This window comes from Poecilia latipinna, unplaced genomic scaffold (assembly GCF_001443285.1).
Source record: "Poecilia latipinna isolate Pla-1442-1.1 unplaced genomic scaffold, P_latipinna-1.0 Scaffold1347, whole genome shotgun sequence".
NCBI classification, from domain to species: Eukaryota; Metazoa; Chordata; class Actinopteri; order Cyprinodontiformes; family Poeciliidae; genus Poecilia; species Poecilia latipinna.
The window spans coordinates 116,032-176,081 of NW_015113963.1; the positions used below are offsets into that span (position 1 = coordinate 116,032).

Sequence of the window (60,050 nt, forward strand, 5' to 3'; positions counted from 1 at the left end):
TGCATTCCAGGAGGTCAAATTAGCTGGTTAAAGTTAATCAGTTTGTTTCAATGGCCACAGTTAATGCAATTTATATTGTTAGATGATATTTAATTCAACTTCTGCATTTTGAATCACTCAGTAGTAGCAAGTAACTGTGCCGTTCTTAGCCTTCTGAACCAATACAAATCAGTGTGAAAGTTTAAATGTTTGTATCACCACTATGAAGACCAGGATTCTTCACCACCATCCAAAGTGAATTCCCAGTAAAAAAGAAAAAAAAAAAAACAGCAATAGAGCTTCCAAAATGAACAGATCTCTTCTTAGTAATGCTAATAAGAAGAAAGATGTTCCATACTGTCTGGGAAATTTACAGTCATCTGCCTCCTGAAGGAATGAGGTAACGTTTTACCTACACTCAAATATACAGGAAAGCTGTCAATGCAAAGCATGGACACACAGTAAAAGGATGTTTAGAAGGAAAGAAGACGTCCAGCTGTTCTACACTTATAACAATATGGTTCATCCATAATGTATAAAGTCTTTCCTGGAAAATTGCAGCACCATGAGACTGCTAAAATGGTCCCCTGTTGCGAAGTGATTTCATTTTCTATAGCATATATTTATTTCATTGTGCACTGGAAGTTCAGTTTTCTCCCAGGTGATAACATTGCACCCATGTGATATTGTGGCCTGGATTACCATTCACAGCACACATTGCCGCCCAGAGTGAAGTGATACCCTTTAAATCCTGAGCAGCTCTATGTCTTAACAGCCACGCTTTGATTCTGAGGACTTATCCACCCATCATTCCTTCGTCTGTCTGTTTCTCTTCGTGTCTATCTGGTTATCAAAAAGCATTAAAGCGGCGTCTAAGACCCGCTGAAAGTTCTCCCTCTACAAAGGAGTGTTTGATCCTGCCACTCCCGACCACTTCACTGACACCAAATTAACTCGAGGCATGATGATGGATGTAGTCAGTGGCCATTTTACACTGATGAACTCAAGCATGACTGTCTTTCGTTTCCCAGAATGTTGAGTAAGGCGATTTCTGAAAATCGTTTTTGTAATTCATCTTACAGGAAGAGTATGCTGTTGGTAATAATAATAATGACATTACAACGTTACCAGAAACCCAATATCATCATAGTAACACTGATATATTCTAAACAACTTTCTTGTGTATGGGGAAAATCTAACTTTGTATGAAATGTTTGTCAGAACAACAATGTATTTACTGCACATGTGGAGTTCAGCATATAAATAAAATATACTCATCAAACACTCTTTGGAGAGTTTATTTTTCTTTTGGAAGCAGTACAAGTATGAACAGTTTTCCTTGTGGTTATTGGCATGGAAAAAATAAGAGTTTTGAGCAATTTCATTAAGGGAACTAATAATTGTGATCTAACTATTGATAGATTTGATATAATTTATTTGGAATTGGTGAATTATCTTCAAGATTTTTCTTCTTTTTTTTTTACTTTTTATAATAAAAACCAGAGTTAAAAGAAATGTAAGCATAGCCCTCAGTTTTTGTATCCCATAATTTCTACAGTAGTCGGACATTGCACATAGCCTGGTTCTTATTCTGATAGACCATCTTTTGAATTCAAATAGAGACAGAGACTGTGCACTGGTGGTGCGGGGGTTAAACATGGAGGCATTAGTTCTCGATGTGGCTGTCGCAGGTTCGATTCCTGGCCTGGCGACCTTTGCTGCATGTTTTCCCCCTTTTTTCATTACCCACTTTCCTGTTAATTGACTATCAAATAAAGGTCACTAGAGGCAATGAAACCTTTAAAAAAAGAAAAAAAAGACTGTGCGCCAGTCCTTCTGGTCCCACATCACTGCCTAATCTCCCCAATGGGTTTGTGGAAGAATGGTCAAAGATTTTCCTTGGGAACTCTCCTACACCTTGAAGACACATTCTTCTCAGAAGAGTACTTATTTTTAACACAAAACATTTGTGTAAAAAATAAGATGCTAAAAGTTTATGTGGGTGTAAAGGCAAGTGACCTAATGCTTTTTACAATATAGTGTGCATTTTAGATGAGTTACTCTTCACTGTGTATATTTTAAAAGGAACAAGTCCTGGTAATGGATGACGGAGATCCTGCACAGATAAAGATAGAAGCTATTTTCCAGGTCTAATGATACCTCCTGGGACATGCATACTGTATGTCCTGTTGACAGCTTTGACAAACTACCAATCGTGCTCCACTCTGAATTATGCAGACAGAATTAAGCAGACTTGAGACATTATTATCTACTACTGGTTGCTATATGGACAAATATGGATAAATGCAACTTTTATGTTAGACAAACTTTTGACTATCATGGCAAAAAAAAAGTTGAAGATGTTCACATTAAACTTTCAAAACTTCATCGACGCTTTATTTATATAAAAAATGAAAATGTTATACTCAGAAAGTAAAGAAAGCTCAAAAGATTAATGTAGTGTTTCAACAATTCCTTACAGGAACTGATTAAAGAGGAAAATATTCATACAAGCTTCTTAAAACTACTAGACCAAAGCAAAGCAGCAGACTGATATATGATCAAGGTCAAAAACTGGACAGTGAAGTAATTGCTAATTTTAAAATCTAGTATCACAAATCACAAAGTTTTCTCAGGTAGTTTCATAATCTCTCTTTGTCTGAACTCCTACATCCCCTGGATATTTATTCATATTAGGAGTTTCACACTTTGAGCCACTTTCAGTTTAAGTGAAATACAGCTCTGGAGAAAAAAATAAGAGCCCACTGCACTGAACCCCATCGAAAACCTCATAGTTATTCCACCAAATATTGATTTTTGAACTCTTCCTGAGTTAAAACATTAGTGCTGCTGATTCTAAATGAATATAAGATTGTTCTCTCTGGATTGTGTGAGGCCTGAAACCTCTGAATCATTTCTGTGATTTTGACCATTTCTCATTTTCTGCAAATATAAACACTAAATTTTTTGATTGGAATTTTGGAGATACGTCAGCAGCTTACAGAATAAAAGAACACGACAACCAGCGAAAAGATTTCTGTAACAAACAATACACAAAATACAAAAGACATTTCTTGTTTCACATGATGTCTTCTCATACAAGAATGACTGAAAAGTCAACACAAAGAACACATCCCTAAATTAGAGAGTGAAATCCTGCACAGGATGGGATCAAAATTAAAATGAAAGGAAATAGAACATGATAAAAAAAAAATGTGTATATTGACAAGTTTAAGGACAGCGGTTTCACTCTTTCTGATAGACGGCAGCGTTACACTTTAGTGCCTCAGGGGGATTGTTAAATATTGTTTTATCAAGTTCAGTTTCCTGCAATGCTTTAGCTATAAACTCTAAATAGCAGCGATACACTAAATCTTCTGAATGTTTATATTATGCTGTTGAAAAAAGAAAAAAAAAAGATGATTGGAAAAAAACAACTAAAAGGCTGCCTGATATAACAACGCCTTTGAATCATTTACCCTACAGCTTTGCTCTGGAGGACAATTTGAGTTGACGGAGTAAACAGATGTACTGAGCTTGTGGTGTTATTTTGTTGGCCCCCTCTTAATGCATTGGAAGGATAAAGTTGCACACAATGAGGAGATGTGAGCATGTTTGCAGGTCTTTCACAAACCCTGAAGGAAAGGCACCTGGTACTGTAAAACTCAGGGAATTGTAATGTGTTACATGAGAAATGTGTGGTGTCATTTATTATTAATATTACTGTGTATTGTTTCCAATAACCTGTCACTAGAGGAATGAATTGTGAGTATCAACAACCTTACACTTTAACAGCAGATGAATTCACAATTTAATTTTGTTATCCCCAATAAACCAGCAATTTCACAGAATGAACAGATGTTTACGGCTATCACGCTAGCACTGTGCATGTACATGTTTCTCTGCAGATATTACACAATCTAGCTAATGTGTCCATAAAGTCTGCATACCGGGACAATGAGTTCTTAATTTGAGTTTTACTGACTTACATTTTTTACAGGTTTCTAGTCATATGAGACCTTCTCAGGTAAATCCTTTTGTGAATTACAATCTAATTTAGAGAATTCGTATCAGTGAGCTTTCTTCCCATAATGGATTTATAATGAACACAAGCATGTAAACATCTTAACCCAAAGCATTAACTTGCCTTTACTTTTGCAACTATTGACAGACTCACTGCATTAAAAATGCAATTGCTGGATGAAAGTTTAATCAGCCATGAGCTGTTGCACACTCCAAAAGACCAATCCACCACCAGTCAGGGGTTGTGCATTATTTGGAGCTAATCGGTGCAGTCATGTCAGAGGCTCCAGCAGCATTTATCCCAACCATTATTCGTTAAACCTTCTTGTAATGATGCATAGAAATCTTTGCACAACGTGGAAGCTGTCCACTCAGTGACCTGACAAAGTGAAGCAAAAACTTTTAAAGTACACATCTGCCTAATAGCGTTGTTCATCGAAGGAACAACACTGTCATGTTCTTTGACTCTTACCACAGACTTAATTAACAAGAGAAGGAAGCCACCCTTTTCCTAATGTCAGCCTAAAAACCTCTCCCCAGAAACCAATTACCAGCGAGTGAGTTCGCTAATTCGCTCTGACACGTCTGCCTGCTCGAAAACACAAGATGGCCGAGACAGAGTTGTGATAAGGGATCGGAGGTTCAGGCGGTGGAGAAATGAATCGTCCTCCTGTTTCCACTTCTGTCATTGCGTGTTGACCTTAAACTCTGATGTGGCTGCCTTTAGTATTCTGCGTCCAACCTGCTCATCCATCACACTTTTAAGGTCAGTTTCTATTTCCAGTCACTCCATCAAAAAATAACCCGGCCCCATTTAAAACACAACACAGGCGGACGGGCTGAATGGTGAGCACTCTCGATAAAGAACAGCATTCACACAGATTGTAATTAACATGATATTCCAGTGGTTATTTTCTTCATCACAGAAGGGATCTGCATTGATAAGGAATTCTCCTATTAGAGTGATCCATCTTAAACTTTCTACTGATATTTATTTCACAGTTACAGAAGTTGCTAACGTTAAATTGAGAACTGATCTGAAATAATTGTGACTTCATGTAAACGGAGCTGATCAGATTCTATTAAATTGATTGTTTTTGGATTTTAGGGATCATTTATAATGTTGACTCAGGGTGGCCTTGTTTCATCATCCATGCACTGCTGACAGCAACTGACACTAGATTCTAATTAGAATAATATTCTGCCTAAATTAAATGGTTATTTCAATGATTTTTAGAGGATCTTTAATCTTTGAACTCTCCTGTACAAAATCTAAAATATTTAGACTGCAGACATTTGAACTGTATCATTATTCACTGAAAATAAATTATTCATAAAACCTTTGTTCTGTTTTTGGAAAAATGAAAGAGCATTTTTTTGTCCATTTTTAAGGCATCAGAAAAACCTTGGAATAAGACATGCATGAAAATAGCAAAAAAAATAAATAAATAAATAAATAAATAAATAAATACAATATATTGCCAAAAGTAGTGGATAACCTGACTTTACACATACGCTGCATCTAATTCGTAACATATGAACATCTCCTTATTTCATATTAAACGCATCACGTGATTACTTTGCATTTATATTAAGCATTTTATTAAGTTTTATATGATTCTAATGTTTAATTTAATCATGTTTGAATTTGAAAGATTGGCACCTTATTTTCTGCACTAGTACATGGTCATGCCCTCCAAAGACTGTCCAAAAATGTCTTTAAATGGACTCCTGCAAATAATAAACCAGACTTTACACCTGGCAAAATGCGCTCAGAGAAGTATCCGTGTCATGCCAACTGACAAACCCCAATTCATCTATTGGGTTACCAGAGCAGAAAACATGATGTTTCACCGCACAGAAGTCCATCAGCTGTGTGCTACACTTTAGACTGCACATGGTGTCGAAAGTTTTGGATTCAGCTGTTCAAGTATGGAATCCAGTTCCATGAAGCTCTCTATGAACTGTTCTTGAGCTAATTTGAAGTTTGTATTAAGTTGTGAGGTTTGTACCTATTAATTCAGCAGACGGTCTGTGACTTCTTCTCACGCTGCACCTCGGTCTGCGCTGTTGTGCTGCTGCTGTTCTTATTGTTATAATACCACTAACAGTTGACCACAGAATGTTAATTTGCAAAAGAAAATGGAAATACTCAACTAATTACAATAATGTCAGCCTGTCCCAGTACCAAAGTTGTATCTACTGTTTATTCTTTCTCAAATGTATCTAGAAGCGTTCTGTATGTCCAGATACAAGAGCTTATAAAATGACTGAAAACGTTGAATACAATGATATGAAAAACTGAGCAAGTACTTTTGGCATTGTAGTTTAAATAGATTCTCATAACATAGTAAATAATATGGTGTCATATTAGTTGTTTTTGACATGAACTGTCATGACTTTTAGATTATATATATAGATATCATAAATCTCTATTTTTACTTTTCCAGAATCTTGTGCCTTGCAATATTTTCGTGATAACGTGAAACCAGCACATCTTTGATATAAAACACAGCATTGCTAGCTGCAAAAGCTTAACTCAGTCTGTCACTGAGCTCTTCTTCTATCTGTCTTTCATGTTTCTTTTCTCTTACATAAGGCCAAGTCAAGCGGATAATGATCTCCTGCAATACCTACAATCTGGAGATTTAACAATTGTTCTTTCAAGACGGACTAACAATAATTTTGTTATGTCAGACTGCAAAGAACTACAAAAACAGCTTGTGGAACCTAATGACAAGAACAATGTACAAACAACGTCACTGTTCCCGTGGGGTGTCCTGCGTTTTCAACCAGCTGCTGAGAAAAATGTGCAGGTTCATTTCTAAAGCATGATAAATTGAAAGAAAAAACGTTGGGTGAGTTTCAAAAGTCATTGTAATGAAGGACAATGCAGATGACTGTATGATATTAAATGCAAGAATTTGACAATTACTCTACACCTTCATACTATATATATGTGTGTAATTTTTATGTCCCCAGTTTAATTTTTTATGTGCCAATTAATTTAAACTGCTAGTGCAAACATAAAATCTTACATATTTGCTTTCAAGATGACTTCCAGTAAACCCAACTGTTTTCTGTTCTGGTTTTTTTGTTCATTTTTTTTTTATTATTATTATTTCAATTAACCAGTGTTATCCAGTGGTCTATGAATCAGCTCATGTTTTTGCATCTTCCTCGTCTTTAGGGATAAAAGGTTCCCCACTGAGATGATTAGCACCATCAGCTGTTTCTCAAGTTTCACAGAACACCTGATGTTTGCATAACAGCACAGAGAACATAATTTCAGCTGTTAACACAGGAACAAAGGGAGACAGCAACAGATGATGTGTTTATGTTTAATACAACCTGTTCAGATGTCTCCACGGTGGCCGAGCGTGACACGGCGTTACTGCCTTAGAAAGCATTGTCATCTTGGTCATGTTAATGGAATATAACCAGCTTCTGAGGCTGCAGGCCCAATATGTGTGAGAATGTGTGTCTGGGTGACATAACAGGCGTACTGCCATCCATCACCCACACACTGTCAGCAGGGGAGCTGAAGAATACACACATTTGAAGACAACAACACACAGCCACAATGTGGGCTCCGGGCTTGTGGAAGAGTCAAACACAAACAATTATAAAAAGTTATCTTTTCTCAACAAATATTTCTCCTTCCAGTCTCAGACCTGGAGGTTTCGAACCATAACTGCGATCTATGCAGGAGCGTCGTCTTATTCTATTGTAATGACAACTTAGTAAGAAGAAACGTTTCTCCTGTTGGTTTTTAGAAATACCAAAAGGAAAACAATAATGAGTGTAATTGTTTTGTCTTTTTCAATTAAAAAAAAAAAGGAATCTACAGGACTTTGCTGTTTTTAACATTTTGTTAAATTTTATCACAAAATATTTTACTAAGGTTTTATGACAAATTCAAGTGCACAACATTGAAGTGGAATGAAAACGACAGTGTTCCCCAACCCAAATACTTGTAGATGAATACATTAACATTACTCATACGTATTTAATAGATTTGAAAATATTTAAAAAGTTAATTCAATTTAGCAACTAAATTCTATTCATTACTTAGATTATTTAAATACAGACTGATTTTTGTTTCAGATATTTTTTCATTTAAGATTTGAAAAATAAAAGTTTCAAGAGCCAGAATTAGCTTTTTTCTGCCCCCTTGGAGCGATTATTCTAATTTATTGAATGTGAATGTAAATCCCACACTTGTCAAATATTTAGGTATGTGATAAATCATTTAATAACGTAAATATTTTTTTGTACATTACAAGTTGTGTTACTTTGTGTTGGTATGCAACATAAAATCACAATAAAATCCAGAGTAATTTGTAAAAAAAAAAAAAAAAGCGAAATAAAAGATTTTGCTTAAATCCTAATCATAATTAACTGTGCAAGGATGATTTTCAAACCCTTAATTGGATGCACCTTGTCACTATTTGGCCTTACTCACTGGTACTTAAAGAAAATGACATATATCTTTCTTATGGCTTGTTCCAAACCACATCTAAACTTTGTGCAAAATGCCCTTAGTGAGGACTGATAAATAACAGACCTAAATAAAGAGGTAGTAAATTACCTGGCTGGCTGCCAAGACATCTCTTAATATCTCATAGCTCCACTGTTGGCACTTTGTGGCTCTAATTAGATTCATAAGCTGATTCTTTGCTGTTTTTGTTTTCAAGGAAGCAGACAGGCATGAAAATGTCTGGTAGTTTTCCTGCAGCACAACACTTTTGATGTTTGCACCTGTCAAAAGATTTGTCACTGCAATCACATAAACATTTTCTGATCAAGGCAATCAGCATCAGTCCTTAACTGCAGTTTAACTCCAGATAACTATTTTTTGTTGAACAGCAAACTGCATTTTCTTTTCAAAGGCTTATTTTCAGATGCATAATTTGCCACAGTGAATACAGGAGTGGTGTGCACTTAATTTTGTTTATCTAATCCATTTCCCCCAATAATCTGAGTGTTTTTCCACATTTGTAATTGTTATTACACTGAAAAGGGGACTGTATGAGCTGCTGTGACTCCTCATCTGTCTATCTACCATAATCTGTACTTTGCATTCTGCTCACAAAGCTGTTAGCGTTCTTCTAAAGGCTCTTAATTTGACTCAGATTCAGGGTCTGGGACTGGGCTGCCATGAGCTGTAATTAACGAGGCACTGTAGATCATTTGAGTAAATGAGCTAATTGCTAAATGCCAATTTTGGCACCTAATCGGCAGGTTGTAAGCTTCCCCGACATAAGATTACATACAGGTGTTGAAAAGGCAAATATTTGCAGGTAAGAAATGACCTTGTTGACTGACCAGGTGTTACTCCTGTTTTACCTCAACAAGTAAAAAAGGAGCATATCAGGATAAAATCAACTTTTTGAGGTTTATATCATGTGATGATATTATTCCCTCATCAAAAACATACGTGACATGTTGTTTTGATTCTTTCCTGCACGTTTTTGTAAAACCCTTGAAGTTACCTTGGCAACAATTTGGGGATGTTTTGTTCTCACAAAATGTCTGCAGATTTTTCCAAACCAGATAAACCAAACACTGTTTTGAGAAGAGAATACATTATATAAACCTGCAATGAGAAATCCAAGCCTCCTGAATCTCTCTGTATTCACATCATCAATGCAATCACTATTATTACTATTATCTGAAAGTGTAACATTTGATCATGTGAGAAGCAACAATTGAAGTGACAATGCCTTAACCACATGAGGCTGCCCACCTAGCTGGTTTTGTGCTTTTTCCCATAATGGGTACTCTTCAGCAGCTCAATGATCGTGTCAAATATATGACATTTCTAGTGATAACTACAGTGTCAGGAAGTAAAAACAGCATTTTTGTATATAACTCTAACTGTAATAAACACTTTTTTTTGATATGTGTTCTTACTCAAAGCAAAACAGGGCAGCCTTGTCTCATTAGTGTCTACGCCCACTGGCTGGCAACACCACATCCTTGTGAAAACCCATGAAATAATAATGAAGAGACAGCCATCTGTTTCCTTCTTTCTTTTTTTTACTTTTGGACTTAATATAGTTCTTAAATCCCCCATTTCCTGTGCTGAAAACGTAGCTTGCGGTGTAGCAGGGGAAAAGTGAAGGTGTGAAATGAGCGCAGTCCAGGGGATGCTCTTGGGCACCTTGACACCTGCCAGAGCTGGCTGTCTGACTCTTAGCCTCATCCCGGCAACAGTCTTGTTTTAAATTAGCTCATTTGTGGCTACCTGTGTTCATGGGGGTGGACTGTCAAGAGGGCATGGCAGGTCATCAGGATGTAGTGGGTTATCTTTGCCAGCTTTTGCCTTATCCACAGTCGTGGCCCTGTTTGTCTTAAGGTTTATGGTTTAGTGTTGCGCTTTTTTTTTTTAATTTTCACATAGTTTTTCAAAAATTTCCAGGACAGTTGTTTGTAGAGAAATTGCTGGAATCTCATTGAAAAGATTATCTGTGGTTATGAGGTCTAGAGGTACCTAGATGTGATTGATACTGTCCTCTTAACATTCTCTCTTTGTGACGGTGTGTGATATGTCAACTATGCCCAAGGCTTTTCCTCAAGCCCTAGCCTCAAGCAGCTCATCTCATCGCCTGAGGTGCCAACACTAAAGTCAAGGGGAGCTGAAAATAGGAACTACCGGATGCAATCCAAGCCAATAGTCTATTGTCTTTGGCTGCTGCTTTATATAAACCTTAAACTTGCAGGATGAGAAAATAAGGCATGGAGCAGATCAGTGCGTTGGATTGGTCCTTGGCCATCAAAGTAGAAAAAAAAATCCTGACCAAAAAACATTGCAATTTACCTCATTTTAGTAGCATGAAATGTGTTTGGCTAACATGTATACATTAAAAGACATAAAAAAGAAAAAGTATAAAACCCATAATCTCAGGCCTGTCGAAAAGTATTCATGTGCTTTGAACTTTTTCAAAAATAAAATAGTGAGGTTACAACTACAGACTTCTATGCTATTTACTGGTAAAGTGTGTAATAGATCAACACAACATGCTGCATCTTCGTAATACAAAAGGAACCTGAGATTTACATGAAAAAAATAATTTAAATTCAGCCAATGGCCAAGTCAAAGTATAGAACCAAATCCAGTTAATAATATGTGGCAGAACTTCAAAATTGAAAATAAATCTGTATGCAGTCTGGCTGAATTGTGAAGAAGAGCAGGGATCTTCAACTCCAGGCCTCGAGGGTCTCTGTCCTGTAACTTTTAAACGTGTCCCTGGTCAAACACTCCTGAATAAAAAGACTGAATCACCTCCTCAGGTATCCAGTCAAGTTCTGCTAATGACCTCATTATTTGACTCAGATGTGTTGAAGCAGACACACATCTAAAAGTGAAATTGAGACCGGCCTTTGAGGACTGGATTTGAAGACCCCTGCTCTAGATCTTTTAAAGTAGACATACTCTCAGTATTGAATGTGGACGGATACATACAAATGCAGATATTTTGCTCTGTTTTTCATGATTCCCCCCACCCACCTAAATTATGAATCCTATTCCTTCTACCTTACTTTAAAAAATTTGGCTAATGTTCCAAAATATGGAAACGTTGAAGGGTTGAATATTTCTGCAGGGTACTCTATGATGACACAGGTTTTAAAGTGCAGTGTGCTCAGTGGCGCCAACTGTTTTAGAAAAGACTGGATTAACAAAACATATGTTTAGGCCATTAAATTAAAAGCTAAATCCCTGCTTACACATACAGCATATTTCCCCGTTATTTCACAGACGTCAAAAAAGACCAAAGTGAGAGCAAAAAGCTGTTAATGGCATTGCGAAAAAAAAAAAAAAAAAATCTGGTTTGTTGAAGGTCAGGCTTTCTTGCCTCACAGGAGAGTCTTTGTCTATTATTTCAATAGCAAAGTATTGACTTGACAACATGTGGTCGTCTATTCAGATGGAACCATGGATCATTTCTTTCCCAGGAGCTCTTAGTGGCCCTGGCCAAATGACAAGCAACAGCTTGGCTTATAAATAAACCCCAGTATGGTGCATGTGGAAAACTTCGATCGCTTCATTTGTGACTCACAACAAACACCTTCACTTGGTTTAGTCTATATCTAACATTTTCCCAATTTTTTTTTAAAGTAAATATATCTTTTATTTATTTATTTATTTTCCAAAAGTCAACACTTGAGCCCCATATCTACATTTACAATCACAACACAATGAAACGCTTAACATACAAAATATTGGACTGCCGCTGTTTATTTTATACAGGTGTAGGCTCTGGAGGACTGTAATGGCCAAACACTTCTAAATATCACAAAAGCCATCCTGTCATTGCTGGAGGTAATGCCTTTTGTAGGGTAGCTGATCTGATTACTATGATTTGTCATAATGCCACAACTGACATTTCATCATCCTTTAGGGACCATAAAATGGTTGGGAAGCAGCCTCCTAAAATTTAATTAAAAGAAAATAACAGCAATCCAATATTTAATAGAAGCTTTCGATATTTCCACTACACGCTGAATCAACTCACAGAAAACTGTTCTTATGCACAGTTGGAACCAGATTTTTCCATTGACCAAATAAAAGGACACGTACATTTTATTTATTTTATCACTGTCTGAAGTTAAATCAAACTAAACTTTTTTTTGTTTCATTTTGGCTTAGATAGAATTACCAAAACTGTTTATATTTGTTAAATGCCAGAATTCAATTCAAAAATACTTTATTAATCCGAAAGGGAAATTAAATATTGTTGTAACTCATTAATTAAGATTCTTCAAAAAGTTATTGAAGATGGTGATGGCTGTTGGCAGGAAAGATTTTCTGTAGCAGTCTGTACTGTACTGCACTGAATCTGAAGACGCCTCTGACTGAAGATGTTCTGCCTTCCCAAGACAAGAAAACTTAGTGAGTAAAATTTTAGAGATATGTTTGTAACTGTCCTCAAATTCAAACGTTTACTTATATTTGGTCAGTATCACGGTTATCTGGCTCACAAACTATCTGACTTGGGTTAAACCTTTTGGGCTTAACCCAAGACATACATGAACTCGTCATGACTCGCCTAATTATCAGTGAACAGGAAGCAGACATGTCAGACTCAGTTTATTGTAATTAAGCAACAGAAGTTATCACCTCTTATGCTAGAGTTAACACTGGAAAGCGTCGTGCAGTTCCTCACCAGAGGTCAGGGAATCATCATTCCTGGCTCAGATTAGTGTGGCATTGTAAATCTTCAACAGGATGTTGACAAAGATGAATCTTGAACCTACAGGAGAGTTCCATCCTTATCTGTACCTCGCCACATCTCTGAACCCGTCCTCAGGTCCAGCAGGGTGAAAATAAAATGACCTTCATATAAATCTAACCGCAGCTGCCCAAGGTGAAGTGAATACTCATTTTTCAGTTTATACAAACAATCAAAGAGAAGCTACTTTCTAAAACTCCACAAGAACAGAACATATATGTATCATATCATAATCTGAAGTGTTCATATCTGGACATTTTAGTAGCATTTCCATACATTGACAACTATTCCTAAACAAACTACTATTGCTGATTCCAAGATTTTTTACTTTTTTGTTTGTTTTTTAAATTTCAGAGAAATCTATTACAGCCTGGACCAGCAGGAGATCAAACTACATAATGTTACAGTTGTCCAGAGAACTTGGCATAGTTTATTTAATTCCACAGTGGGATAGAGTGCTTGAAAAAGAATACATCTTTTTTTTTATCTGAAGCTCAGATAAAAAAAAAATAAAAAATAAAAAAAAACAAGCAGAACTTTTCTTTCAGACTCTTTCCCTGTTGGGCCTGCCATTACTTGCAAATAGTTGAAATGGAAAAGAACTGTGCATGTAGAAAACAAATTTAAAATAAAATTGAGGCAAAATTATAGATTCTACATATTGTAGATAACAATATTGAGGAAAATTGACGAAATTGTGCAAAACTGGGTTTCAAATAATAATGGCCAGAATGTAAGGCCATATTCACTGATTTGTTGTGAGCAAATTGGCAGGCCTTAAGTCTATATACTCTTTTTGAATTTACAAATTAGTTGGCGAGTATTTGGTCAAATGAAAGTAAAACACATGCTCTGTCCTTTCCTTGAGTTTTGAGTCATGTCTTTGAAATGTAAAGGTGAAGTCACTTTGTGAGCAGAACAGCGTGTCTGCTGTTAAATCATGGATTCTTTGTTTTTGTCCTTGTTGCTGTTTGGTCTATCAGTATGCAGCGTCAAACTCTGCAAGTTTCCAATACGTCTGCATTCCAATGTCACCAAGGCAAACCTTACCACCATCCCCCCCCCCTCTTTCTCTCTCCTGGTGATTAATGCACATCAACATGCACTCCAATGTGTGCACGCAGACACCTCCACAGCAGATTTCTCCTTTTGTGTAAGCACCCACACCTCTTTGTGTTTTGTCACTTTGTGTTTGTAGTGGGTACTTTGTCACACTGACAACGTAGACAAAGTCAGTGCACAGTTTGCTAAAGAGGCAAATTTGACACTTATGACACATTTGGAAACAAAGAACAATTGAGGATCATTGTCCTGATATGAGACATCAAACATGCTCTTCAGCTAAGCCTTCTGTTTGCCAGATGACGTCTCAGCACTACAGATATGAGTGTTGACCTTTGGCTCTCAACCCCATCACGGCAAGCACTCAGACAGTGAAGAAAAGTTTCATGGGAAGATCAAATACATTTTTTTTTTTTTTTTTGTTCAGGTCCAACTAAGAGAGTTGACTCACCTCTGTGTGAGCGCGCTATTAAACGAGCAGATATTGGTGTTTTGAACCTGGACGTTCAATGAGTCTCAGCCTCAGACAGTGAGTATAATAAGAAAAACAACACCGTGCAGCAGCCTCCGTGCCTTGGGCTCCCCTTTGGATCATGCTGACCTCTACTCACACCTACAGCGCTCAAAGGTAGCCTCACTAAATCTTGCTAACCATAATGCTTTCTACCAACCTGTCTCACTGTGGTTTGCTGCTGATCAGCTCCCCCACCCCCGTCCACCACTGCCACTTTTCTGTGATCCCCTCCCGTCGCTGTCTCTGTCTGTTCCTTTACTCTCTCCTGCCATCACTCCCACTTAAACCCAGTACGCAGGGGGCCTGACCGAGAGGATTGATTTCCAGTAAGGTGGTGTCTGGACGCATTCTGGTGTTTTCCGGACACGTTCATCCTCCTTTATTGCTCTCTAATCCCACGGGTTGACTGTGTCTGCTCCTTTGGCTTTGCTATAGACGGGCACACACAAGCACATACACAAAATCTATAAAACCTTGCAAACAGAAAAAAAATAAAATAAAAAATACACACTCAGGCATGTGATAATCACAGGACAGTAATTGTAGGATTTCTTTCTACCCTCCAGAGGCCCCTTCTTAATAGCGAAGCATTGTTATTGCCTTCTTTGTCTTAATAAATTTTATTGGACATTCAGAGGGAGGATAGACTTACTGAACAATAGAAAGCCATTTAATTTATAGCAAATACACCTGTGCTGGAGCTCCACCAGGAGGCTTTAGTTTCCTGGATTTTGCAGCAGAAGAGTGGAAGATATTTCAACCTCCAGTGACCAACGCATGGCAACCACAGATTTTGACCTCTCAGCCTCTTGGTACCCCGTCTCCTCTGTCCACCAGCTGCTGAGGGGAAGACGAATCCTCACAGCGAAAATCCCAAATCAGCTTCAGAGGCAGGTACCCAAGAGGTCGTGCCCAATTAATGCAGGGGTCAGTGTTTTAACAGAGGCGTCGGCCATAGTTGCTATTCAGCTTGCTATTCCGAGATCAGGACCTGGGATAATGAGATTTTTTTCGCACCTGGTGATTACAACGAGCAGCCAGCCAGAAACAAAAACAGATCAGGAACGGGAGGATGTGCCCACTGATGGGGTGAAGGCTCAGATCGAACCTCAAAGCCTCTGTCTTTTCGTGGCCTGGATCCTGCCTGCCGTTTCCTCAGATGCCAGAGATTTAAGGAGCATCACGTAAGTCCTTGCAGGCTTATTTCGATGACTCAGCATAATTTGCTCGTTACAAAGAAAGCATACAAAGAACTTCACATATCTAATGAGGTACAAACATTTTGAATCGTAATTTTAACCCAACTTGGCAGGTCGTTCTGAGAGACTGAATTAAAGCAAACCCTTTGTTCAAGCTCAAAACATGACAAGTCAACAATGGTTCCCAGGTGTTATTTTCTTGATTAAGTATGTTCATTTGAATAAGTTCTGTGTTCAGAGTTTAAAGCATTTTGATATTGTGTACTCCTCCTTTGTAGAAAGGAGAAGCACAGCTTGACTAACTTGGAGTGACCACTGAGTTTGCTGAACAGCTGTTGTGCAGAAACGCCGCCTTCATCAAGCGTCAACTGACCTCAAGTAAGGCACTGTGTTCCTCCTGCTGTAGTGCAGGTAACTTGAGATTTCATTTTCCTGTCTTGGAATAACGTTTAGGATTTGAATTCAAAGCTAGACCATAGATTTTTTTTATTCCCTTTGGCCTATGCAAAATGTATTTGCTCATGATAATTAATAAAAAAATTTTAAGCCGTTCTAATTGTTGTAATTTAGTGTCATAGCTTTGTCTTTATTCATTCTTGCTTTGTACGTTTATAATTTAAATTTGCATTCCTTTTGCTTTATTTTAGTCTTTCTATGATTGCTTAATTTATTGTATTAAGTGTTTTCTGCTAATACAAAACTGGCAAATGTGGAACCAAATGCCTAACAATTTCAATTATTTCCAAATCAGTTACATACTAAGGACACACTTTGACAAATCATGGAGGTTCCTTTGCTTTAACTATAGTTGTTTTGATTGTCTTTATATTCTTACATGTTTAGGTTTTATGATTATTCCTGCACTCATTTCATGATTTTCATTCATGCTCTGATGTTCTTTTTATCTATCACAATGTATTATTGTGATAGATTACTGCTCCAGTGTTTGAGGAGCGGCAAATTTGTTTAGTTTAACAGAGAATAATTGAGTGATTCCAAATGTATCAAATAAATCCAGTTGTTCAGCTGTTAGTTTTTATTTTGCATTTAACCTGTCAACCGTTAAACAATTACTTCCAGCTCAATGTGATCGCACTGCAGAAAATTAATCTTGATTGTTTTTTCGTTAAGGAAATCCAAGAGAATGATTTGATTTGAGTCGAATATTTCATTATGCTTTTAAAAAGTTTAAAATTAAATTTGTCTCTTTGCCAAACTTATCTTAAGCCCATAAAAAAAAGAAACTATTTGACCAAGTGTGTGAGGCAAATTTCCAGCTTTCTTGTTAGGATTCCTCACACATAGAGGGGAGCCTCTCTCTAATGCCGTTGTGTCTGATCCTGCGCACATTGGCTGAGTGAAAATGCTGATAGCGTGACACGGGTTGATGGGGTGCTGGTCTCCAGCAGCTCAATAATGATGAGATAGATATATGACAGCCAGTCACAGGAGAGTGTCAGCCTATTTGTCTTTCTGTCTACACAGAAAGATGGATGACCCTTCAACCCCGCATTGGTGGAAATATTCACAGTGCCGCTATGCCATGAGAAGCTCATCATAATCCCTCATCTCAGTGCCCGTCACCTATCAACGCCGCATGGCATGTTTGGACTGAGTTAGTGAGCGGTCTCTGACATCTGGTGAAGATTTCACAAACCACTTCGTGAGCCACTGGCCTTTATGATTCATTCATTTAAAATGAGTAATGCTTAGTATTAAAATGAATAATTACCGTAACTCATGACAATATTTTTAAAGGGGGGATTTTTCTTCAGCCAATACACAGCATCACCACTTTCAAACATCATCACTAAGTTTATAAATTAAGTCACTATCGACTTTTCCAAAGTAAATAAATCATACAAAGAGCTTTCGGAGAGTCAGGCCCTCAAAACCGCATGTGTACTTTCATATAAGGACAATCATATGACATTATGTAAGCATACCATCTTCAACATTGTCACTTTCTGCGGTTGTAAACAGACACTAAAAATACCTTTTTAGTGGGTCTATGTTGAATCATTAATTGGTTGCTTATACCTCATAGATGCCAAATATGGATTTAGTGCTACAAAGATCATCTATGCAGGAAATGCTGGTGAGCATTGCGGGAGTTAACAGGTTAAAGAGACCAGATTTCTCCTCACCCAACATAAGCAGTCTCTCTGTTGGAAACACTTTTTGTTCCAGAACCTGTTAAAATCATAAGGAACCACTTAAAGCTGGGGGAAAAGCAGAAAATGCAGTTAACATGTGCAAGTCACCTTGGTGGTCTTGCTGTTAGTACCTCAAACAGGATAAGGCGACTGTAAATGTTACCATAAAGAGTTCTGACTAAGAAATGCTGTTTTTCTTTACTTTGTCATTTAAAGGGGCAGCATCATGCAAAAGGAACTTTTTTTAAGCTTTATATCATGTTATAATATTATTCTCTCATCAGAAACATGAAGTATTGCTTTGATGCACGTTTGAGAAATCCTTGAATCACAGTGACTCAGGGGGCCAAAATGATTGTTCTTACAATGTCATGCCGAAGATGGAGTGTCAGAAAGAGTGGGAGATTCTTAAAGAGACAGTCTAATTTCAAATCGTCAAATTGCGAAGTCACAATTTTTAAATGTTTTTTTATATATATGTGAAGATTCATAATAACTGAAGGTAACTTAGTTACATGGTTGTAAAAAATATAATTATAATTTTTACAACCTATAAAATAATTATAACCTATAAAATTATACTTTGTGCCAAGAAAATGCATAATACTGACTCTTTAACAAAATGATCCTACAATATAAATAGAAATCAGTGATCAACTGCATCAAGGACCTAGAGAATGAAAATCATATTTTTTTTTCCTACATTTTAGTTTTTAATTTTCCTTCGAAAATGCATCGTTAATGTTCGGCAGTTAAATTTTTCCACAGACCTGTAATTTTTATTCAAAATTCACTTCACTTTCTCTAAAGCTCTCCTCTAAAAACATCTTTCAAAGGCCCAAACTTCAGATTCAGCCAAGTGCCCGACTTCAAGGACTTGCACAGAGTTTGGTTTAGTCGAATGTTGTGCAACACTGAGGTCTGCCATGGCTACCATGGTAACAGCATGTTGTGTGTTCTGGAGTTCAAAGAAAGTGCAAATTGAGTTTATTAACGATGTCATGCCAGATCTGTTAATTAAGAATAAATATAGTCTGATTCTATAATCTCTCTGGAGCCTTTACATGTTCACAGTATCTGGAACATGCACTATTTTATCAATGCAGTAGTATTTTTGTTTTAGAATCAGTTCTTTTACACCTTATTAATGTATTAAAATCAATCAAATAGTGTTCAGCTGTAATATTGCCTTCACCCGATTAGTGCACAAGAATCTAATATTCAGCATGTTTTGAAATTGTATGTAATGCACAGTGCAATAGAAACAAAGCATCAATCAGTGGCTATTAACGCCTGTGGTATCCTTAATCAGTATCAGTATCAATTAAAATTGTATGTAAAAAGATGAATGCAAATCCTACATACTACAGTCTACCATTACCAGCAACTATCTTGAAGTTTTGGATTTTAAACCAAACCTTTTGACGACTTTCCAGAATTTCTGAAACTCTTGATTGAGGAATCTTGAATCAGACTAGTCTCTGTAAAAGCAGCTTTTAATTTAGACTACTGAAGACAACAGAAAGTTTGGCAACATCAGTGAGGGCCCCATGCCAAGGATCATTGTTACTTCAAAACTATTTCATCACAGTATTGATGAAATACCACAAAGATAATTCAGATTTTCTCATCAGATTTGCCGAGGCAGAAATTATGATGACAAATTGAGAATTAAACAACCAGACTTGAGTGAGCAAACTTGCTATGACATATTTATTAACCTGTACACAGTGAACTAGTGCCTACTAAGCACAGCTCAGCATGGCCGTACTCTACTCTGTACAGTTCAGGTCATTTTCCACCACTATTGAGTATCAGATGTGGGTGAGGCGGTTCTAGCAGGGCGACCCCAAAGTCTGGAAAGTAAGGCGACATAATCTACGACAGAAACACGACAAAACATGTAAAGTTCCACATTCTGCTGTGTCAGTGCTGTGAGCTTTTACAAATGATGGATCTGATTATTGTTAGGGAGTTGTTCTTGTGATGCAACCAGGGATTCCACTCCATTGCCAATCAGTGACTGGAAGTCTTTTGACATAACACTTTTAGCACAAGTAGGCATCCAGCTGGTACTACGGATGCCTATTTCTGCCAGAAATGCAAACTTGTATCTTATAATAATGATATACTGTCCCATAATTATGACCTAGCTGATTTATTACTATGACTTAGCTGTGTCATGATTATGAGATAGTTTCCTCATTAATGTAAGACACTAGCTCATAATTATGAGATAACTTGAATTGGTTCCCTGGCAGTATGTATGGGCGAGATAAATTTGGCTTGACAGAAAGAAATGGATTTTGTTAACATCACTGAGGAATTGCCTCCTTCCGAAGTTGTTTTACAAATATTGAAATCTTGCAGGTCTTGGGGAAATAATTCCATAATTTCAAAAATACTGCAAAAGAAGCAGCTTTGGAGGAGAGAAAATAAGACAGATTGTGTTGTTGTTATGAGACGGCTAAGTCATAATTATTTCTCTGAGCTTGTCTCACATAGGCACATTCACAGTGTTGTAAAACAGCAGGAGTTTGGTTTTTGATTCTTTGTTTCTGTATTACATCTGAAACTCATCAGGACCAAGCTTTCCTCCTAGCCTAAATCACAACCTCCCTCAGGGTCAAAAGGTCAGACTCCATAGCAAGCCATAAAACAAAACAGCAACACATACAAGTAAATCAACTACTTCAGTCCTACAGGGAAACGCTCTCAAATAACTTCTGTTTTCTCATTATATACCCCATCTAAAATATGCAGGACACATTCCTTTGGAGCCAGAAATGTGCATCTCTGTTTTTAGACATATTTTTCCCTTTTTTTTTTCTTTTTTTTTTTCATGAGGTGTGTTCAACTCAAATATTATCCTCTTTTATGATTTTCCGCCATAGAGACAACAGACCTGGGAGGGGAATTCAGACTCTTCAACATATTCAGCTCCTCCTTAGTAACTACATGTCACTTTATAATGGCGACAACATCTGTAAAATAGATTGAAACGTGTGGTACTAATGTGTCAACATGTTTAAGGGTCCAACAGGAATACTTTTGCGAGACATTTAGTTCTTTAAGGGATTTCTGGATTCGCCCTTTAGGTTTCCTCCCACTCAGACATTCCCGGAAAAAACTTTCAAAGGAAATCAGCTTCTAAATCAGGAGTCATAATCAACTCAGCTGTCTCTTTCTGTGTCATAGGAGAAATAGCTACAATCTGTGCTCTTGTCATTTTTATGAGCACCATAAAAATGGGATGTTGTTTAACACTAAATATCCAGGCAATTAAAAGTGCATAGACAATAAAGTTTATTAGCCGTCATTATGATGAATAAATAATACAAACTTTAGAGATAAACATTTATAAGCTGGAGAATAAAACTTCTCCCAAATGCCACTCTAGAAGTAACAATGGGGTGATAAAACTAATACGTCCCAGTGATCAGATTCGGTTTACGGAGAAGGTGGAGGCACCTTTGGGACTGCTTGACGGCAACAGGTTTCTTGGAAAATGTCAAGAATTTGCAGTATTTAACTCTCTAAATGACAATGCCACCAATTGAAGGTTGGTTATGATAGTTTGAAGTTTACCCTGCTGAAATCAATGATTATCTCCAACTGATGTTGAATGTCATGTTATGAAACCAAACTGTTCACTTACAGTTGTTAGTGATGAGAACATGAACCGAGGCATTATGATCAAACTCTATGAGATAAAAGTTAACGCTGAGCATCCTTCAGGTGATCGTTTTCTCACTGAGATTCATTTTTGCCAACTCTTGTGCTTTCTGCATCTCTGTAGGAATGTCCACATGCAGGTTTAAGAATGCGAGAAAGATTTCTCTATTTTCCATATGAGTCAACTTCAAAGCAGATTAAAAAAAAAATCTTTAGATTTAGTTTACAAAACATGCAAGTTCTGTAACTGAAGATGACACAGAGCTCTGTTTTTGGATGTTGTTTTAGTGGGAGACCACAGTAGAACTCGACTGTCTTACTGTGACAGGTTGATGGATTTTCTTCTGCAGCTGAGAGGCTTCTTTTCCACAGCTGATGTGCAGTGTTGAATTGCATGAAATGAGAGATAATGCTGGAACAAACTCAAAAGACAAAACAAAGTGGGCCTCAGTTTTCCAGACACACACACACACACACAAAAAGAAAACATTCAAGAACTATTTTAAACCTTATTATCTATGCAAAAGTGAAGTACTTCTACCCCTTTAACTTTTTCACGTTCCCTCACATTATTACGATAAACTTCATTTTATTGGAATTTAAATTTTTGATTTAAAGAAAACAGTGTAAAGTAGCACATGATTGTGAAGCAGAGGGGAAATTATAAATTATTTTGGAAATGTGGACATGTCACTGATGGATGGACGAATGGACGGATGGAGAACCAGTTATGTATCCCCTTGTTTGAAATTCAAAAGAATACTTGATTTGGTCAAAACCCTAGAAAAAGAAAAAAAATAGCCTGGAATACATTAAAACTTACATCTCATCTTTGCTATTATCCAATTTCCACAGTTACCACAAAGTCTTTTGTTCAGGTTCTTCAGCAAACCAGAAGATTGGTATTAAGCTGAGATTAGCAGCTGCCTCATCCTACCATTTTAACTCATTAACGACACTAATAAATGTGAGTTTAGCCTTCCTCTTTGCTCCGGACTGAAAGGACCACTGCTGATTTCAATCAGCATTTTTAATGAACGTTGTTGTGTTGTTGTTGTTTTTTTTTTTCAAAATGTTTTTCTTTGCTCTCTCCTATGGTTTATTAATCACAGGGAAGCAAAGCCCATTTGGATAATTTAAAAGCACACTTTTTCAAAAAGTAAAGCAAGTTCCTTTTATCACACTGACATTGCAACATAGGAGCTAGCTCCATTACTATTTTGTGTTCATTGCAGAAGCTTAAATCAGGTCTCCTGGGGGAAAAAAACACAAAACACTTTTCCAGGCAGTACAATGGCTCAGACTTTGCGTTGTCTTGCTGATTTAAATTGGCTCTGGGTCATAGTGTTGCTTTAACTTTGGAGACACTAAACTCCAAAGTTTAATGGACACAGAAGGAAGAAGGGACTCGTTCAAACTGATATACTGCGTAATTTGCTCTCACACCTGACAATACAATACCCTGTAACTCCCCATATTAACAAGAAAGAGATTAAATGGTTTAATAGCTGTGACAATTAATCTGAGAAACAAAAGTCACATTAAGTTTGTTTGAGGGCCATGAAAGGCCTGAATGCAATAAAGTGTGTGATCAAGAGTTTTCCCCGGCATGTAAATCTGCAGCAGCTTGTGATTTCGTGAGTGTGATCTTCCAGTCACCTGCTTCTCCACTTCTTCGTCTCGCGAGAGCCGACTGCTGCAGTTCCCAGTAACAACATGTGACAAGTCATCAATCAGTTTGCCGCCATTCCTGTCTCATTTTTTTAAAGCCTCTCTGACTGTTTTACTTCTCTTTTCTCCTTTTTTTTTTTTTTTTGAAGGGACGATAAATAGATAAATGTCAGCTGAGGAATGCAATCACCATCCCACATGTTTGATCACAGGCTAACTGGGCAATTCAATAAAGGACTCTGCCCCAGCTGGAGTTTTGTCAGGCTTTTGTATGAAAACACAATCCCTCTTAGAGGTATTGATGTGTTGCTCCAACGCCTGACTTGTTGCTCAAATCCCCACATCCTATGCCGCTGAAACAAGCCAGCTCGGAAGACCCAAAATCATTGTCAGCGGAAACGTAGAAAGACTCCACTGATCTCTAATACAACTCAACAGAAAATTTGTTTCATATTAACATTTACTAGCCTTATTGAATGGGTCGTCACTCATCAGAAGGTAGGCAAACACCAAAAATAATTGGTTAGGTTGGCTTAATAAAGTTTCTAAAAGTACAGCTTGGATGTGCTCTCTCACTCCGGGGAAATATTCTCTCATTACGCAGTGTGTGGGGGAGGACGGAGACAGCAATAAGTTAGATTTCAACCGAGGCTCAGGAGAAAATGAAACCTTCCAATGACAGTAGAGCATGTTATGTTTTCATCTGCTTCCACCCGTGGAGGAAAATTAAATGAAAATTACCGCAGGATGCTTTCCCTCCTTTTCTTTCATTGGCTCTGCAACAAATTGTTTCCTTTACAAATTCTAATATGAATGGCAGTCTTAACTGAGCTAATTTTTTTTATAGTTACATGATCACATGTTGAGCTAAAAATAAATGAAAGCACTTTTTGGTTCAGGACATGAGAATGTTGTTGAGTTTGCTCCAGTTACCACTGCCCACAAACTCAATATAATCACTTGATAAAGATGTTTATTTCTCAGAAATATTTTCAAATTCAAGAAACATTCCATGTAAATGGTAAAGAAAAACTGCAAAAATATTGTCTACTTAGAATTTTTTTGTGACATTTATGATGCAGATTCAAAATTACCTAAATTATATACAAGGCACGATGTGTATGAGCATTTTTAAGTTATGCAACAGGGCAGTTATCCAAACCCCAAAAGTGCATCCACCTATGAAGAAAGAACCAAAGTAAGTTTTTGGAGTGGCCTAGTCAAAGTCAGGATTGAAATTTAACTGAGGTTCTAAAAAAAAAAAACAAAAGACTCTTAAAAGTGTTTTAAAACCGTCCCATAATAGCAGTTGTTAGTATAAAGCAGTGGTTCCCAAACATTTTCTCCTACCCCCACCCTACCCACCCCCCCCCTCAATGGATTACAAATAGCTGTCTGGTTGAACGACGTTTGTGAGGGGGGAGGTGGAAGAGGATTCTTAGAGACTCCCTGCCTCTAAGAATGAGCGGGGTGGGGTGGGGGATAATCGACTTATTTAGGGCAAAATGAATGTACGTAGCTGAACATAGACAACAACATCGGTAGCCTACAGGCTACTTGTTAAGTTTAAGCCTTAAGTGATGTGTTGATATTAGCTAGTCATCTTTTAGCTAGCATTACCTGCATCCAACAGCTTCACTCAACTCAGTCTGTTAGTTTGGAGGGAAAAACTGTGAAAAGTTTGTTGCGTTTTGCTGGTTTGCTGCCATGACTCCAACACACCTGCGTAGCGCCGCACAGCAGCAGCAGGTCTCCTTCACTGCCGCACAGGTGTAAACCCAGCGCAAGAGTCGAAGCGCTCATGTTGCAAAGGCGGCTCGGAAAAACAGGTTACGACATGTTAACAACGGATTAAACAGTTTTAACTGCTGATAAAAGTGACAGAGGACACAGACATGGGAAGTGTGGAAGCCCCTACTGTATCAAATTGACATAGGAATAACAGAGAGTTGGCCATTCTAAGGTAAAAACCGAGACCATACATCATTCATGTTTTTTTTGTTTTTTTTCATCCATCCAGATGGCTTCCCGCGCTCCCCACCCCCTGCAATGACACGGCGCCCCCCACCCTAGGGGGCACGCCCCACAGTTTGGGAACCTCTGGTATAAAGGGTGTTAATACCAAATATTGAGTTTTACTTTACTTTCAGAATGGGCGATGTTGGATTCAATACCTTTTTTTTTTATCATTTCCATCTGCTGTCTGCACCCAGGTGTCTTTGCAGAGCCACAGCTGCTCATTGGGACAGAGGTGCAGGTCACCAGTCCATCACATTGCAACACAGAGACACACAGGACAAACAACCGTGCACACACACACACACACTCACACACACACAAACCTTAAGGCAATTTAAGAGCAACCAACTGCACCACCACGTTTCTATTTGTTTTTTATAAAACTGTTGGATGATCTGAAACATTTTGGTTTGGCAAAAAATATATGTTTATTATGCTCAACAAAAAAAAATCCACATTACAAGTTTAAACTCTAAACAATATTTTTAATCTCACTGTGTGATTTGTCATTTCAGTCTTCCCGTACATGTGGGACAATGAATGCCTACTATGTCTGCTAGCACTGCTTTTGTCAATATGAGTGGGTGATGAGCAAATTAATATAATTTTACATAATTTAGTACAATTATATTCCTTTTTCAGTCTGTAACCATTAGCATAACTCTGCTCTTGGATATATTTAACAAACCATTCCTCATCACAAGACTTCCACTGAATTTCAGTGAATGGAAATCATCCAACTGGAAGACCTTTGTTGACACATTTTGCATATCACTATAGGCATCCAAGAATCGAAATCCTCTTTTTTTTAAAGAGATTGCATTTTGATGGATTCTCATTACAGGACTGCTGGCTATGGGTCAAATGGAAATGTCATCACGGGCTGAGCAGAGGCTATGCAGCAGGGGCGCTCTCCGACGGGCAAACAGTCTTTTTACAGTTTGAACACCTTCTCCTGGGAGATGAATCATGGAGTTCGACAAAGAGGGCAGATGGTGAGGAGAGGGTGAGTGAGCGATTGACGAGGTGCCAGTCAGTCTTTTTGTTATAACCTAATATAGCTGCTATGCTGTTACTCACACGCCATGATCAGTTTTAGTCAGACGGTTATTTATTTTATCTTATTTTTTGTTAAAATTCAGGGAAACTAACAAACCAGCGCAATCCTGATTAAATTAGACTTTTTTTTTTTCCTTTTTGCGTTAATGCATGCAATGAAATGTGCATCTTGAGGGTAAGTGTTTTGTCTTAATGTATCTTGTTACTAATTTCTATGTATAACCACTTTGAGCTGCCCTTAGATGAAAGGTGCTATGTAAATAAAGTGGCCTTGCATTACCAAATGCAGAAATTATACTTCAGCTGATGGCTGCTTTCTTACTTTTAAGTAAAAGGCTCCTGTAAAATATGTGTCCTTGCATACCATCGGATTGCAAAGCAGATAATTAGTACTGTATATACATGTCAATGGCAACTTTCTTTACATGTGACTTTACAACAAACACACAGCACCAGAGAGGTGCTGAGCAAGAACACAATAGTAATTCAAGGCCCATTAGTGTGACAAAGATAATTGTTTTCCTTGCAGGTTAAATATGTTTGATTAGCCAAGTAATTGACGATAAAAAGTTATTTCACTCTTCTTAATCTCTTAACATCCTGAAAGCATGAGGCTTTTTGTGTAATGTGCTTCACGTTTTATAACGTCATCTGAATTGACATTTTCTAATGAACTCTCCCCGCTCTCAGTGGCATTGAGCTTTGAATGGAATGGATTCACTGAAGGACGCAAAAAAATGGTGAGCTTGACTCAGGCTTTCTCAATAGCCCCTTCAGCACAAATATCAAGTTTGCGTCTATTCAGCTCCACATTAGTGGAATCTTAGTCGAGGTTGGGAGCCAAAACAGTTCAGAAACTTTACCTTTGTCGCCGTGGAAACGCTTCTGCCATTACTTCAACTTCAAGGTGCACGCCGCCTCCCATCCCACTCGGTGCCGTCTCTGTGTGCTCAGCTTTTACAGCCGAAATATTTCACAAACGGAATGCTGCGGGGGGACAACGCGTCTGGTTTGTATATATTGGTTGTCACAGTTTTGCATTGTTTGTGTTTTTATGAGCAGGAGGTCACAGGCAGTGACGCCGAAGCCGATGTCCACTGATGTAGAAGTTCAAGCTGTGAGGAGAAAGGCAAGCGGTAACGAGCCACATGTAGTGTCGCGGGCTCACGAGTCTGGAGTGTCAATCTGGTAATGAGGTTTCATTCAGACAGAGGCAGCCCCTACACCCGGCCTCATGCGTACGGAGAAATATCTGCGTTTCGCCACAAAAACGTCGTGCATTTGCCTATACAGGCTAATGACGAGCACGACTGAAAATGAGGCAAGGAGATGGGGGCGTGATGAAAAGTGGAAGGATGTGGACATGCGCTCATACTAATATCTGATTAATTACATCTCCATTCTCTGATGCCTCTTTTGTTTGGGTGCGGTGGGGGGGGGGGAGCCGAGGTCCACCGGCTCATTTGGGGATGGTGTGCTAATGCTGGGGAGACATTAACCCCTGATCCCTTTTGATGCCAGATCACTTGTCGAGCTTTAATCCCTCGAGCGCTGTGGCATGTCTCCATCTACCTGCCAATCTTATTTCCTGGATGGCTCGAACGCTTATTTCATTTTAGCCTGTTTCACAGCCTCGTATCGATTTTAAAACATCAGGTCAGAACGCAGATTGAGGGCCCTTCTCCGAACACTGGTGCACATAATAGGCTTGTTGTGCTTTGCTCCTTGTTGAGTTTTCTCCTCCTTTATTCCTGGATAACATATCCCATAATGATTTGATTTTTCATGTTCAGCCTTTGCCATTCAGTTAATTTTTTTTCCCCATCCCTTCAGCGCGGTACTTGTGCTGTGTGATCTTTTCCTCCAGTTTCACGCTCTTTTATCTCAGTTTGACTAACCTTTCTCTTTCCTGTCGTTTATTTCCCCTGTTGCGTTTTATACCTAGCGTGCTTGTTCTTTCTGTGGCAAAAACCAGCAGATATGAGACAGCAGCAGGGTATCTGTGGCGGAGTCGTCTGTCTCTCAGTCCCTTCGGTACATTAGCAGTCCCTCACCATGTATTATTGATTCCCTCCCTCTAATCACTGTCTCCAGTGTTGCGGATGAAGCTTTTCTACGAGCAGCACCTGCACTCTGAGGAGTTTATAGTGACCAAAGGTGTAACTCTGAACGACAAAGAAGCGTTAAAAACAACAGGTACGCTTGTAATAAAGCTCTGTTTCAGAGGGGTTTGATTTTATAATTTTTTTACGATGTGTTCATAACGCTTAAAAAAAAAAAAAAAAAAAGCATTATGAACTGGGGCAGATATAGAGGTACTCCTTCGGATTTAACCGTGGGATTGTTTTGTAAGGAAACAACTGAAGAGTGCGCACTATGATAGGCAAATCCCTTCATGCGTCTTTGATTTTCTCAGTTCTAAGAGTCTGAACGGCGCTTCTCTCAGAATACAGACATACTATTCTCACTCAGATCTTTGAAACCCACAATTCAACAGAAAAAAAGAAAAAAAAACATTTTACAACTGATGCTATTTAGAATTTAAAAAAAACTCCACATTTCTGCTAAAAGATCAGCAAACTTACCTGAGAGTTTCTCTCTGGCTGTCTGAGTTTGGACACGGCTCTGTTTTTCTGCTTGTTGCTTTTTCCTGATTGCAGCAAAATGAAACATTTTTAAGAAAACCACACTTCATTCGTATGAAGATTACAATAAGATGCATAAGCCTGCATGTAATAATGGTGCCTTAAACAACATTTTTTTTAACTTTCTCTGCAAATTGGCTGACTAGCAAATCCAGACACAGATACAAATTTGTATTTCTGAGTTTTTTAATATCTTATATTGATTTCCATTCATTTTAGCAACTCTAACCCTAACCCTAAAGTTACAAATGGAGGTCTAATACATTAAAAGCAGGCTCTGGTCCCCACAACGCCTATCAAAAAAGGTAACTGATTACACCAGAAATGTCCTGACAAGGTAAAACAAAGAAATAAACATGCATGCATAAACACACACAGAGGAACAGCTGCAGGTTAAATTGAGAAGATGAGACTTAATTATAAGTGATCAAATTTAAAACCTGTGAAATCTTCTGAATTACTTGATCATTTTTAACCAATAGTTAGAATTATTTTACAGATTTCTTATTTTCAAATGTATTCAAAACATCAGGAGTTACATCTGTTCCCCAAATTAAGAAAACTAAATGTGGTTTTGAATCAAAGATGTTTATCTAAAGACTTTCACAAAACCAGATTTTTGCACTTTTATTTGAGGAACAAGAACACAAGAAGTTCTTTCTGACCAGTTTATTACATAATCTACATGAACTCCAGTCCTAACCCTTCCCTACCACTGCAGCCTTTGTCAGTGGCCTTTTTACCCACATTAAATTTCTGTCCAATCGCACAGAAGTTGTGAGAACTACCTAACCCAAAGTTTGAAAATACAATATATTTCAAATGTATAATTTTATTCTTGCAGCCCTGGTAGATGGAATAAATTTCTCATGGTGTAGGAGTGGCTGGGAGCGCAACCTCTGGTACCAGTGAAAAGTACAGTTGAGCAGTTTGTGTTGTTTGCTAACCATATGTTGTGAACTATATCGTTAAGTAATGTAGCTTTAGCAACTTTGAAAGACATACAGTTACTTTTAATTGAATAAAGGTGGAGTGATGTAAAACTTTATGTCCATCTATTAATCGTCTTCTGCTTAAGATCAAGTAATAAGAGGTAATGGCTCCAAGAGGAAAATTTAGTAAATCTTTCTGTAATAAATCTTTCCAGGTTATTCTGGGGATTCTTAGATGTTCTGAGCAAAGAAGGCACATATAGCCATTCCAACAGGTTTGGGATCAGTCCCAGAGTTTCTTCCCAAACGGATGTAAAATCAAACCAAAAACAGAAGCACCCCTATTTGGAGGACATTATTTTTATCTGCTTTTATCTGGGACGTCATTCTTTTTGGTCACTGTCCAGCACTACACTCAGAGACCCACATTCCTCTGCGTCCTTGCTTTCTATTTCCTGCTTCTATTCATGTTTCTGACCACATTCTCAACCTGCAACTGAAAAAATGATACTTAAAAAAGTCAAACACAAAGTTAATTGGGTCCCAAGACAGTAGAAGCCACATTACTATCCATGTAAGACATATTTTACCTTTCATGATATTGCAAGAGCATCCCACTGACTGCACTCCTCTTGAGGATGACACAAGAAACCGAACCCAGTCGTGTGTGATGCTGAGGCGAAACCCTGGCTCCAACTTTTCATGAGGTAGATAAGATTATGTTCCTACTACTGTGTATCCACTGATACACACCAGTGCTTTCTAGATGGTTCGTAGCTCCTCTGCGTGTTACAATAGAGTTGAAGTCAAAGTTAAATCTGCAACTATAATTAACCGCAGGACATTTATTCAGTCCATCCTCCTAATGTTTGAAAAATGAAGGTATAATTACGTTATAAATAATAAAATGTTGGTGCTCCCACAGAATTTAGATTTGCTTGCAAGGGAGTTTTTGTTTGCATATAAGAATTCATGGCCGGTTGTTATTGCTCCCACGATCTGCACAACCCCGGGTAGAAATGAGGTTTAAAAGATATGTCATTCGAATAAGAGACGTGCCACCTCCAGAGAGAAGTAACTTTGGTTAAAGCTCAATTTAAGCCACGAATAAAGAGAGTATAAATATTTATAAAGAAAACAGTCAAAAATCCTGTGAATTAAGTTGGACAAAAAGAAATTCTCCTTTAAGATTCATTCTAGGATTCAAATGATCAAGCATGCCACTGAGACTGTCTGATTTTTGCTCTAAAGATATTTCACTCTTGGCCAAGAAAAGAAAAGTCTCTGTTTTAATTCAGATTTTAGACAGTAGCATCTGTGAAGTGCACACTGTGTGGCAGTGCTGTGTGTATGTTTGCGTGAGAGAGAGAGGAGTGTGAAAGGTGAAAGGTTCGGATTGTTGCAGTGGATCAAAATATTTCGTATAATCAAACAGTCGTCTGTGTTATGAACTGAGAATGACTGATTAAAATCCATTTCAGTTTTTAAAAGTGCTTATGATAACATTTGGTGAAGTAATTGTATGTAGGAGGTTGGAGCCCATGAGGTTATTTTTTACTGCCAATACTCAGATTTCCTCTCTGTTTTCCCTTCGCACTGAAGGAATGCCTTTTGCAGCAATTCCATTTTTAGGTTTGTCTCTTTATTGGAAGGAACAATTGTTTATTTACTTTTCGTTTTCTTACCCACAGAAAGTACTGCTGGCTTAGTACTTCTTTGTTTTTGTCTTTATGCTCTCTGACACTTAACCCCCACGTGTTTGCAGCATTTGGCCTGTCTTACCAATCCTGGTTCTGATTGATGAATCTTCATGTTTAAAGAGAACGATTTCCTCCCAGTTTTGCCATATGCTTGCTCAGGATGAGGGATTGCTGCTCAGTCAGTGATTTGATACGATCAGCTGGCTTCTTTACAAAAGTGAGATTTTACTAATTAGCGTTAAAGGATCAGATACGTTTGATGGTATTGCTATACAATTTAAGTTTGTATTTTATATGTAATATAAATATCCATATCATTAAATCTGAATCCCATTATATGATTGGATTTTTGTTGAATGGGTTACAGCTTGCTTCAAATGAATTTTAATACAATTTGGACAAAAGCATTGTTTAATTAAATTGGAAATTTAAAACAGCATTACAAATTTCAAGAAAAAAACCCTCAAATTATGAGGATATTCAGTACATAAAAACTAGATTTTTTTTATTTATTTATGTGACTATTCCTCCCTAATAGTAATGCATTTTCTGTGTTTTTGTCTATGACGACCCAGCTGTCCTTAACCAAACGTAATTTGCACACGGTCATCTGACAGGTATCAATCTGAAATGAAGCAACGACACCCATACAAAGGTCTGACCCTCTCCGTGCCTTTGACAGAGATTAGCTGACAGAGCTTAGAGATAGAGCTCAGATTTTCTCTGCCCTTTCACTGTTCTGTCAGTGTTTGTTCACCGTCTGAGAGACAGATTTCTCACAGCAGGGAATCAATTACATCCAAACCAATATGGATCAGAGACCGTTGGTGATCTGCGTTTTCTCCTTTTCGCCGTGTGTCTTATTGAAGAACAAAACATCCAAAGTTTTTTGGTCTGCAAGGGCTGAGTGCGTTTGTGTGCGTCTCCGGCGGGCGCATTGGCTCATTGCGTGACATATCTCCAATGGGGGGGTGGGCTTCTTGTGGGAGGAAGAAGGGTGGCCCTGAGGGAATGTGCGAGAAAAGGTGGCAATACACAAAGAGGTTCGTATAAGTCAGAGCATAATAAAGTGTCTGATGTCAGGCTGACATCACAAACAGCCTCACTGGCCACACACTCAACACAAGCATTAACATAACTCTGAGTCATGCTGCAGCTTGATAAAGTGAATCAATATAAACATATTTTCCTATGAGCTGAAATGACAGGCACCTCAATCTCATTAAGCGCTGTTTATCACCTTGAAACTATAATTCCTCCACAAACTTTGTGTTGTCCTAAGAAGATCGTCACTCTGAAGTTTGACTTTAAACCAAACTTTCACATGTTGAAAAGATTGCACCTTTTTTTTATTTTTTTATTTTTTTTTTTCAAGAAGTGCAGCATTCAAGCCAGACCTCAGGGTTACTTCTTTCTTCACGCTTTTACACAAAGCGCAGATGGAGAAGTGTTTGCTGCTTCTCAACAACAAAAGGCACAAAACCTAAAAGAGCCTTACGCAATCCATGTCTGATTCATGAGGGTCCTTGACTAAATTACGCATGGTTGGAAAGAATGTCACTGCCTTAATGAAAGATATCACAGAAATTAAAAGAGATTGAAATAAAGGAGAAAATCAAAGAGTACGAACGACGAAAACTACTTTAAAAGTTGAAGGCTGACAGCAGACTTTATGTGAGAAATTGCAGGAGAAGTCAATCTCCTATTAAAGTCAGACATTTTTTTTTTTTTTTTTTTTCTGCTAAAATTCCTTGTCAAAAAGGGACATTATTTTCTAAGTCATAAAACTTGCAATTTTGGGGCTTTTCTACATGTTTGGGTTTTCAAGTAACGGTACGATACAAACACATTCCTGTAGGCAGACGAACAGTTGAAGATGGCACAACAAACAAGATTAATAGCAAACAATATGGCTTAACATTGTAATACTGTATTACACTGAGCAAGCTATGGTTAAACCATTGAGGCATACTGTTGACATCCATGGTTAAAATATCTTCAAAAAGCTTTAACTACACCAGATGCAGTAAAGATGGCAATAACCATTACAGTACTGGCAGTTGGCCATTGGCTCTTGTAATATTAATGGGTATTATTATGCAGGTAGCAACACTTTCAAAATAATAACAAAACATTTTTTTTTTGGTTGTTTGTTTTTCAGACTAACAAGTCCCATGTTGACTTCAGTGGTTTCTCACCAGAACCACTCATGAAGCACACAGCTCTTCATGTTTGGTCAAAAATTTATTCAGCGGCACACAGCATCAACTCTTGTTGCTGTGCAAAAATCATGAAGAACCACTTCAGGAATCAAGAAGAAAAGCAAGTGTTGAGATTGATTGCACTGTCCCCTCAGAGCTCTGATCACAACACCTCTCGGTCGGTCAATGATTTTAAGTGAGCGCGAGCAACACGGGAATCGAATACACACAGGAACTTTCCACGGCGAGCCTGCACGTCTTCCAGTTCAGCAAGTATATCAAGAGAAAACGTAAAACCTAAATCAGTCACTTTCGATCACTCTGCCTGAAAGTAACAAAGTAATAATATTAAAAGCATAAACAAGTTTTTTGCCTTGGACACAGCACTTCCAAGTGGGTTGAAAAAAAGCATTTCCAAATCCACTGCTGTCAGCAAAACAAGAAAGTGACTTAACTGAACTCAATGCAGAAAGTCAATATCCCTGGCATTTTCCAGGTTAAGTCTGACTTATGCCTCCCACACAAGCTTACTCCACCACTATCTCAATGGCTTCAGCAAAGGGGGTAGGGGGGAACCATTGTAATTCAAAACTGACCAACATGTGAAATGCCCAACCTGAAAGCTGTTACCACTACACCTGACGCCTCAATGGTGGTAGTATCCACTACATGCCTGCAGCTTCTCAGATACCTAGGTACTTTCCTGTCAGACAAACAAAGGAAACTTACAAGATAATGCCATGGAACATTATATAAGTTCCAGAAAAGCACCGGGTAAATTCCTTGAAAGTTTCAAAGAATTACATGACCTTTCCGAGCAATGTTACAGGAAACTTCTGAAGGAGCAGATACCCAGTAGGTTCAATTAAATATTCATTAATATATAATGTAAATTCCAGGGAATGCTCTGAGTATGAACATAATCAATTCCACAAAAGTTTGATGAAAACACCTGCAAAGTTAAATAAAAAATGATCCAGGGAAGCTGTCTGGAAGAACAGCTACTATGAAATTTTAAATAGAAAAAAAATGTAAATTCTGTGGAAATGTTCCTGATAAGTACATGGTTCAGTTCAATGAAATATATGGTAGGTTTGGGGAATGTTCTGTAAAAATGCCCGGTAAGTTCTGGGAATGTTCTATGAAAGTACCTCCAATGTAACCTCAAAGTTGTGAGAAGCTAATCGTTCTAATCTTTAGATTTTTTATTTTTTAAGTAACCTTTGAGAGGGTTCAGGCAGTATTATAAAGTGATATTAAATACTTGGTGTCACTGAATGGAATTAAAATTGCTATTTTATTAATTCCTTGAAGTCATTGAAGATTCATGTGCTTCCTTCTGCTTTTCCTGTTTTCTTGAGATCACTTTGCTATAAAATGAAAGTGTCCAATTAAAAATGCTTTTATTTTTCAGCCTGCGTTTTCATTTAGTGGCGCCACCAGCTATTATCTCCGTGCCATCCTCAAACAAAAAAAAAAAAACTTACTATTTGGCAAGGAAATCTGATTACCTGAGTCAAAAAAAATGTAACCTATACTGTAACAAATATTACATACCTATCACACACCTGCATCCACACAATTCCTTGCTGATAAGCAGATGATTATGAATGAAGCTCAGTAAAAAAACAAAAAAAGAGCTCAAGAGCTAAGATATAATGTGACACCAAGCAGCAAATTCCCACATAATCCTATTTATTTTAGAGGGGATAATCCTGTGTTATCTGGGGAAGTGTCAAGGGAGCATGGATGAAAAGAAATGTTTTCAACTTATCTTGATTGCGATGAAGGTAGTCATATTTTATAGAAAAGACAATCATACATTTGTATTAAAAGCAAACAAAGCACAGGAATTTTTTGTTTTGGATTTTGCTTTTTAATTCAAGATGAACAGCAGCTAGTGCTAAAAAAAATCAATCTATGATTTGGTGTGGAATAATTCACTCCAGATATGTGTAAATGTAAGAGAACTACAGTTGAACAAAGTTTGTTCAGATGCATATAGATCAGGGAGAACAGACCTTTGCCTCACTGGTGGATCCAAGATCTACTTAGGCATTAATGTTTCATGATTCAGGGATTCACCTGACTTTAATTTGTCAGGCTGATGATAAATGCAACATAATGACTCCTAAACTCCAAACACCACATTTTTGGGATTTATAAGGTATAAAAGTATGAAAATGTACCTTGACAGTAAAAGGCAAGGCAGTATTTCAACGTCATACATCATTTGAAGGTGTATAAGCTTTAAAGAGGTTTTTGGCGCATCTTGACTCTTGATCTCTTTTTAATAAATTCTAAATTTTTAAAGTAACTTGCATCTTTTATGCTCTCACCATTTCACTCTAGCTAAGTTTGCAGCAGCAAATCTACTGGCAGTAGCAGTTTCTAGCATTTTCTGTACTGCTACTGATTCATGCATACAAAGGTAAATATGAATCAAGATGTCTTTTTATGTTAATGTTTGAAAGCAAGTGCATTGCAACTTCAAATGTTTTATTGTTTATTTTTAAATGACCTTCATTTTGCAGCGCCATAAGTATCATGGGCATAATTGCAAGTTAATAATGAGGCTATTGAATAGGAAGCAGGACTATTTTTACATAGTAAGGAGAAAAACAATGTGCTGTTGTGGGAGAAACAAAACTCTGGTTGAAAGTAAAGCTAAAAATTTGCAGGACGGTAGCATCCTTGAAGATCGGACAAAGGGCAACTGAAAACCTACAACCTGATGCTTCTGCATCAAAACAGGGAGCTGGAATTTAACAAGACGCAAATGAAAACCAGCTATGAATTCAGGCTTTGTCGCCATTTCAACCCAAATTTGTACTCATGAAAAAACTGGTGACTTAAGAAATACATCCGAGAGGAAAAGGAAGACATGACAAAGCCCCAGGAACCTAACAGTGGATCCTGAAAGAAGAAAACTTTTTAATTTAGGAAATTAAACACTTCTGATATTTGATAAATTAATTCCTGTTTAAATAGCATTTTTCTTTGTCACAGTCACCGTGTGATTGATCAAGATTTGCTTTAATGGTTTCCATAGAGTTTTCTACAATTGGTCTTTATCCAATTTTTGGAGAACAGAATTTTAACTGGATCAAATGGACTCTAAGGATCATAATTACGATTGCAAAGACTGCTACTAGATTTGAATTTAGCCAAACTGTTGTCAAGTCCCTCGAAGTGTTTTCTGATTTGTCACTGTATAAATAAGGCAATGCCACGAGTACTACCTACATAATCAAAATACTTATTTTTGTCTTTTGATGACAAAAAGGAAAAGACTCATTTTGTCTGAATGTGACAAATAGTCACATTTAGTTGTACAGTTATGATAAGACAAAGTCTCAGTTCATCAAACCTTAATGTTACTCATACATGACATGGAGACTTTCATAATAGCCACACTGATGAAGCAAACATAATTTACAATTTACATAATTGAGAACCAAGTCATTTGAGAATCAGCTTGGCACCGTAACCCAGCTGTTAATTGTTATTAATATATATATATATATATATATATATATATATATATATATATATATATATATATATATATACTTAAGTCACTGCTAAAATGGATAATTGGGGTGACAATTATGTTAAGATGAAAAGTACCACTCAGCCTCTTTGTAAACAATATTACGATATTAAAAATAAACCACTTGACACTACAGGAGATCCCTGATGTTAGTCATGACCAAGCTGGATGACTTAATATCTATTATTTTAGAACAAATTGTTTCCATGAATGTTAACAAGTTGTTCAATAGCAAAACTCCGAAGAGTCTATTTAGTCATGTCTTTACCAATATACTCTGTGAAATGGGGTGAAAAGGGACAATATTTATAATTCTCCCTCGCCAGGGCAGTGCTTAATTTAAGGATCACCGTTCATTAATTTAATTACTCGCCGGCCGAATGGGCCGACCCATCTGAGGCGCCCTCAGCGTTTCCTAATTTAGCGCGTGGAGGGTCGTGTGGATTCAGCTCATCTGTTGTATTTGCTCAGTGGCTCCCAGAGACCTCGCAGCCCCTGACGCAATCTCACCTCATTAACATTTTAGGTGACGAGGATGTCAAGGCCATAATTAACAATTCATGAGGCCGGCTTATAGCTATATTAACATTTTACAGCCAATAAATCACCTCCTCTAATCTGCTGTGTGTATCTCCGTGCTCAGACTTGTATCTGCATGGATGTGGGAGGCTTTGTGTGTAAGTGTGAGTTTGAGTGGGTGGGTGTGCATTATTTGTGTACATCCACAAACAGCCAACAATATCTCGCCCTTTGTCTCCGAGCTCGTCTCCGTGTCTGCATCTGACCATGACATTTGTTTGAACTTTCCCTTAATCTTGTGTTCTGATCGTGTCATTGGAGGAAGCCATGTTGATTATTTTTCTTTATCAGATAAACTTGGAAAAACCAAACCTTTAAAACAGCTCGGGTAAAGTTATTCACCGTTCTTTCAATAAATAATGTAAAGGGACTAATCGTGACAAGGGTCACAGATTATTGCTGAATGATTGTTTTTTTGTTTTTTTTAATTTGCACTAGTGAGCAATAAAATAGTGACAGTACTCGTGATTGTTTGGGTCCTTCCCAAATATTATGCAAACCATATGGTGGATCTTTTTGTCTGGCAGTGTCAGGTGAAATTTGCTTGACGAAAGGGACATTGTGAGCTATTCTTCATGTTGAGTAAATGACTTTATGCAATCACAGACTAATTCTGGTAAAAGTGGACAGACTTCAACAGTTATAAGAAAAACATGACGAAAGGTGGAGCCAACAACAATCACAACTACGACAATAAGTGATTCTGTATCAACGTATGCCTTTTACAGTTCATGTCCCCATTTCTAAACTACTCTTAACCAGTCCATCCTTTGCTACTTCCATTTTGTACTTGCTAACAATCATGTTGTAGCCTTATACTTACACCATTGTGAGTCAATTACACAATGCTGTAATTACAAAATTCTGTATGTTTTTTTAGCAACAAAAAATACAAATTTTATTTTTGTAGCTAAATATTTAAGTACAAAAAGAGTATTTTTGTACTTTTTCAGATTCAAATCATGGTAAATGTGAAATATAGGAGAATACGGTACTGTTTCATATCCGCTCACCACATGGGTTCAGCATTTAACACTGCAAGGCTTTGCAAATGGGCAAATGGCCAACATTTGTTACAAAGGAGGAAGAAGATAAAAAAGTGCTTCTAATCTTTTCTTCGGTAAGTTAAAAAGCAGATAATATGAGTGGTACAACAAGACATGGGGGATGAATCTGCAATAGCACTTGAAGGCAGGACGGTAGAAAGGATTTCTTGAGGTGAAACAAATTCAGACTCCCTTACACGAAGCACATCTTAAGAAATCTTCTGAGAGTGAGTGAATCAGCCAGCAGTGGCAGATGAGTTCTCAGCTACTTCATTGTCCTATAAAATGTTTTTTGTGTGTCTGTAGGAAGTATGGTATAGATTCAGGCATCCGCTCCTATGAGGTTTTATAACAAATAATTAAAATTCTAGTCAGATCCAAAGAGCTTTACAGTGAGTATATAAAGTAGAATGCGTGAGCAAAACATCTCAGTCGCAACGCTCAGAGTTAAAGGACAGAAAACTGAGTTTATGACTTCAGTATCCTTAGGCAGCCCCTTGACCGAAGGTTGAAAAGTCCCCATGTGGCCTGCGTGCACAGGCCTATGTCCTCCCACTGAGTCACCCAGTGAAAGTGAAGTACAAACAGGGCATGGTGCACATGACAACCTGTGGTGACTGCCTGCCAAATCAAAAAGATCCCTTCAACAGTGTTCACTCTCACCATAGGTGTCAGGTAAGCATCGAGAAATAAATGGATATTTAGTGTTGAGAGGCCTCAGTTCCCACAAAGTCCAAAGGGGTATCTGTATGTTCCAGCTACATCTGCTTGAAATTTAGCATGGGTGAAAGGAACGTTTACCTGCACAAGTGTGGTGTCAAGGATCTGACACAGAGCACAAATGTGATCCTTCAGAAAGGAAAGTCTGCTTTGTGTTGTCTCAACATCCGCAATCCCCCACATCCTCCAGGCAAGCCAGCCCGTTTAAGGTAAAAAGATCAAGGTCACAACTATGATGAATTTAAAGGAATCAAAATGAGATGGGGCGTGTGTAAAATGCATGACTCAGTGACAAATGCCTTAGATGCTGCAAGGGATTCTCCACAGCTTCAATTCAGACCTCTCCAATTCCAATCAGTCCTCCTGACTTCTGCAAAGTCGAAAAATAAGACATCGATCCAAGAGAGGCGGAAGGTAGAAATATCCCTAGGATTTATGAGTGAAACCATGCTGAGATCCTTTTTCCTCTTAATGAAAGACTTGGCTTGGTATTTTCCTTCAGTTGTCACTCATCTGGCTTCCTGCTCCCCATGAATGTCAGGGCAAACGTGAAGTTAATGACTATTTTTAACTCGAATAGAAGACAGGTGTTACACAGCCTGATAATGTCAAGATAGGAGATTTGGTAAATCTATCAATGATTTAGTCAGTGAAAACAAAGTTATCTCTTGTAACAACAGGTTGTGAATGCTAATGAATAACAGAAAAAAAAAAACAGAACATGGCTCTGTCTTTTTTTCCACTGTGATCCCAATGTGATCTTCATGGGGATGCAGAGATATGAATCCAGAGCTCGTACTGGAGATAACTGGCATTAGCATAATAAGGTATTGAAACTGGAAATATAGCCGTCATAGTGCCTCAGTAATGAAATGTTCTGTTCTCAGCAAAGCACTTTTAGTAAGAAAAAGCTCAGAGTAAAAGTGGCCTCTTTACTGCTGTTATGCTGCCCTCTTCTGGTGACTAAATTCACCAGTTGACTCGTAAAATAAGCATGAATACGCTTTTACAAATGAAATAAGCCTTTGAGTAGCATAATAAAACTGTGCATGCAGTTAAGTTGGAAATATTAAAGATTAATTCCTCTGTTGCTCATTCTGTTAATACACCAAAGCTGGACTCTAAGCAGACGCTGTTCGTCTTCATAGTGCATTCCAGCATCCATTACTTGGCAGACCTGGTGCTGGTTGGTGATGAAACAGTGCGGCGTTATTCTGGGAATAGCTGTCTCTGCTCTGACAACAGTTCAGTCAAAAGAACATGTTCGGTGGTAAAAGGTTGCCTGGGGTGGGAATGAGCTGCATCTATTTCTTCTGCTGCCCAGCATCCTTTCTGAATCCCAGCAAACACTCTGACTTTATTTACAGTCCCTCTCAGTGTTTCCACACCTCACATCCCCTAAATACTGTCAGTTATTCTCTTTTAATTCCCACCTGCTTGTACAGTGCTTGCCAAAATATTCATGCCCTTTGAACATTTTGTCACATTTTGTCATGTTTCTTCAAATGCCCATGTATTTAATTGGGATTTTATGTGACAGGGTGGCACAGAGTAATGTTTACCTGTGAAGGGAAGGAAAATGATAAAAACTGCAGTGCACATTTGTATTCAGACCATTGAATCAGTACTTTGTCTTTGGTGGCTATAATTACATTTGCAAGTCATTTGGGAGTGTGTCTCTACCAGCTTTGCACATTTAAACTATGCTGTTTTTCCCCATAAAGTTAAGTTTTCTAAACTGAATTTAATCCCAGATTTTGGCTACGCCACTCTAACAGGCTTTGATCAAAATCAGGGGTGCCCACGTCCAGTTATTGGGAGCAACTCTGCTGCAACTTTCAGACGTATCCCTTCTCCAACAAAGCAGGGATTCATCTAAAAGTTGCAGCTCTGGAAACCTAATGTTGGGCATCTTTGAACCGTTAGCTCTGGTGGTAACTAACTGGTTTTGTTTGTAAGAATTGTCACAAAATACTGCATTGCATTTCCTGGCTCTACTAAAGTAAATCATCCACACAAGCATCATGCTGCCAGCACCATGGAAAATTATGTGCTTGGGGTCATGTGCAGGTCTGCCACAAAAAACACCACAGCACATTTTGCGGCATATTTGCTGTACTCCCTACATGGCTTGTGGTTGGCTTCAAGCAGGACTTCTTTTGTCATTTTTTTTCAGCATTAGCGTTCTTCTTGCTACTCTTCTAGATTACTCAACTAATAGTTGTCCTTTTGATAGATTGCCTTCAGCTGAGCAGTGAAACCAAGAGCCCCTCCAGAATTGCAATGGGTGCCTTGGCTGCTTCTCTGAATAAACATCCCTTAGCCTACCGGCCATTTTAGGTGAATGTTCATGTCTTGGTAGGTTTGCACTCCTGTCTCTCTAATTTGTTTTTTAGATGGTCAAAGTTTGGAGTCTTGTTCTCTAATACAATATTTACAAGTCATGTGAAAAAGATTGGCTATTGGATGAATCAAAGATGGACAAATACAATTTCAATCATAATAATTATGCATTACCCTGTAGGTCCTTTGTGTAAAATGGCAATGAAATATATTGTAAATTAATTTTAAGCACTGTACCCTTTTCACGAATACAGTTTCACGGCGTCACAGTGTCTGTGGAAGCTCACACTTTGGAACAGTGATAAAACACTGGCAGTGTATCGGTGCCCTGAGTGCTGTGAGCTGCAGCCCTTGTATATCCACTTTCCCACTCAGTGCACGTTAAGAAATCTGCAAATTGGCTAAAATTTGTTTTAAAAATTTAATTGGCACCAATGAGCTGCAACACGCATATCACAAAACGTACTAGGAAGGGGGCAAACGGAATGTAAATTACTACTGTTATCCCTGGCTATGAATATCATTAGCACCAGCAGAACACGCACCTCTTTCAACTCCTAAGCACATTACCATGTTATTCATCAGTGAGGTGTGAGTTATTGGCTGATAACTGTCTCCGAGGTGGCAGCGATCAAGGTGTCCCCTAAAACAATCAGCCCACGCTTTAAGACGACTTAAAAGAATAACGTAATTAAAGCCGAGCAAAGTATTAAAAGTGTCAGAGAAATCTGGGTGAGTTTCTTGGGAGGAGGGTGTAGTCCCTGAACGTCACTCCCACGGAGTTGCAGTGACTGCGGACTTCCCCAAAGTTCACTTTTTGGAGTTCAGCTGCAATGCAACTTTAGGTTTTGGCCACGCAGCCGACAATGATGACAGGGTATCGCCTACTTTATTTTTAAGTAAAAATAAAAATAAAAATGCATATGTTAGCAGGTTTGTTAAATAAGAAAAATTGGCACCGAGAAATGGACTGGCGGTGGACTGTTTTTACCCTGATCCTAAACTTTCACTTCACCTACGGGTCCCCGTCTTATTATGACTTATTCCACGGGTCTGCGCACACCGGAGAGGTCCACAGACACAGAAATAGGTGAGTGGCGTGTTTTTCTACGCTTTTAAGACGAATGTGTTGAGCTACCTTGTATATTTCAGACATGTCATATAATGGAGGTTTAAAGAGAAAAAAAAAAAGGTGTTCATTTTCTGCGTAGCTCCAAGCCAATAAAAATGCGATAAGTTTCAAACTTCTGACTGACACCAGGTCTGTGAAGATTTTCTGCCTCTTACGGTCAAACTGTTGCCTTTCACTACTGCAGTTTTATCAGGCTGCTCCTAAATGTGGCTCCACTGTTTCAAAATAGGCGATAAGAGCTAGATAAACGCTGGAACGCCGCAGATTACTCCTGTATCTCATCAGCAAGAGAGCAAACGTTTCGTGATATATTAGGTAGAATATAGAACACGTTCATGATAAATAGCTGAAAGGGGAGGGACCTTTCAGGAGAAATACCTTAAACATGTGGTACTAATTATGTTGCTTTCTTGAAGCAGTATCTCTAACTTCTATACACCTCCATCCACAGGAACTGGTGCGCCTATGTGGTGCAGAGGAACGTGAGCTGCGTGGTGCAGGGGAATGGGGCGAGCTTCCAGGAGCCTGTGGTGGCCCCCTGCCCGGCCTACCAGCCCGATTGCCAGCAACAAGTGACGTGAGCATCCAGGGAGCAGAGAAGTGGGGGTTGAGAGTGAATGTGAATTTTTTTTTAGATACAAAAAGGAACATTGGAAGCAAAATGCTTCGTTGAGAATCAGCTAGAGGTAGAAATATTCACGCTTGCTGACTAAAAACAAAGTGAAAAACAACAAAGCAAGTTGATAAGACCAAGCATGCATGGCATCTCCCCCCCCCCAAAAAAAAAAAGCCCAACCAAGAATGCAAGAAGACATGTGGGGGATGTAGCTAGCTTTTGTAGATACAGATAAGTGACAAAGTCGCAAGTTAAGGTTAGATTCAAACTAAACTATGCCATTTACTCATTGACTGGCATAAGTTGACTGGTGGAACTGCACATCTGTTGAGCTTATCAAACAAACTACTTTTCAGTCCAGAAACATTCCTGAAGATAGTTAAAAATGGCACAATGAAAAGCATTGTTATGATAATGTGCTGAAGGAATGTCTGAAAGAGTAGGAGCTTCTTAAAGAGACAGAGGCCCAATTTCAAGGCGTCATATTACAAAGTCAAATTTCGTTTAAGTCTAATTTGATATGACATTTTTCTAACAAACTAAGGTAACATAGTTGCTTAATTGTGCTATAAAATGGCACCATGTTCCTGGAAAGCTAAATAATCCCATACCTTTAAAGGCTAGTGTAAAATGTTTGAAAAAGAAAGACCATGAAAAAGAAAGGAAAACAGTATTAAGAATTTAGTTCTTTAATGTGGACTAAGGCCTTTGGTTTAGCAATAGCACAGAACTTAACTTTACCCTGTTACCACATCCTATTTCATCCTGTGGATGAGGTAAAGTGAGGTCTGACCTGATGATTACCACAGTGACATTGTGAAGTTCAAACTGGCAAATTTTGAGGAATAAAAAGGCTCCTTCCAATCTCTTCTCTACTCAAATCAACTGGGTCACACATATTGACCCAGTGTTTAGTTAAAACTGCCCAGCTACTATCCCAACAGCATAAAACCAACATTTGAAGTCATGTTTAAAGCTTTGTCCAGTATCTTCTTATATTCCTTGGATTTATGCATCATGAAACTCAGTGGGTTTATATTTTTGCATATCTGTTTTTTTTAAGTCTAATATTTGTCAGCAGCTGTTTCACGTTTGCTGATTTATCAATTCAAGATTTTCCATGACAATATAATTCAGTATTTGATTGTGGCTGTTGTGAGGAAAAGAGGATTAGTCTGCTATATTCAGTTAGACTCAATATCTTTAATAATCTATTTTGTGTACTATAGATGGACCGCTTTCATTTTCATTTGCAACAGGGCACCCAGTTTATTCCTGTGGTTTGAAATGAAAATCCTAATTCCCAATAAATACATAATTTCAGAACAATAATTCATTTAAATCGACAAAACTGTGATTCAAGGCAAGACTTTTATGTACAAATCAATAAATACCACTACTCATGGTACTGGCAATAAAAAAAAAAAAAATCTCTACCAGTAAACACAAGCAGTCATTGGGATGATTTTCTGGAAGATGTTGTGTCACAACTTCATGATATTATGTTTTGTGAATCATTTTTCAGTTCAAAGCACATGCAGTCTGTGGTTTGGCTTTGTGATCCATTTACACAAAGAGATGCAGCGAGGCCCTGTGATGTGGAAATGCTTCCTGGAAGCTGATCACTGTTAAGTCACTGGGCCACAAGTGTCTGCACAAAGCAGCAAGAGAGCTTCAATTTATCTTCAGCTAAAATGAGATTTGACCTCACATTGATGACCAGGGGCAAACTATGAATTGATGTTGCCGCACAGGTTTTCATTTTTTTCTGCTACCTAGACCATTCTTATAAGTAAGTGCTGGGAGGAGATGAAGAATTTTTCCAAACATAATTTTTCCAGATGTTCTTGCGTGACATGACCCCGGCCTGCAGAGAAGTGATATCATCCAGTATTTTACTTGGGAACATTTATTTGGCCTGGAAAAGGTAGTTTTTCAACAAATGCAAAATGGAAGATCGCATAGGGGATAATGTTTCCAGGAAAATCAATAATAGCAACAGATTTTATCATTTGAATTGCAAAACATCCTTAACATGGGAAGGAGTTCTGCTTGTACTCATAAGTCTAAGTTTTCATTTGGAAATATATCAAGGATTCCCCCTGAATTCAGGATTCTGAACGGAGAAGTTGGACATCGAGGGCTCCTATAACTCAGTTGCGTGTAGCCACGCATGTAAAATGGAGTGAAGGTTTTTTCTAAAGAAAATGCAGATAGTCTCATTTTGATGTTGACATCTCAAAATGCTAAACATGTTTATGATTTTCCTTTGCATTGCAGATACCAAACACGGTTTAGACCCACGTACAAGATTGCCTTCAGAACAGTTACTCAGTTAGAGTGGAAATGCTGTCCTGAGTACCGAGGTCCAAACTGTAAGGATTTAAAGCCACCCACAGATCGGCAAACGGTGCAGGGAGCATCGTCTTACCTCCACCCAAATCCTGGATACTCACCCAGACACACACAGAGTAAGAAATGTATTTTCTGTTCCACCTTGAAAAAAAAAAACCTCAAGAAATATGTTTATTTATTGATATTTTTATAGAGAACATAGGCAATGATGCACTTTTTGATTGATTATATTTTTATAACATTATAACATGATTATAGGGGCTGAGAGGAGGGAGACTCCACATTATGAGACTCAACATGGCGTCACGGATAAGGTGCGTTTTCTCGAACGTGAAGTTCAGCGTCTGTCCCAGACGGTCTTGGATCTTCAATCCACTCTAACAGGATTAGCCGCCAACCTCCGCACAGACCTTCAGGATGACACAAAAAAGATGCTGGAGACACTCCTGAACAACATGCGTCCTCCGGAAACTAGCAGCAATGCAGAGGAAACTCCAGTGGTGATAGATGGGCATCAGGCGACCAGGGGAGGGATTGGTGGAGAGAAAACCCTTGAGAAAATTGAAGCTCGCTTAGATGATATTGACAATGCTCTACGAAACAAGGATGAAGCTTTGGAAGATCTAAGGGGAATCACATTAAGTCACGAGGGACAGATACGTGTCTTAATGGATGCCTCTCAGTCTCAGACTACAGCCATAGTTGATTTTGAAGGCATACAAACCTATGTTGATGGAAAAATTGAAAAACTGATGAAGGAGCTAGATGAGAATGTGGAGGAACAAATGGTCAAGTTACAGAACCTTTGTGATGACAAGATCTCGGCGGTGCAAAAGACTTGTGAAGACAGCCACGACCAAGTTGGTGTCAAGTTGAGCAAGCTTCTGGAGAGCAAAGAGGCTGACCTGAGAAAAGAGATCCGAACAATACGTTTGAACATGGCTGCCTCGGATGGACCTGTGCAGACTTCAAGACAGACAGGACCATCTGAACAGAAGGACAACAATGACCATAAAGACATATGGCGCGAAATTGATCGCATAGCAGAGGCTCATCGAATCCTTAACGTCCGTTTTGACAACGAACTAGGCCACTTATCTTCCCTTCAGGAAATTGGTGATTTAGGTGTACTAATTCAAGAGCTGGAGGCTCGTGTGAATATTACTGAACAAAATGCAGAAACTCATTGTTTCTACATTGAAGATAAGCTAACACGGATAATTGCAGATGAAGTGGAAGCACTCCGGCAACTGCTGGATCAGCGCCTGATGACGGCTGAGGACCAGTTCACAAACATCCTGGTGGAAATGAGCAACAACTCCTTTCCAAGAGTGTCTGGCGACTCAACAGGTGCCCTCGAGACAGAGGTCAACAATAACAAACTCCTTCTGAAGGGGTTGAATCAGAAAGTCAAGGCTGTTGAAGACTTGTGCTCTGCTGGATGTTCGGGCTCTAAAATTACAACTGATCAAGGTAGAATTGCACCCATGCCCGGCCGTGTAGAAAACATTGTGACGGACCTGAATCGTTACAGGAATGACTTGGATGTTCTTCACGCAGATGTTAGTTCCAACACAGAGAAGCTCAAGCAACTGGAGAACCTCTTTAAAAGTCAGCCAATTGGAAATGAGAGACAAGTAAAGACCACAGAGGATTTCCAAAAGGGACTGATAAATCTCCAGGATAATGTTCTTGCTTTGGCTGGTGCAGTTACCGGTCTAACTGACTCCATGAGTAAATCCAACCAGGATATCCAACGTATAAGCTCAACGTGCTGTAATGCAGAAGTGACTGGCCACGGAATGCCATTACAGCCCAACTTAGCTTCTGTTGATGTTACCAGCCGTCAGATACAAGAGCTGAAGAACAGACTTGATACACTTAACACACAGGTATCTTCTGAACTGAACAATTGTAGGCAAAATACTGATGGGATCTCAGCTATAGGTGGACGTGTAAGCCGGCTCGAAAATATTTGTGGGAGGTTGGATGGAGTTTCTGTTAATATCAGAGAATTGAAAAATGGACTGGAGCAACATGTTGGGGGCCTGCAGAACTGTGTCCAAAGGATGAACGCAACTTGTGGAAATCACGGAGCAGAAATCACCTCGCTGTCGAATTCCTTGCGGAAGCTCCAGGCACAGATGTCCATGATAACTAAGCATGTTTTGAAGGATGTTGCTGCTAAAGAACCAGGTAAGACGTTTTTTTAATAGCATCTCTGGTATTATTTAGGATTTTCATTAAAGGAATTCTGACAAAAAAAAAGTTCAATATATCAATTTTAGTGCCAATCAAAATTATCTTTGTGAAAGTTTAGTAAGGTGGTATGATTTATTGTTTTTATGTATAGTTGGTTGATTGATTGGTATATATTTTTGAAATACTGTTAAATGTAAATGTATCGCTACATACATTTACCAACTTCACAGTGGAACAGCTGTATTGGTAATAGTGTTGCCTCAGGTCTTTTTGTATGAAGTTTGCATGTTCAACATACAAAACAGATGACTGTCAGGTTAGGTCACTGTGCAGGTGTGTGTGCATGTACGGATATTTGTGGTGTGTGTCTGTGTATTGTACTTTGATGGTGACCTCTCAAGGTCACTATATTCAGTCACTTCAGATAGTGATCTTTGCAATCCTACAAGGACAAGCAGTATGAACAATGAGTGGGTGATTTTGGTGTTACAGCTAGGGCCAACCATAGACCTAAGACAGTGAATACTTTAACTAAATACAGTGGACTCCCGGTATTGGTGGGTAACTGTGGTCCATGCTTATCATACTATGAGCCATTTTATAGCACAATCAAACAACTATATTTCCTTCAGTTGGTAAAAAAGTGCTGTGTATGTCAAACATGACTTAAAACAAATCGGACTTCTTAATTTGATGCCTTATAATTGAGAGTCTTTCTTGGATCACCAGCAACATTACTGCAGTACTGAGCCTTGGTAGTTCATGATAGTTGTCCGTGAACATCCCAATAAATATTTGCTTATCTGAGGTCTTGGGTTGGAGGGATTCAAGGACATTGATTCCAAACACACCATCAAAACCAGATTTGGAATGAATGAAGCTGACTAATAGTACTCTTTATCTAATCTTTATCTAATAGTGTCTCTGACCTTAACCCTGTTGGACATTTATGAACTATGCTTTAAAGCAGTGATTTTAAAAAAAATCTTGGTTCTCAAGGCACACTGCCCTGCATGTTTTAGGCATTTTTCGGCTTCAACACATGTGATTTCAATTGATGGCTGATTAATAGGCTTTTGCTGAGTTGTAGTCATCTGAATGGGGTGTGTTGAGGTAGGAAAACATCTAAAACACACAGGTCAGTGTGCCTTGAGGACCAGGGTTGAAAACCTCTGCTTTAATGGTTTGTCCCTTCAAACATACCAACCACTTTAAATAAGCTCTACCAGTTCTGATAAGGACAGTGGGCAAATATGTAGCCGAAACTAGGCCATGTGGTTTCTTTGCAACTTCCCAAGCAACATTTATTCAAGTATTAGTGGAGATATGCGTAAATATTTGAGTGTATATAATTTGGACCCTTTGTAGATTTGAGAAATTTCACAATAAATTCAAACTTTGAACTCTTAAATAAATAAAAGGTTTTTTCAGATAAGTTTTTTTAAAAAGCATGCTGTTAATTATGAAGACAGATTTACATTATTCGTATAGTACTAACAGAGAGAAAGACCATTTAACTTCTTGTCACCATAGATACGAGCTATGCATATCCAACAAGATGCCTCCTGGATATAAATAGGGACATTTTATGCAAAATGCATACCACAACTTTAACTATATACGGTAATCGTTTAGGAACTAAATGACAGATGTAAAATGGTTTTACTAAAATAGTTACAATTTTAGTAAGACAATACAAAACCTGTGTATTCATCTACTACTGGCAAGAAAAAATATTACACGTGGTTTGTTTGCCTCATTAGCCAGTTGATATGATATGATGACAGTAATTGGCTTGAGATTATGACCCATTTTTGTCTCTTGAACAAACATTAATGGTGAAGTGCACAGTAAACACCCCCATTAGTGCAGTCAAGCCAGAAATGAATCAAATAAAGTGAACAGTTTTATCTAGAATAGCAGTCTTTTTCAGCTTCCTCTTTTTACACCCAGCATTTAGATTTATTAAGTGTGATTAACGTCTGTGTAAGCGCAAATCTTTCCTCAAGATAATCCTCCATGTAATGCATTCTGCTTTGCCTGGTTTAAATGCAGCACTGGAGAAGGAAGTGATCAGATCTCGTGAATGGCTGCAGGGTATTTCCCATAACAGGAGGGCATGAGTTCATTGGGCCTCCTGTGTTCGCCTTGACTGTGTCATTCAATATGTCCTGACAGCATAAAGGAGAGGCCAGACTTCCTGTGACTTGTGTTGGTTTGAATTCATTTGTTTTATTATAGGAAAAGAAGTGGATGAATAGAAGGATGTAGTTTTCACTACTATTGATTTCTTTCCCCTCCTGCTACAGTCTGAGTGCACGAGCAGTCTGCTCTATCCTCTCTATCTCTTCAATGAAAAGTTGGGAATAGTTGGCAGGGTTTCTTTTTTTTTTTTTACTCATACCACAGCACTTTAGACCTTAACCTCAGTTCCGATTCTTCCAGTACATACAAACACACATTAAACCTCCCTTCCTGCTCTTTTTCTCCTAACACATTCCCACATACCAACCTCCAGAGATTCTCGTAGGGTGATCTCAGTCTGATGCGTGGAATCTGGTCCTCATTAAGAGCCCTGACTCACTCACTGCTGAAGTCAGTCTTAAGAGAATGAGGAGAAGCAGGGCTCCACACCCCGGACCAGATGCTTCAACTACCCTGAGATGTGATGTCACAACTGGGGCCCATATCATCGGTGCCTCCCTTTATTACACCATCGGCCAAAACAATAACTTGACGGTGAGCTGAGGAAAAGAAGTGTGGCAGACGGATGCATGTTTGTAGTGTAAAGGTAGCATTAATGAGGTTTATATTCCTTTCTAGTTTTTGCCAGCTACAGATGGCTGCTGAAACTGATTCGATTTCATAACCTCTGCAGCTTTCTGAGATATTTGATCCAAACTCCACACACTTCATCTGATTAGCTGTGAGAGGTCAAACAAGATCAGCTCCTTCTAGGTCATATTCTTAAAAGTAACAGTGGCAAACATATTCACACAGCTTGAACCTTTTTCTCAGTTTCTCTTTAAGGAACCCCCTCCGCTCCCCCCCCCCAAAAAAAAAAAAAAATATATATATATATATATTTTAGTAGTTCATAATGTTAAGATGGAAGTAAAATAGTACATCTTTTTTTTCTAAAATGGAAAAAGTAAAAGTCTGATAAGTGTGTTGGGCATTTGTATTCATATTCCTTTCCTATGATACTCTCCAATAAATCAGATTGCCTTATTAGTGAAGGGCTTTTAGAAGTTTCTTAGAGAACATTACTGAACAGACTGCCTTAGAGACCAAGGATCACATCACACATTAAAATAATTTGAAGATTTCTTTCCCCTCTTGTGCTCAGTGTGACTGGCTAAAACTATGCTTAAAGCTGAATGTTTGCATTTGACACAACATAACCTGTTTTACACTGCAGTAGTAGACCATCTTAAATTAGCCAAATGATTGGCAAACAGAGGCTCTGCTCTGTCTAAATGTAGCAAACCTCTGACCTCTGGAGCTCCAAGATAAATTAACAGCAACTTTCTGTCAACTTGTTGCCTGGTAACTGGTTGTGGCCAAGAAACATTTCAGCACACAACTGCATGTAATATGCTGAAATGACATGGATAAGATATTTTTACCCAATATTAACAAACCCTGCACTATATTTGAATTAGTTCAGTGTAAAGAAGCTGACTGCAATTTTCTTTTTCTATTTATGACATAAAAGCTATATAGTAGAAAAAATATATATTGTATTATATGGGCAGCGTGACTGGTTACAGGTCAGAGCACTGTCATTAAAATAAAAAGTAAACTATAGAGTTTTAAAAATATGTATTTTAACAGACATTGTAACAGATGAATATATTCAAAGAAAGGAAGTAGGTGTCAGATATTATCGAAACTTTCAAAGCTTCTTAAAAGTGATATTTAAAAAAATTAAACTGTGTCCTGCATCTCAAACAGACATCAGAAAGCAACTGATTGTTATGTTGGTGTCAGAACTTTCTCACAAATTAAACTGTGCTTAAATATTTGCTGTCATATTTGTTCTCATTAATGGTGATAAAATGATGGCACTTTCTACTTTGGCAGGTCTGTCTTCCATTGCTTCAGCTGGTTTTATATATATTTCCAATTTGAATGTGGTGAGTGTAAACTTGACCCAATACCAAGAAATCCTCATTGTTTTACTTCCATGTGTAGCAGATCTTTTCCAACCTTTTGGGTTTCAACTTTTCAAGTTTATGGCAATTTTTTGGCTCCCATGAAGTGACACGACAAACATATATTGGAAAGTTTATGCTGGGAAAGAGAGTGTGTTTTTTTTTCTTTTGATCTCTTGTTCACACCCTGATTTTTGCAAAGGATAGAACCGGTCACAGTCATGAAAATTAAAAAAAAAAAAAAATAAGCCTATTATTATTTTCTAGCAAACAACCCACTCTGGCTCCAGCTGGGTGGCAGGAGACACTCCATGGTGTTACACCCAGTGATCCTTTCCATAGCATCAACACTTCTGTTTTAACAACCCAAAAATGGAGACTAGTAATCTCTCTGAGTGTGTCATAGTCCATCATAATTGTTTTTTACCCTTTAATCCTCATGACATGAATTCACTTAATACCACAAAACAACTAAGTGACACATATCCACCACTAATGCCTGTATGTGCATATTCAACACATACCAAAGTTTTATTGGAAGCACACCTTTAATCCTCATAATGACGTAAGTTCACTTAATACCACAGCACAACTAAGTGACAAATGTCCACCACTAATGCCTGCAGGTGCATATTCAACACACTCATATTGGAAACACAGCTTTCAAATTGTTAAGCAGATAACTGGAAGCTTTCTACCAGAGCACATAGTCAACTAATTTGCCAACTAATATCAACTTTTTTTTACTCATTTGTAAAACGTAGAACAAAATGTATTATATTATGCACAACAGATTAACTTTAACAGGTGATCAATCTATATTTTTTTCTTTAGTAAATAAGATAATGCTATTCAAAACATCTAAAATCAGCATGTTACATTTGGTCAACAGTTGGAATAACTGGATGTTCTTTTAAATGTTTTTGTTTTAACTTTTATGTTAATACTATGTTACAATGGCATTTTAATCAAACACTGAAATTATACTAGTATTGTTCTTTGGGCAGCATCCTGAACTTTGAGAAAGTGAAAAAATGTTTTCACCATCTGAACTTGTTTACCGTGCCTTGGGCAATTCTGGAGTATCGAGCCAAAACATATTAGCTCTGTTGACATCTAACCTCTGGCACTGTTTCTTAACATACCTAAGAAAATAAAACTTGCACAAGTCCTTTGAGTGTAATTATCTGTTTCTTGTTCAAAAAACAGTGCAGTGCAATGTGTGGTTCAAAACTTAGTGGTTTCCTCAAGCTTGGAAAGGACAAAGTTTGAACAGAGATAAAATATCCGCAAAATCTCCCAGCTCTCAGGGTGTGGTGTTGGTTTCCTCTCAGTATTTGAGCTCATTCTCCACGCGCTCATATGAAAACCTCGAGGAGGCTTAGAACAGTCGAAGCGTTGTAATACATAACTAAAAGATTAACGAGAATAGCCTTGCTCCGTCACAGTGTGACTGCTGGATGGAACTCTGTGACTTAAGTTGCAAAATGTTGGCACTGCTGCAGCTGCAGCTGTTTAATTCTGCTCTGACAACTTGAGTCGTTTAGTGTTTTCCTCTTCCTTGAGGTTTACCAAAAGGGCCTCTTTCTGCATTTACAGTGTTTTGCAAAAGTGTTCACATCCTTTAAATGGTACAGGATTTTGTTACTTTACAACCACTAAAATCAAGAGGATTGAGATTTTGGGAAATTGGAAGATCGGTACTTGGGATTTTATGTGATAGGCTTACTCACAGTAGAGCCTAATTCTTAATTGTGAACTGAAAGAAAATTATTTATTTTTAAGAAATCAGGAAAAAAATCATACAAAAATCCCTCTTGCGTCAATAATTTTACCTCTTTTTGTTCCAATTACATCTGATGTTGCTTTTATCATTATTGTACAGATTCTTTGGTCATTCTTTGTAAAATAACAAAATCTCATTTACATTAAATAGGGAGCATTTGTTAATATTATATCAAAGCACATGTCAACTTTATTTAGAGATGTTAGAGTAAATGGGGTTGAACATACCACATTTCAAAGCTGTAAAAAAAAAAAAAAAGTTAAAATTGTTTTCCGTCCGCTAAACAAATAACTTCTTGACACTGATGTATCACGTAAAATAAAGGTTTTTTAGTAGTAACATATTTTTGCAAGGCGCAGTAAATATTTGAACATTGAAGGTATTCTGAAATAATCCGAGACATTTCACCGTGCAACCGTGCATTTTAGTCAGTTTCTCTAGTTTTACAAAGTGACGAATCAACCTTTTTGGACATGTTTGATCCTCAATCAGCTTCTTTTTTTAAAAGCACTTATCTCTTTCTTTGGGTCTCTCTTTACTGTCTCACCACAGCCTCTGTCTGAACCCTTTTTCCTTTCAATTTGTCCTTCCAGCAGCGCTAGAGGACTTCTCTTTTGCCTCTCCCTCCACTTTGTGCCGTAAGAGTATATTGACAGAGGAGGCCATCAGAAACCCCAAAAAGAAAAGCAGGGATAAAATAAAGGCTTTGATTTTGTGGATCAATGCTTAGCAATTGATCACTCTAGCTTTTTATTGGACAGACAGGCAAAAAGATTATGTGTCTGCTGTGATGAGGAAGTACAAGAAGCGCGAGACATTAAAGGCTCTTTGAAGTCAAAGGGTGTCTGTTGGGAAAGAATGGAAAATTGTATTTGACAACCCCCCTGTGACACACACACACACACACACACACACACACACACACACACGCACACATGTCCTGTATATATTTAGGCGCTACCAGAATTTTGAGGAGCTCTTTGACAGCAAGTGTTTCCCTGGTGAGGTATCTAAAGCTGGGAGGTGAGGTGTTTCCATGTCTGACCCAGGAGCCCATCTGGAAGTCTTCAGAGGAGAAACGCACACACCGTAGGAGACAGTACACAATTAAAGCTTGCCGTCATTAGTGACATTGCTGGAAAACAAGGGGTGGAGGATGAAATTATGTCCATGTGCACAGCGAGAAATTGGAATAAGAAATAGAAACACGCACTCTGGACTGTGAGTGATGCCTCATTGTATTTCTGTAAGCGCCACGCCCTGCTCTATGCCCAGATCCTCGAGACCGTTTTCCATTGCGTGATCAGTCTATCTAATGCAATAGTCCTTGTTGCTTTTACGCACTGCTGCAGTCTCACAAGCTGCCACCTAATTCTGAGGAGGCGCAAGTGACGAAACCATCCATCTCCCACCCCACCGCCCCGTCTCGCCCCTGAATGTTAACATCTGGTTCTGGGGATGCTTGTCGATGTATTTGAAACTGTTGAGCCTCTCTCTCTCTATGTGTGTGAGTTTTTTTTTTTTCTCTTTTTTTTTTTTCTAACTCTGCGGTTGCCCCCTCAGCGAGAAAAAAACAGACTGAGAGCTCATGGGAAATATGCACTCTGGCAGTCGGTATTCTGAAGGAGGCACGGGGAGGAAATGAGGAAGAGATTTCCGATTATCTCAGAGCAACATGATTGCTGAGCTTAATTTATTTCTGATTATACATGTGGCTTCTGAGTAGTTTGTGGTAACATTTGAGGGAAGAGGGGAGAATTTATTGGCGGTTGATGATTTTTCATTTGGTAATAAAAGAGAACCTGGCAGGCTGCAGTATAACATAGTTTTAGATACTCTACGATTGATCTCTGGCTGAATTTACAATGAAATCACCTGTGTCTGTTTGAGTTATTTGAACATATCTGAGAGAGGAAGGGAAAAAAATTACAGAATTTGATACAAATATTTATTTAGAGAGATTATCCTTTACCCATAAGGGTCCAAAATGACAAATATCTAAAATATTACGAAAAAGATTTCTTTATCTATAGCCTCAATTTAAATCTATGACAGCTGAAGTGAAAAGTCTTATGTACACGTGAATCCAGCCCCCTTGACTCAGCATTTAGTGTCACGTTTTACTGCAGTTACAGCTGCAAGTCTTGTTTCTACCAGCTTTGCACATATGGTTGAGAGCGTCTGCTAACATCAATTTTCAATTGTATCTAAGTCTGGGCCTTAGATTTGCCTTTCTAGCACATGCATATGTTTTGTTCTGAACCATGACATGTCTTTTTTTTTTTTTTTTTGTCCTGTTGAAAGCTGAACCTGTGCCCAAGTCTCAACTATTTGGCCTCTAACAGATTTTCTTTCAGAATTAGCCTGTATTTAGCCATATCCATTCTCCTCAAACAAACCTCACACTTACTCCATTCCCACTGTATTATTCTATAATCACGTTGTGTTACAATGGGAATACCACATTCCCTGTTATGTGTAATGCTAGCTTTCAAAAATACACAAAAATGTACGCTTCACACTCCAAAAAGTCCATGTTTTGTCTTCTCTAACTAGAGTGTATTTTCTGGGTGTTTGCTATGTTTCCTACCTAACTTTTGGCTAACTTTACATGGTACATTTTTTTGTGGTTTTTTTTTTTATTTTGTTTTTGTTTTTTTGTTTTTTTTTTGTTTGCCATAGGTGTTATCTATGCCACACTGTACATATAGATCAAAGTTGAATTTAAGTGCATAACTGACAGCCCTCATGAGCAGTGGCTCTAAGCAGCTCCTCCAAAGCTACCACTGGATGCATCTTTGATTAATGCTCCTGTGGCCAAGATGTCAATCTAGCTGGATGGCTTTGTCTTCATAATTTCTGAATGTTGGTAATTATTCCCCCTGGTCCTAATGATGTTCTTTCCTCATTACATTTTAAGCTTTCACAGAATAGCTGAATATATAATGAGAACAAAATTACACCTCTACTTTGTATTTGACTTCTGAAGGAAAATTACTTTTGGGGTATCGAAGAAAAGTCGGCTAAACATGATTTCAGAGGACACTTTTAAAAATTTTAATTCTAAAAAACATTTAAAATTTGAAGACCATATATAAATTTACTCCCCTTTTCACAATCATTCACTGTTTGTGTTGGTCTATCTAAAAAAAAAAAAAAAAAAAAAATCCTATTAAACACAGAATTTTTGTGATTGCAATATGACAATTTGTGAAACAGTGACAGCGGTACTTTTGTAAGGCACTGGAACTTAATCTGTTATTAAAAATAATTGGCTGTTTTGTCTGCTTTTCTTACTAAATTAATTTGAGCTTGACTGCAGTGAATGATCAACTACAGTAAAACCGAGCCTCAAACGGCACATTTGGGTCTGTTTGTACAGATCACGTTCCAGACAAAGCAACGACACACTCTGTGAAATTCAAAACTGATTTAAAACTAATCTCAAGCCAGATGGTTGGTTACACAGAACCACCTGGGAACTATTTGGAGAAGACCCTCTGTGTTCCGCAAATACAGTGTATCGTTGCAAGATTTCATTGATGTAGAGCGTGGATGGTGGAGACTGTTTCTAAATTTAAAATTCTTGCCCAGACCAAGTGATGGAAAAGCGTTCATCTTTAACGATGATTATGCAAAAACATGCTTTTATTTCCGGTGTAAGGCATCCATTAAGAATGTTACAGTCTTTAAAGGCAGCTGTTGTTGACTGTTGTTACACTTAAATCCCACTAACTGCTGTGAAACGACTTTCTACAGTCATGAATGCATGACTGTAGCTCCATAACTTTTGTGATTACAATTTTTTTTTAAACAAATCCTATTTAAATATTTGTTCAAATCATTGATTTAATGTATGTAAAAAAAACAACAAAAAAACAGCACCAGGTAATATTACTAATTAACGGCTGGTAGTTAAGCATTTCTCATCATTTTGATTGACAAAACGTTTACCATAAAGCTTTGGTTCCATTTATTTTGTAGGAATCGTTAACAGTGTCAAGGGTTGTAATGCAAGTCTTTTTATAAAATATAATCATTTCATAATTTCTCATCATCCCCCCACTCTTTACATGGACTAAGTATTTGCATCTGTCTAAAATCACTGCAAGGTGACAGTATGCTACTGCAATGAAAGATTAGCTTACTTTAATACTGTCTATATATGTTTATCATGGGTGTAACTAAGCGTGCCAGCAGGTACTTTGGATGCAGTAGGTTTTAGGAGTTGGTGTTAGCTGTGAATGTCAACATCTTGAGCTCCTTAGCGTGTTGCTTGATCCGGAGCGGTGAGGCACGCTGGCTGGCTGGAAAGCACAGATTGAGACAATTTGCCTGAGTAATTTGACAGGAGGGTAAAAAGAACACCTAAATGCTTCAGCGATGTCTTTCTGTTATTGGCAGCTTTAAAGAGGTCACATCATACTTTTTTGTGGATTTAAAAAAAAAAAAATATTCTTCAAAGAAGCCTGGGCCGACATTTATCTGCAGAGATGTAAAAGGCTCATTCCCACTAATGGCAACAACAGCTGCTACTGGCCAGGGCGACACAAGTAGCTATTATAGGCAAATTACATTTTCATTTCAGGCTACATTAGTTGGAGAGCTTCTTTCCAAGTAAATTAATTAATCCTTTAACGTGTTTGCTGTTTGTTTTTTTTTTGTGTGTGTGTTTTGTGAGGTTATCGCTGTCTGATGATAAAAATTCAGAAGTATTCAGAATACAGAAGTATTTGGTACTGCAGTACGTGCTCTTTTAGCCATAAGATTTGCCAGTTTGTCTTGTTATCAACATGAATGAGCTTCTTGCATAAGCTATCAGATGGTTTCTGTGTGTCAGCAGACTGCTGATTACCAGAAGCATGTGGCTCGATGTAGAATGTGGCCTTTGTGACTCCAGCGACGCAATAATATTTTCTCCATGCTGAAGCCTTTGTTATATTCCATGTAAGAAACAGAAGAGCTTGGCCGATGCATGATATTTTAATATTTCTAGCTCACTGAATGCCATCCCAGATAGCACAGAATCATTGAAACAACATTGAATCAATGTCAGCCAGAAACATTGAATCAACATTGAACGCTGACATTGAAACAACATCGAAAGTGGTCAGTGACTTGTATGTTGAATCAACATTGATTCAATGTAAAATCAACAGAAATATGCGTGCAGAACAACGTTCAGATGAAGGCTGAATCGACATTGATTCAATGTAGAATCAACACAAATCTGCATGCAGATCCACAGTCAAATGATGGTTGAATGAACATTGATTCCTAACTGATTCAATGTAGAATCAACACAAATATGCATGCAGATCCACGTTCAGATGAAGGCTGAATCGACATTGATTCAATGTAGAATCAACACAAATCTGCATGCAGATCCAAAGTCAAATGATGGTTGAATGAACGTTGATTCCTAACTGATTCAATGTAGAATCAACACAAATATGCATGCAGATCCACGTTCAGATGAAGGCTGAATCG

The 60,050-nt window shown here is 38.1% G+C and overlaps 1 protein-coding gene across 1 annotated transcript; it reads left to right on the forward strand.

The window, feature by feature from the left end:
• Positions 1 to 43,098: 43,098 nt before the first annotated feature.
• Positions 43,099 to 48,643, forward strand: LOC106961898 (EMILIN-2-like). The gene is made up of 4 exons (XM_015055999.1): positions 43,099 to 43,402; positions 43,896 to 44,021; positions 46,341 to 46,531; positions 46,674 to 48,643. The coding sequence occupies exons 1-4, from the start codon at positions 43,230 to 43,232 to the stop codon at positions 48,626 to 48,628; spliced, it is 2,445 nt and encodes an 814-aa protein (XP_014911485.1). The 5' UTR covers positions 43,099 to 43,229; the 3' UTR covers positions 48,629 to 48,643.
• The last annotated feature ends 11,407 nt before the right edge of the window (positions 48,644 to 60,050 follow it).

Bases quoted from the DNA above. Each gene is read 5' to 3' on its own strand.
- LOC106961898 (XM_015055999.1), top strand. From the start codon at position 43,230: ATGCATATGTTAGCAGGTTTGTTAAATAAGAAAAATTGGCACCGAGAA. The intron at 44,022-46,340 runs GTGAGCATCCAG...TTTGCATTGCAG, and splicing joins GATTGCCAGCAACAAGTGAC to ATACCAAACACGGTTTAGAC. The intron at 46,532-46,673 runs GTAAGAAATGTA...ACATGATTATAG, and splicing joins CTCACCCAGACACACACAGA to GGGCTGAGAGGAGGGAGACT.